This window comes from Scatophagus argus, chromosome 8, assembly GCF_020382885.2.
Source record: "Scatophagus argus isolate fScaArg1 chromosome 8, fScaArg1.pri, whole genome shotgun sequence".
Classification (NCBI taxonomy): Eukaryota; Metazoa; Chordata; class Actinopteri; family Scatophagidae; genus Scatophagus; species Scatophagus argus.
This window is the reverse complement of record NC_058500.1, coordinates 16992931-17050921: the sequence shown is the minus strand read 5'-3', so window position 1 is coordinate 17050921 and position 57991 is coordinate 16992931. Positions and strand designations below refer to the sequence as shown.

The window sequence follows — 57991 nt, the reverse complement described above, 5'->3', positions numbered from 1 at the left end:
AAGCATCTCAAAAAAGTAAATTCTGAATTTAAGTACAGTAACAATCTACACACAACATAAAATACACAATTGGTAGTGTTAAAATCATAAATGCTAGAATCACTAAATAGTAAAATGAATAACAAATGTGTTGAAGTGGTAGAAGCAACAATTTTTGGATAAGTGAGAGTGGAAGATTCCCATAATCACTGACCCCAAACTGTTTCATGTCACTATGCTTAAATTTTCAGAGCAATTAATGAAACTTGAATATTCAGCAATAGGCATATAAATTTACAGTTGTATTAGGATCCAGTAATTCACCAGTTATTTCTCTGTGCAAGATAAATTGTGTCAACAAGAAGCAGATGAAGCTGAAATGGAGAGAGAGAGCAGAATATTTTATTTTTGTAAAAACCAGGTTTTTAAAATGATTCAAACCAGACCTTCTTATCACATTCTTCTCTAACAATAACATAACCAATATTGTGCATCCAGTATCACTGGACCAAAACTCTTCCCATTATGGCTAGATTGTGGTGTAAATTTCTTGAATCACACATGAGCAGGCTGATCCGAGGTTTCTGCTCAGATGCATTTGGGTGTTGGTGTTGGGGCACTGGAATTTGCTCAAGAAACCTGCTCTTCTGGACAACGTGAACCATATTAATTTTCACATCCTTCTAATCAAATCTCAAATGTTTGATAAAATATGTTAGTCATGAGGAAGAACTAATGAAGTACCCACTTGCACACATCGTATCTCTAAGTCTTCGGTTGAAAAAGTACTCTCCACTTAATCAACCGTTAGACTGGTCATCTTTTGCTGTGAAATGATCAAAAGGAGGTGTGTTTCGGGCCTGTCACAGACTAGTCACAGTGGCAAATTTTCCAGCCAGGTCACTTATTTTTATCCTTGATTAGCTAGGGCAGAAAATCCTAAACTGGCACTTTTGTGATTTAGGGGCAGACCAGAAAGAGGAACACAGCCTTTCATTAAAGCAAGGTGGAATTCAAGAATAAAGAGGAGACTACATGAGCCACATGGCTACAAATGTCTGAGCACTTAAGCTCTGTTACTGTAGATGAACTTAGCTTAACTATAACTTTGCTGGTTGAATAGAGAAATGTTTTCCTTATCTGGAGAAATATTCATGTCTGGGCTATGTAAAGTTGGAGAAAAAACAATGAGGAAGAATTCAAGCCATATTAAATCAGGGTTTTCTTGCAGGAATCAAGAATCACAGCAGATGGGAAAAAAAAATAACAAAAAACAAAATACCTAGGAGGTGGAGGGTTCATCAGCCTGACAACAAATCAAATGCATCCAACAGTATGTGAGATATACATCATCTGCTTACAGTGTCTGAACCCCATCTGTCACCTTTAAATACTCTCTCACTCCCTGCTCAGTCAGGCCATGACACAACTAAACAACAGCCAAACCCTCCCGCAGTTCGATTCAGAGAGTCCTTTCAGCAAATCAAGGGGGCGTCCAACTCCAGCATCAGCCCTTCTCAGGGGAAAAAGCGGAGGCCGAGGAGAGGGAGCCCAGTTTCGATGGTCTTTAGTTGGCTTTGGCGCGGAGCTGCGCCCTCTTGCCCGTCACAGCCTGGAAACCGGTCTTGATGCTGGCGACGGAGCAGCGGGAGTGGCACGTTTCACACTGCAGGAAATAGAGGCGAGTGTCCTTCTGCAGGATGGTCTCTGGGGAGCGGCAGGTGTGACACGTCACATATTCCTCTGCAGGGGTGAGAAGATAGTTTATTAGCACGTCACTGTATTCTTTTGATGTCCTTCTGTTCTTGATAGAAGAGTAAGTATGGCGTGAAAAGTACTCCGCTGATTTGGCACTGCACTCAAGTAACAAACTCACGTTGGACATTGATTGTGGTGTGTTTTTCTCTAGTCCACTGGTTTGTGGTTTAGTCATTTGACATGTGCACTAGTCAGTCTGTCAATGCATGGACCTTGCCTCACTTTTTGTTGTTGTTGTGACTGCTTTCTGTTGTTGCGAACCGAAACTTAAGTTCTTTGTCATAAATAGGACTTGGTATTGGTACTTGATAACTTTAAAGCAGTGGCTCTCATTGGCCCCCTAAATTGACAGAGAAAAGACCATAGTCAATGTTTCCCACTTAATGAGAAGAATTTTGCTTTTCGATGTTGTGTATGAAACCCACAATCAAAACAGTCATGCATTCTGCCATAGTGAAAAGAATGAAAATCAATAACACCCCTGTTTTGTTGGGGATGCCCTGGAACAAACCTGCTCAAAGTGTCTTTGGAACACACTTTAAGAATCACTGCTTTAAAGTATTGACCGCAAAAACTCTGAACCAAGTAGTAGCATCAAAACGTCTTCAGTCAAACAATAACTGCATTTAATTGTTTTTGTACCCTGATCTAGAAGTGGTGCAAAATATAACAAAGCACTCATTTGAAAAGGTTCAAGTGTGACTTACTGATATATCTTCTCAACACATTTTCTATCTGTTTCTGCTGAAATCTGCCTTTGATCACAAGCTGGTTATTTCCATCTATAGAACCACTGTTAAGAGAAAAAAAGGCACAAAGCAAAAACCCAAATTTAACACTCATATTAATACACACAAATGTTTCACTTGACAAATCAGTGTCGAAACTGACAGAAATCCAATCACTGTGTATTCATGTTACGTCATCATTGTATATATACAAAAGGTACCTTGTTCCCAGCTCAGCCAACAGGAAAGCGAGGAGATGTTTAGGCTGACGATGCAACCTGTGATGAAGCATATGAAAGGCGAGTTTGCAGATGACACTTCAGATGAGTATAAAATAAAGTGAGATCGACAGCAACCATGTGTATACGAGTGTGTACGACACTCACAGTTTGCAGATGTCTGTGAAGTTGACGAAGGAGGTTTTCTTGGTTCCCACTCGGACCACCTGAGGAGGCTTCATGACGAACTTTCTCTTCTCTCCAGCCACCATGTCCGGGTTCTTCTCTCTCATGATGTTGAAGACTCGATTCAGAAGCTGAGACACAGACGGTGCAGAATTAGGCCAACTGTAGCCGACACCAACCAAATTTACACTTCGGTAACTTTTTACAAAAAATGTTTTTTGCCTGTGTATCAAGAGATTTTCATTATAAACAAGCTACTACTTGCAATTATTTTTGGGACAATATAATGTCCTCCATACTGGAACATAAAGAAAGTTCATATTATTCATATTCTCATATTATTCTTCAGGCACATCAACGTTTCCCTCACTTGTGTCTTTGTTCCTCCCTCTGAGCGAGAGATGGGGAGGAGAGGAAATAGAAATGTTAAATTGACTGTACTTATATAGCACTTTCTAGTCTGACTGACCACTCAAAGCTGAAAATGAAAATTATTTATGCTTGGGATGCATCAGCCTCACATGTGACTGAAGGGAAATGACAATAAATGATGTGAAAAGTGTTTCCTGCTGACAGACTGACTCTTGTCTCTCTGACATTAACTGTATCCACAATAAAAGCTAGCAGATCAGATCATGAAAATAAAAAAAAATATTTAAGATAAGAAATCAAGAAAACTGTTTGCCGTGCTTTTGATGTTCAGATCTAAAATTGGACTAACAGTTATGCAAGTGTCACGCTTTTTAACTATTATCTGTCTTCACGCCAATAAGAACTCCACTGATGCTGTGATGTATGTGATCGGTCAGATTGGCTGCAGTGTCTAATCTGTAACTGATACCCTACAGGAGCGCATATCGGCTGATAAAAAGACTTCCATGAAGGCAGCTCTCATGTATCCTCGCTCATGGCTCCTCTGAGATCGTTCCTCGGAGCAGAGATGGTGCAAGATGGCAGACCAGAAAGACTTATGGTTCAAGCAAGGATCAAGGAGTGAGGAAATATCACAGAAGGGAATTGAGATACACCCCGAGTCTTATTTCTATATGCTGAATAATCTGTGGAGAGACTGAAGTCAGTGAGCTAGCTGTGGGATACATTTGAACTGTGTTTTTTTAGCCTGCAATACTACCATTTTGTTCCACTTTACAGGTAACAATGCCATATAGTGCCAATAGCATTCTGTTTTTCTCCCCTCACTACATTCACTCAAGGAACTTTCTTTCCACTTGTGAACACACAGAAAGGCAAAATGACTTTTGAGTGGATTAAAATAGTTTTTCATCTGTATCTCAGCATTTTAAAAACTTGGATCTTCCAATTATCCTGACCACAAACAAGCTGTCTTTCCTCATGCAGCGTGGGTTCTCGGTCCATGGTTTAGTCTTGGTGCGTTACAGTTTACAGCTATCCTACCTCATCATAAGTGTAGTCTCTTTCAGAGCCAGCCCAGGCCGGTCCTGTGGAGGAGCTGAATGAGATTCCATCATTATTCTTTCCCTCATCATCTTCCAGCGCTGGAAACACATGAAACACATATTATAACACACTTCCACCTATCACTCGCTCCTTTAAAAGGTGAAAGCACGTATTCTTACTGTCATCCTTCTCCAGTGTCTCTCCATCATCAAAGTCCACTTTCTTTGACTTCTTCTTTTTGGTAGGAAGCATCAGGTCTAGGTTGTCTTCCTCCAGCACCTCCATCTGCTCTCCTTCAATTTTCAGCTCCTGGTGTGGACCAATTGGGATTCAACGAAAAGATACAGAACTGAACACAAGTGATGAGGAGGGCAGAAAGAGTGAAAAGTGGTTGTTGGTTTGCAGTGACTGACCTTTAATCCCTCCTCGATATCATTGTCAAATACTTTTTTGGGCTTTTTCTTCTTTTTCTTTTGGTTGAAGAAGTTCAAGTCATTCAAATCATCAGACGGCTCTAGAGGAGACAAAAGCAACTCATCTTAATTCCAACTTAATGCAGACTGGAAGTTAAATGTGCAGTCAAACATCCCTCAAGAAGAATACAGACCAAAACTGAAGCATCAATATGTGTATTTCTCTATTTCTCTTTTCATTCTTACCTTTCTTCCTGCCATCTTCATCATCTAGATCAAGCTCCCTGTCTTCTCCAGCCTCTGGTTCTGCTTCCTTTGCCTCCACCTCTTTAGCCTCTTCTCCTCCCATCCCTTCTCCTCCATCCTCATCCAGCATGAAGGGCTTCTTCTTCTTCTTCTTCTTCTTGGTCATGTTGGGATCGAAAATCATCTGAAAAAGAGCGAAGACGAGAGAACGTCTTACAAATGAGGGCCAACATGGTTCTACTGTCTTTCAAATCAAATTCAATTCAAATCATCAGTCAAGAAGACCCTGCGAGTCAGTTGACATTTTGTCAGTTGAATCAATGAATTATTTTTAGCAACAGCATTGTACAGAGAACAGTGCAAAAGCATCAGCGGGGCAGGATGTAAACTTTATAGAGCAAGTCTCAAATTCACCACAAAACCGGGATGGAAATGAAGAAGGGTGACAGAAAGGGCTGTACAACTCCTGACAGCGCAATAGTCTGCCCAGCAGAAGAGACGCTCCTGCTGCCAACTCCATCATGTTTTCCTAACTTTGACTTGTGTGACCACTGATATTTACTCTAATTATAATCACTCTGATACAATGACCACTGGCCGTATTCTTTTAACCCATATTTAATTTCACCAATGAGATTCAATTGGCAAAATTGAACAGAACACGAGTGTTGCTATGATTTTGTGCAGTTTGACATATTGCGAGACCTGATTTAAAACCCAAATTCTCCTTGGGTTTAGCCATTTGTGAGAGGCAAGTGAATATCTTTCGGATTTAGACTGTTTATCAAACAAACAATGATGTCAACCTGAAACAAAATGATTAGGATAAACGAGAATTTGATGTGTCCATGGTATAAATCTATGTATAAAGTTAATATAGACATTGTGACATGAGATTTGAGATTATCTGGGTTTTTTGGTTATGTAATATTACAATACGCTTCATTGTTTAATGTCGATTAACTCAACCAACTGATGCAATTTTCTGAAAAATCTGTAGCAGACGATGACTGCCCCGTCCTGGAGCGTCATCGTGCTCACAGGAACAACTAATGATAACAAACGAAAGCACGAGAAAACATCTTCTTCAACTCCAACGGACATCTCAAAATATAATTACGGTTATTAAGCGCAGTCACAGCTTCGACCATGTCACTACTCCACCAGACCAGTTTAAGACAAAAAAAATGAGACATCTTGCTACTTTACACGACGACCGGTACAATTCATAATGTTTTAAAACCAGCTGTTCATCTATATTATACAACGCTCACTTCAACATTAAACCTTGATAGCTTTTTGTTTCTGGCAGATAGCACCATATTGAGTACTAACGCCACGGCTTAGTTAACGGTAAGCTAACGCTAGCTAGCTAACTTTAGCCCTCCATTTCGCCTTCTCCAGCAGCTGTGACAGGGCGGATTGCTGAGCCACTCAGGGTATTCACAATCAGCACAATATGACAGATACTGATAAAGTGGTATACTGGACGATTCTTCCCCTTCTTGACTGGTCGGGCCGTTGTTAGCTCGGCTGCAGCCATGTGAGAAATGGTACAGAGAGGGATGGGAGCAGCAGCGCGAAGGCCCAAAGTCATCCTTAACACCGATTTGATCCGATAACTTACGTAATTTCACCTAACAAGTCAACACACCACCATAAACTAAACAGCGGATAACTCCAAGTGACTTACCTCGTCTCCTGACATTGTTGCGGCCTGAAAAGTGACTGAAATCTGTTAACTTTTTGTCCCTCGATCAGTCCCACACTACTGCACCGAAAATTTCTTGCATCAGCGCTGCACGCACAGTACGCAAGCGTGAAGTCCTCATACGGACGTCATCATTTTGCGACGGCATTACAGTTGGGGAGTGTTCAAGATTAAAAATTGTACAGCCAAAACAGTTGCTAAATATGCACATTATGCAGTTGTAAAGGTATAATAGATGTGTCTCGCCACTTATTTCATGTATTTGTTCGATAAATATTCAGAATTATCACAATTATTCTGTTTTTCATTCTCCTCTTACAAACATAATGTTAAGCAGTCACAGACAAACATTAAGAAAGAACCCTAACAAACAACCTGATTACAGTCAGCTCCAGCTGGACAAATAAAACTAGTGTTGTCTGCCACAAGTGATTAAGGTTACTCTCTACTCACATTTCCTAATTTAAGTGGAGTTATAATGGATTAATTCATGTCAACTGAGGTTTATCAGAAAATACTGGTGTCCAACACATTTGATTCACTGTGTGTTTCTGTGTTGATTTGACTTACAATTAAAATCATTTGCCTGTTGGGAGGATTTGCTTCATGTATTTGCCTTTCATGACACTAACTGAAAATCTTTGGGTTTCGGGCAGCTGCCTGGACAAAACATTAAAACTGAAGACATGACCTGTTGTGCCATTCACACTCATTATATTCTATATCACCGCAAATTCCGTGCATGGTGACAATCTGTCATACTGAATGTACTGACATCACACAGTGACAAGGTGAAAAGATAAACTACAATCCACTACAATAAAAGAATTGAAAACCTTTAATGATTTTGCAAATAATATTCTCATCTGGATAAATAAAACATAGAAATGCAAACATGCTTGTCTGTCTGTCCTTGTGTTATGTTTTTTTTTTTTCTAAGTAAAAAATGTACATCATGACTTTGAAAAACTAAAAGAATGAACTCTTTGAACTCCAGAGCACTGTTTTTGGAGACTGACTATAATCTAATCTTTCATGAACCACCAGCTCCTTCAAGAGATTCAGTTAGTAAGGTGTGACAATAGTTTATTATTACTGTTATTTTAACATTATACAATCTGAAACAAAAACCCTTATGAGAAGGACTTAGACAGACAGAGCAGGATGAAAGTGTTAAGTTTAACATATCTCATTCTAGCCGTGTGTTGTGATCTGTACAGGCATTTCCTCTTGGTGCATGCTTCACACAACCTTGACAGAACCTTTCAGTAACGGCAGGAATGCAGTATATAAAAAGAGACGCTTTTGGGATATTTACAACAAATAACGAGAACCACTGGTGAGAATGCCTTTGAGGGCGGGAGAAGTCGCCGAAATGGCAACAGAAGGCGAGGGGGGTGGGGTGAAGGAGACAAAGCACGCAGCCGCAGAACAAAAGAACACGTTCGGACGCTGGCGAACACACAGCTCATAGCTTCTTCACCCAGTTCATGCTCAGCTCTTCTCCTATTTTTAAGAGCAGTTACAAAAAACAGAGAACAAACAATTATTTTATCTTAAGAAAGGAAGAAAAAAACAAAACATCCAGCTTGTTTTACGCCACAAATACAGGTAAATATGTGAGTCGGAAAGAGATTTTTGAGGATAAATCTCCCATGAAAATTCCCCTATCATCCAGTGACGTAAACAACGTCATGCAGCTCAAAACACTAACCTGACAACTCCTTATCGCGCCACAGAGCCAGAAATAACAAATTCAATATAAACTCTGTTGGCGTTGAAATAGTCCTGCCCAGCACAGAGACCATGAAGTGCTAGCAGAAATCAAGGTTAAATGTATTAGGCGACTCGGTCCGGGTACCGTGATAGAGCGTCAAAACAAAAGCCCCTGACTGGCTCATTTTGCTGAGCATGCAGGGGTCCATATTTGAGAAGGGTCGGGAAAATAAAGATTACAGCATTTTTGCTTTTTTTGTAGTGTTACATAAAGTCAACAGTCAGCTCTCCTCAGACACATGATAACACTCATACACAACATCCTATCAGTCCATTCATTCCCCCATTGCTCCTTCCCCTTCCCTCGCTGATGCAGGTATGATGTGGCGGATGCTGCATCTACATGGCCTCCATCGCCCAGCGTTGTAGGTCCTCCATGTCGTCTTCGTCTTCCTCTTTCTTGGCTTTTAATGGTGAAAACAGACAAAGGGCAGAAATTGAAACTCTAAGAGATCAATGCGGTTATGTTAAGTGGATCTCAACAGATTTCCAGACATCATCTTGAACAGGAATCTCCAAAGAGACAAACGTAATTATAATTTCATTTATAATTATCTATTATTTGCTTTCTATCAGAGTTAAATAAGAAGATTTTGCCAGACTATCTCTTGGTCACAATCAATAACTTCCTGGCCACTGAGATCCCCCCCCCCCCAAAAAAAAGTCTGACAAATAAATTACACAAACACTTGAAACACCTGTAAAACAGGAAACTCTTCTCATTTAAGTATCTCTCAGAAAGTGTGTAACATGCAAATATTATGTTAAGTTAAAAAAAATAAAAAAAGAAGAGTTGTGATGTCAGGCTCTTACCAGGTCTGGAAGGTAATGAAGTTGAAGGCACGTTGGGGAGGGGGACGTTCTCTGATCCCCCGATCTCCAGCAGATTTTTGTCCAGCTCCTCCTGTTCCAGCTCATCCAGCTCTGCCAAAAGCTCATCCTGAGAAAGACAGAAAGCAACACCGAACGTGAGGATAAACAGCAACTAAACTAACTAAATCAAGCAATGCACCAACACTTGGTGAGAAAAACGTCAATGACCTCAAGTCAGCTGACCAAGAATTTGAGAAAGAGCATATTCATTCTTTGTGCCACATTGTCCCAGAATGAGCAGACAGCAAATACCATCAATTGTGGTGAATTTGGTCGATGAATAAGACCACTCAATAATAAGCTGATTCAATAGTCTTAATGCCAGAACAATGACTTAAGAAACACAACAAACTGTGTTGAGCCTTGTGGGTCACAAAACAACACTGGGCAGCATCAAGGATGATGCTGAAATTTGCTCCACCTGGTTAACCCGATGCTGTCATAAGCGTCATCATTCATTACCGTGTGATGAACACAGAAAGAAGTTCTAAAAGGTGTGTAGAGTAAAAGGTCTGCAATGTTGGCCTAGCTGGCCACAATATTCACATACAGTAAATCTGTAAATAGATTAGCAGATATACAGCCTTTCGTTTTAAAGCACAAATCATTTCCAAATCAGATGATGCATTGGAATACCAAAAATAAACCTCAGTAAGGTACAAATTATCTGAAAAGTGTCACCCACCTCATCAAACTCCTCTCCAAAGCCAACAGGTTTAGAGATGGCGTCAGAGATTTCCTGGGCCAGCTCCTGCTGCTCTGTAATATCCTGCATCAGGTCGTCCACCTTGTCAATGTCCCTGAAGCAACAAGCACAGATTCATGAGTGACTAACACCAAGTCTTATTTACTTACACACAGATAACTGAGAGTGATGCACAAGGCATGCAGCAATGCAAAAATACCTTACGTTTCTCTTAATGCTCTTTATATTATGAACATTTTTGAATTGATAGAGACAGAAAAAAAAGTCAAGAACAGAATCAGTGATTGGGTGCTCGATCTTACATGTTTTCATGGGCAGACTTCATGGCTTTGGCAGCAAAGCCCAAGTTCTTGAGCACTTCAGTGTTGGTGTTGGCGTTCTCCAGAGCCTCTCTCTGGAACTCGATGGTCGACAGCGTGCCGTCAATCTGGGTGAGCTGTTTCTCATACCGCTTCTTTCTTTTCAAAGCCTGCAGAGCCGCTGAGGAGAGAAAGACAGAAGGACGAACAGACCGTCAAAAATAGACAGTAGAAATGCAATTGAGCAACACTGAAGTAAAGCCTGATTAAGTGGTTATACAATTTCATTTTTAGGCGGCACCACTTCTTACGCTCTGTGAAGTCACAGTGATCCACTACCACGGAGTGGAATCGTAAATAAAATGCTTTCAAAGTTATCTACCATGTTAGTGACAATTAAATCAACAAAGAGGACATTAGATATAGCTTGTGACCTGCACCTGGCTGACAAAATGGAAAAATTGGAACACAGAAATGAATCAGATATCATGGTCACATGACCACAACTAACTCACACCTGATAGACTGGGTTGACTCATTCTGTACACTTTTGTTTAGTCAGAGGAGGAAGTAATAAGGACAACAGAAATGTATGCAAACTATTCAAGTCAAGAACCAACGTCATCTTAGGTTTGGTTTGGATATTTGTGCTCTCCAGAAAACGATCGGCACCGATTTTTGGCGACCTTGTGTTTTATCCCTTAATATATGCTAGTGTGTCTTCAAAGCAAGTGCTCCGATAAGCAATTTTGTAGGTTGTTTTATGTACTGCCATTATTCGCGCATACAATATTCTGCTAGGCAGCTGAAGGAGGTCTGTAGTTTCTCTTCAGACTTCGGAACAAGGAGCAAACACGCCCACCTCTCAGACAGTGATATCACGTCCTTTAAACCTCTGTCACTCCAATGCTCGACCCTTGCCCTGACACTCTGAGCCGATATCTTTATTGCCAGTCTCTCCCTGGTAGGACGTCTAACTGAAGCTGCAGCTAATCGCTTACCACACCCTTAAGTCAGTCTTTTAATTTTTAAATGGCCACTGATCAATCAGACGAACGAATGATCATCAGACATGACGGCTAAAGACAAGCCTAGCGTTACCTCAGTCAAGCATAAGCGACGGTTGTCAATAATCAACATCTTACACCCAATCGACAAAACGTTCACTTATTTCGGGTGGCAACCACGGTCGTATCAACAACGCTAATATAGGTGAGGCTGTCAACATTCATGACAGCTCGGGAAAGTTAGCCAATTCAGCTAACATGCTAACGCTTAGCTCATGGTTGTTGACCAGGGACTGTGTTGATAAAGAGGAGAAACCATACGAAAATACACCATGATAGCTTACCTCTTTTATTTTTCGTGCCGTTTTTCTTGGCAATTTGCAATTCCTGTTCGATCTTTTTCTCTAGAAATTCCTGTTTCTTCGTTAGCATCTCCTCCGTCTCTCGGAGTTTTTGGATCGCCTCCTGTGGGCTCGGTCCCTTTCCTCCTTTTCCTCCTCCAAATAGCTTACCTAACAACGACATATCTGGGATGCCACAACACACTAATTATATATAAAAAAATAAAATGAATATACGAAATACCCAAGAAAATCACGCTTAGTTACCCAGCTGCTAGGCTACACTGACACTTCGCCCTAGCCTGGAACCTGGAAGGATTGTTGATGTTTTTCGACTTCCTGGATAAGGCCCAATGGCGTCATGTTGCCCGATGAGGGGCTGGGCGTTGCTGGTTTAGCTCTGTCTCCATCTCCTGGACAACTGAAAATCACAACAAAAAATCGCTTTTAATGTAGTTTTTGGCCCTACATGTTTTATCACATTATCCTTCACGGTGTAGTATCTGCAGGTGCACTGCCCCGCTGATGGGATCCTGATTTAAACCTAATATATCTGTGTATCGAGTTATGTAAAACACCTATCTTGCTGAGATTTGCTGACCAGTAGCTTTATCATCCCCAACAGCTGTGTTAGTGATGATAAAGCTGGATGTGGACTGGATTTTTTTTGATTACTCAAAAGTGTCAGCATTCACCTGACACTAGAATGATGTGGAAACATGAAGACTTCAGTACAAATACAAAGACTTTTCATTGAAGGATATGTCTCGTGTCCTGCATTTGATCTTTTAAGTTGAAAACTATTTGCATATTCAGATGCTATATTTTTCAGTGAGTTAAGAACAGTCAAAGTGATGCAGCAGAAGTCATAATATCCTGACATTTACTTCTTCATATGGGTGAAAGTCTAAAGACGTGCAATCCTACAATTTCCACAATGCAACCAAGACCTTTTTATTGGGCCCTCCCTACCTAACTTGGTCATATATTTATCAAGGAGGATTTCTGTAATAAATTAGTAGTCTCAAAGCTCCTGATTCTAAGAACATGACAGGGATTGTGATAAGCTCCCTCCAGAGCTACAGCAGACATATTAACTGTTTTCACACACCAAGTAGAACTCTTTGTGAAGACCTATTAAGTTAAATCAGTGGAGAGCTCCAATTAAAACTCAAGTCAAAGTGTTTCTGCAGCGACACACACACACCTTACAATCTCTCTTCAAAGACTGACATCTAAACTAAATGAGAAAAACATGGTAAACTTTTCACAAAAGGAGACATTTGGGGGTTTATGTATTTTAATTCGTTATGATGCTACATGATCCATGGTGGTTGTTCAATTATTTTCTTCCTTTACTACAGTATGTTAATAACTTTGCCAGTTATCTTTTTAAGTATTTTTATTTTTATGTACATACAAAAGAGTATCCAATTACTGTGTGATTACATTGTTGTGTGACTTTATCTTTGCTTGTGTGGTCTGAAGCACTGATGCCTTTTTTTATTTCTTTAATGTAGTGTGTATTCACAGGTCAGTCCTCCTCCCAGCCACCCACATTTCCACTTCTCCACTCCCTGAGCTCCCTCAGGCAACAAAAATTACAGATCTTTTTTTAAACAACCTGCTCTGATGATCATGTGATAGTTGAGATAATACAGCTATGTTGTCTCAGTTGTCTCACAACCACCAGAGCCCAACAAGAAACAAAAGAAAAAATTAATAGAAATGAAGCAAACACACACAAACCGATAAACCAGACTGTTCATGGTCCCTTTTGCAAAAGACGAAAGTTTTTTTTGTTTGTTTTGCTAATATAACTTCAACACTCAAAATAATAATAATAACCATAATAAATCCAGATCACTTCATGCAGACTGCAGAGTGGACACTCGAATATAGTGTAGTTGAATATTATAAACAGAAGCATTGTGGCTACATGATAATAGATGAAAAAAAGCAAACATCTGTTATTATACACTAGAGGACGCAAATACAATACTCCATGGGCAAAATGAAACAAGGTGGCCAAAACTACTGTACGTAGTACGGTATGTTATACATCGAAAATGTCCGAGTTGGTTTTGTACGATAAGTTCACTGCTTGAAAGGGAATTTTTTTTTTTTTTGTCTTTTTTGTCTCTCAACGTGAGGAAATGATTAAGGGAAGGAAATTAAAATGTCAACTGGGAAATTGGATGTCTTGACCTAAATTAAAGCATCATTACTGAAGTAGATCACTTTGCTGCTCAGATTCTTTATCATGATATTGATTTTACAAAGCTATTACTTAACAAAAGGGCAAAAATCAGATTTGCAGAATTTCTACTGATTCCTTGGTCTGGCCAGCAGCTGAACTGATCAAAAGATTAAGTTGGATTTACAACAAACACCCTCCGTTTTCTGTCGCGAACAGGAAATCTGTACTGATGACAGTTGTGTTTTAAGCCACCCCTCTTCCTTCGTTCTAAAACAGCCTGTGAGTTCACCATTTGTGGTCTCCTCCACATGAGAACATCCAGACGCAGTCACATCAGCCCTCCTGCAGGAGGTCAAAATCATGAAAACAGGCAGACAGACACACACACACACAGCTTCTACTGGATCATATTTCTTTTTAAACCAAATACTGTTTAGAAGACAACACACTGAGTTTGAGTCTAGAAATACATCTTTCACTGATCACTTAAATCACCTCTTTGAGCAGACTAACAGCAATAGGTGGAAGAGAGATTTATCAGAAGAGGAGTGTGTGAATCTTTTTTATAGACAATGTGACTAAGGAAATTTCAAGAATTAAGAATCAATAAAGACTTCAGACATTCATCCAGAGTGAAGCCACTTCCACACACCATTAACTGATACCTGTGAAGTTGCGGAAGATCATTTAGGAAGAATGGATGGACGGAAAGAACAGATCAGAGGTGGTGATTATTTCACAAACAAAAAAAAACAAGAGGCAAGAACCTGTGACAAAAACGCTCGCACTCATGGTTTAGCTTGGGATCTGCTTATTTCGTTTTCATTTCAACACATTAAATTATCTTCCATCCAGATAAACCATCACTGTATTGCCTTAAAGGTTTTTTTAAAAAAAAAAAAAAAAAAAAGAAAAACAACAAAGAAAGAAATCAACATAAACCCAGAAGATATCCCCTTTGCCAACATGGACACGTGTCCTCCCGAGCAAGCCATCCGTCCATCCGTCTGTCACTGTGCTCTGTCTGTCTGTGTCTCTACAGGGCCAGCTTGCCAATGATGACTCCAATGACAAAGAAGAGCACGCAGAGCGCCAAGATGCGGGTGCTTAGGCCCTCGTCCCTCATGGATGAGGTTGCCATAGAAGAAGAGTGAGAAGCGGCCACTGAGGTCACCTTTCTCTTCCGCAGTCCGTCGTCCTCCTGCAATTAAAAGAAAGCTGTGAAAAAAACAGCTCAGCACACACATTTTAGTTTATGACAGATATACTGGTATCTGTGTGTGTGTTGATCAAGTAATGAGTGCCGCACAAAAATACATGAGTGAAATTATTTGCTGTCTTTATTCTCCTTACACAGGCAGCAACAACAATGGATCTTATTTCTGATGAAGCAGCACAAATCAATATACAAAACTGGTGTCTGACTTCACAATATTCATCTGACAAGTGTATGAATGAAACCAAATAGTGAGGAGCAGTACACCAGGATGAGTGCCTTCTGCTTATTATAAACAGACAACTCATTTTTTTTCCAGCGATATTTGTTTCAGTGAAATTTGCCCCCTCAAAAACTGTAGCACACAAATAAGCAAGTTTACACATGATGTGATGACATTGGTAACTTCGAGCTACTCCTGCCAGCAGCTGGTGCCATTGTTTAGTGCATAAGAGAGAGGCGTTTGGAGGAAAGTTCTGCCAGATGCCAGAGAGGGTTATTCATTTATAGTTAAAAGCTGTAATATTATTCCTGGCACTTAGAAGCATCAATGATATCAGAAAAATAACCCCCACAGACTCTGACTTTTATAAATTTACATAACGTCACCTGGTATGTGCAGCTGTTAACAACTAACAACTAACTAATTTAATTTGAAAATAACATCAACAAAAGTCTAAGGCTACAAAATGCATGTTTGCCTCTAGTTTTATGTTGGCCTTTATTTAAATAAAACACAGATTATTCTCAAAATCATTTACCCAGTCATTTTATTTCAGACGATGTCACATTTTTTCTGTACTTCAGCAGCCACATTCAAAATGAATGAAACTCTTCAAACTATTTTTCACTCCCTGTGTCTGACGAAGAAGTGCTTGAGTAGAAAATACAAGGCTGAGAAGAAAATGCAAACAGATTGTTCTTTTTTCATTTTATGACTCTCACCCTGATCTGTTTGTTTTCTTCCCGTAGCCTCTGCACCTCCATCTGCAGCCGCTTGCACTCCTCCATGATCTTCTTCACCTCTCCGTCATCCAGAGAGGCGCTGCTCGACTTGGGCAGCGTGGAGAGCTCATTCTTAAGAGAGGAGGTAGAGGAAGACACAGTTTTGTTGCTTTCACTCTCATGCTGTGGAGAGAAAGTGAGGGTGGGGGAGGATGACGTGGTGAGCAGAGAGAGAGAGGAGGGAGGGGGATGAAGAAACATGCAAAGACATGAAAAGGAGTGAGATGATAGTACAAACAAATAAATCATAAATATAAGCATGTAATGGGTGATTCCGTGATGTGCTGCTGACAGGGACTGAGCAAATATTGAGATAAAAGAAAAAAAATATTCCTTAAAAACATGCAATGTGATGTTTGAATGTGATTTTATTCCTGAAGACATAATATGATTATTACAGGTCTGCGGGTGGTCAAATCTGTGAGGTACTTGGTGCAAAGTTTTAGGATCTGATGGCAATGTGAGAAAATGGGACTTTTGTGCATCTACACCTGACACTTAACTGACTGAACACAGAGAGTAGCACAAAACAGTGCCCATTAACCAAAGAGCTGTACTTACAGTTTTGTCATTTTCTAAAGGCATCTCAAATGCACATCTCAACTTTGAATCCATCAGTTCTTCAGGTTTTGCTTCCTTCCACTGCAGACAAGAGCATTGGAGGAAAAGAAAAGAGAGGTAGGAAGAAAACAGTGAAAATTCATACAGGGATTCCTTGTTAAATTAGTCTAGTTTATCTTTCATGTAATTCTAAGTCATTACTTCAAAGGAAACACACTACAGAAGAGATCTTCTAAAGAGCTGTTTCAGGCTTTGGGACAAGTATATAAAATGTACGGCTTTGAGCTCAATACCAACACACACATACACAGGTGTATAACATGTCCTGGTATACCAATATTGCTGAAAACAGTAATAATTAAAAATTATACACTGACATCATAATAATATGATAATAGCTTGTATATAATTCAGCGTGGATGTTTGGTCTTTTGTGTGGCTTTTGTTTATCACATTGGGTTGCCTTTTTGTTATTCAGTTAGTGTGACTGTTCTCTTTTATGCTGTTGCACAGTCATGGTTACAGACTCTCTCTCTCTCTCCCCTAAACTTGTATTTAAGGGTAATTCATTGTCCCAAAAAAAAAAAAACACTCAACAATTTTCTTTAGACAGCACACTAATATCAATATTGTGAATTCAAAAATCATGTAGTGAAAACCACTGATACTCACAACTCCTTCCATGTCAGTCATGTCGTATGGAGCCAGCATGGACTGCACCATGAATTTGTGTTTACTCTTTTCATTGGGGTCATAGTCAAATGGCTGTAGCATAACTGTGGACAAAAAAACAACAGAACTGTGAGCCACAACCTTAGGAAAAGGCTCACTTCCTGTATTGGCCCATAACAACTATTACACAACCTGCAAATGAAAAGACTTCAGTCAAGTTTATGGTGTGGATTAAACTGGAGCCTGCTTGTTCCTCATGAACTGATTACTTGTAATGAGATGTTCATTATTTTGCCTGACAATCATTTTATTAGTAACTGAAGAGTATATTGATTCTGATTAGACAATAAAAACAATATGTAGAAGCATGGTTGTAAACTCATGTTGCTGAAACTGTCTTTTAGAGTTTTTAGGAAATGGGCTGTGTGGGAAAATTATAGCAATAACAATGACCAAGAGACATTATTGTAGTTTCAAAATAAATACCAATTCTATATCGTGATATGTAGTTACTTTTTTCTTTTAATGATATTCTTTCAACTCAACAATCCAACTATATTTTGATCAGTCCGAGTTCTTCTTTTATTTGGAACAAGACAGCACTGAGTAGGTATTTTCTAATTATTGAGGCAGCTATATCCTAATATTTCTAACCTCACATGGCCAACTGCTGTATCAGTATGAAGACTGATAGGACTGAGTTTAGGAGATTTATTTTGGTGCTGAAACACAATACATGCTGGCTGGAACAGTTATAATTCTATTTCTGGAAGTATACCAATTTAATCATATAAGACTAGATTTCATCTAGGATTCTGATCATCATGCTATTACTTTAACAGTGTCTTCTCAGAATAGCGTGCATTAAAGTAAAATGATACAATTTTCTGTATTTAGTTTAGTGTTGCTGTTGGGTGAAATTATCAATAAATGCCTCCTCCTGCTCAGCCATTAGATCCAGAGTTGTAGTGATTTTTTCTCAGATACCAAACACCTAGCCCTAATTCAGACATCATGTCTGAAAGCAACTACAGATCATCACATTATGACGAAATCAAGGCAAAAATACAAATACCTGATTGTATCAGTATCACATTGCTCTCTGAATAACATGTGAAAACCACATAATGGGTTTGACCTTTCATCAGGGTTTTCACCTTTTTTGACAGAGGATGCAAACATTTTTACAAACCAGAGACATTGATGGAGGTTCCAGCATCAATGATGCCACTGTTCGGGCGCACACAGTATCTGCGAGGTGCAGTTGTCTTGACTTTGAAACACACATTTCTATCTGTGGGGTTGGTGAGCTTCAGAGTGGCCGTGACAACATCTGTAAACGGACCTGAGGAGGACACAGAGAAACAACACAGTAACTCAAGGGTGTAAATGTGTATATAAGTATTTGTCTGTGTGTGCGTGTCTTAAAATCCTGGTTAAGAATCAAAACTGCGTGGGCTTGGACTTGCTTAATGAAGTTGATATATGTTTTGCATGTGAGAGGATGAGTATGTGAGTAGTGTTTGTGAGGTACTCAACAGAGCCTAACATATTCATTGCACATTAGACAATAAAACAGCAGTTAGGACTGTATAGTGCACAAGCGGTTCTCGACTGTTCATGCCCCTCCCTCAGACAAAAACTGGATGCCATAGAAAACTTATCAGATGGGCATCTTTGTGACAAACAAGACCTAATGTTTTCTTGTTGCTTGTGTGGCACATGGATCACCTTGACAGTGGCCCTCACAGGAGCATCCGACCACATTTAATGAATCCACACTGAAGTGTTCAACCTTTTTTGACAAGGGGACCTTCATTTCAGAAATGTGTGCTGGACAAACAACTTCACTGTGCTTTCTGCTCTAATCAGATACACTCTGCATCAGTAACTGAGTGGGCGTATGCATCTTCTCCTGGGCTATCTTTGCTTTCAAAGCTCTGCAAAAATCAATCAGTGAACAACCCACTACTGACTGATCCCATCACCTTAGGCCATCACTTGACCCATTTCAAAAGTAATATCACATCCAAAGCCAATTATCCTAGAATATAGCTTTTATCCCTGGAACACCAGCTCAGCCTGCATTTTCGCAATCATCATGCCTGAATATAGAAAAGCTGGAAAGGAATTCAGGTTACACGGTGAAGGTACATGGTAAAGCCCTCAATCAAAGCCTGCTAGCTTATAATAGAGTGAAATAAGCTTGGTAACGAGGCTAACGTTAGGCAATGACACAAATGTCGCAGAAAATGCTAGAATCAATTATTGGCAACCGGTTGTTAGCAACAACATCGACAGGAAGGTGGTATGTCAGGCAACGGTATTAGACCACATCTGAGCTTCACGTGCTGTCAAAGGATAAAAGACAAAGCATGTGGAGCAAATTAGTGAATCAACATTAGAGAAATGGGATGGCGGGCCTGCCCTGACGCTGCAATGACAGCTAGCAGTCTGCCTTGCTAGCTAGGTTAGCTGAATGCTACCTAGCTAGCTGGGTAGCATCGTCGCACAGTGTCGTTTCACCTGTCATCGCCACTGCTGTCGTAGAAGGTAGACTACAGTAAGCTGTGTCCGTTTATTTTAATAAGAGCGACAACAACAAAACAAGACACACGAGCGGACGTTAACTGAAATCGATACAGTGGATATCTTTGACGGCTTCTGGGTTAGTTACCTAGCCCACGGGCCCTGCCCTCTGCCTCAGCATTACCTCTGAATTTCAGTTCGTGTTGTGGCTCTAGCACCAGGACTTGTTCTGGTCTGGCCATGTCCCAGGGCGTCTTCCTGTCGTGACGACGAGGACAACAATACTTTACCGTAGGTGGCCCGGAGAGATGAAGCAGATGGCTCCCAAAGTAACAACCGGGCCGTCCACGGCTTTGCTATGGGAGGGAAGGAGGAGGAAGATGGTGATTACAAATGCACCACCACTCGGACTGACTGGTTGGCTGACTGACTGCCACCGACAGCTGCTGGAAGCTAACTTGCTCGTGCTAACTCTGTGCTAGCAGCCGAGGGAGAGACGGAAAGGAAGGAGAAGGGAGACGTCATGCGAGGGGCGGGGCCGGTGTGGGATGTCAGGTGGTTTCTTGACCGTTACAAAAAGAAATGTACACATCTTAAATGTCCACAAACTACCACTAAGAAACTTATATAATAGACTTTTTTTAAAAAAAAATTACATGATTAAAATGACCATGAACGAGGACCGTAAAGTGTTATAAAAAAGCTCATAATAGTCCCCGTAATATATCGCAAAAGTCGTGACCAGAAACCAAAAAGAAGGTCGCTAACAAAAGTTAGTCTAAATTATTGGAAGTAGCCTACGAAAAAATACTTTGCAAAAGGTTTTAATCATATTTTATGCACCCGTTTTGTTTATGTTCATGTTTGATATTGAAGTTAATTATTTTTAAAAAGCAACTCATCATCATTGCAGCAAATGAAAGTAATGAGATTTAGCTGATTAAACATTCATCTTTGAACAGGGTTCAACACAGACACGCTGGAGCTACATATCATGATTCACACACCAGTGGTTTCAGCGCCAAATTTCTTTCAGGTTGACTCTCTTCAGAGCAAAGCTCAGCTCATGTGGTGTGCTCCAGCTGGCTCTCGCTACCTCCATAAAATAGTCCAAGTGTATGAGTGATCAAACATTCATCCTCTGTAGATCTAAGAGACGGGCTAACAATACCAGAGTCTCACAGGAATCATCAAAGAACTGAGTCAGAAGTCTCCAAAGGAGTTGTTTTGAATGGTCTTCCACTGTTAAGAACTGAGGAGTTATGACAATTACTTCCACAATTCCCAGAATTACTTAATGTTTTCCCCTTTTCTGAAGAACACAGCACTTAGTGTCATTTCCAGGCACAACATCCCACACTGAAATCCAGAGAAAGTGCCTGGAAGAACTTAAAACCATATTTATATTTCTTATAGACCAGCAATTTACTTTTTTTAAATCACTTTTTCACTGCCTTATTAGACTTAGAACTATTTGTTTAACTTCACAGTTACAGCACATCTTCACTGCTGACACAAACAGAAGATCAGCCATGCTGTCCATACACATGCAGTCTATTTCTGGCTACAACTGAATGGAGCATTACAACAGCAGTAAATAACCGGCTAAAGTTTACACTTATTTATACTAAATGCACATTTGGATGTCACATCCAATTGGTTAGCATGCCATGTCTCTACCTTGCATGCAGGTCACAGTTCACCTTTATTTACTTAATAGATTAATGTTGTGTTCATAAATACACAGTACAAGATTTTTTTTGGAGAAAACTGGAGAGTAGACTTGTGTATGGCCCCTAGTGTACAAGTCTTTTTTTTGTTGGCTTTATTTGGTGGTCTGGAGAGAATAACTGCCAAATTATTCACAAACAAAAAGGTTTAAATTCTTATTGCGGTGATGCAGTCATGTCAGGAGTTGAATATTCAGAACTTGTCCACTCAAGACATTTTTTTACCTTCAGGAGCCGACTGTAGGATAAAGGGCACATCTGTTACACTTTTATGGGGAGCCATTTAACTTTCAACCTAAATTTTGGAAATTGTTGAACTTCAAAACCAGAGGGCGCCCTGTCAGAAACTTTACAATCTTCATGGTATCTGAAGAGGAAATGACTGGTAAACGAACAGGAAACTCCACTTCCTCTAGTGTGGATTTACAGACACACTGCCGACTGTTGAAAATTTAGGGATAAGATTGCAAAATGCAGCTTGTGTGAGAAAGCAAGAGGGAAGAGTGTTACCTGTGAGTGTGTTTATGTATGTAATGACAGACCTGTGCTATCTGCACCAAAAAAAACCTTTATTTCTTAGAGCTTCTGTTCAGAAAGTAGAGACCCATAATTTGATGTACACATTAAATGAAGACTAGGGCACTGAAATGAGAGAGATGCTAATACTGTACAGGCCGCCTCTGCTGTGCAAGGCAAGGAAGGAGGGACCCCCTCCCCTCCTCCATCAGAGATAAACTGAAATTAATTCCTTTTTTTGTCTTTTTTGGCCTTTTTTAGCAAAAGAATAGGTTTTGTGTAGAAACAAGCAATGTTTTGCATCTATCATCTCTTTAACCTTTCAAAATGTCCTTTGCAGATGTCAAAAGAAGAAAAAAAAGAAACCTGAACACAACTTCAGTTGAAAGGATTTAAGTTATAGCAATACGCACACTATCAAGTGTACAATTTGTCAAGGTTCATTTGATTCTAATAAAATACTTTTTTAAAACCCATATACATTTCATATATTTATCTTTTTGGGGTATATGGATCCAAAAATAGACATTTAAATCATAAAGAGAGAATGGGAGCATAGAGGAGAGAAATAAACTACAAAAGCTACGAATGGTCTTCCTCCTTCCCCAAAGAGAGAGGGGCAGAGACAGAAAGAGAGAGAGACAGAAGGATAAAGAAAGAGGGAGATGGAAGTGGCGAGGGAGGCAAGGAGTTAGGAGAGTATTGGCCAAGCTATACAGCGCAGTATGACACCCACTTTAGCTCATTACACACGTACAGTCGTGATCAAGGCACAGGGATCTTCTAAAAGTTTTTTTTTTTTCAATAAAGTTGTACAAAATAATACATTTTACAGTCTGTACAAGAATAATAGTTCAGCAGTAAAGTAAAGACAGACATACAAAGGAGCAAAAGGTTGGAGGGGAAAGAGGTGAGAAAAGGAAAGATGGAGGAACAACAAAGGCAGGACTGATAGGGAGGTACGACGAGCTTGTCTGACCACGAGTAAAAAAAACAGAAAATAAAAATTAGTGTCTCATTTGTTATTGTCATCTTTATATCTATATCTATATATCTATCTATATATATATAGATAGATATATATATATTTATATATATATATTTATTCCAGGATTGTTATATATTATTTTCTCCTAAATCAACAGAACACTGCGGAGAAGTCAAAAGTGCAGATGTGAAGGTGGTGGTTGGGAGGAGGGGAAAGAAAATGAAAGAGAGGAGGAGAAAGGAGAAGATGGAGAGAATGACAAAGACAGAAAGTGTAAGGATAAAGAAAGAGCGCACAGGGCACAATGGCACAAAAGTCTACACAGACAAAAACAGCTGTGGAGACAGTAAAACAGGGTCAATCATGACAGATGAGAGTTCTCTTTAACTTATATGGTACTGTTCTGTAGAACGATGTTTTTTGCCCTCCGTTAGTTAAGTTCCATAAAAGTTGGCCTTTTTTTTTTTTTTTTTGTTTAAAACTCAATATATCCTTCTCACATTTTGCTCCACTACCAACAAGGCAAAGTCAGGTGGCAAAAAGTTCGGTGGAGAAGTCGACAGACTGTCAAACATGTTTAGACTCCATCAGAGAAATTCACATGGCAGTCAGCTCTGTCCTGTTTTTGCGAACTGCTGCCCCTCCTGCAGTCTGACCGGTCACAAAGCGCGCCCTTTAGTCTCTGATAACGCTGCTCCTTGGGGCTTGGCTGTGTAGTCACTCAATCCGTTTAATCTCGAAGCACTGTGCCGACAGCTGAACGAGCCAGCCACTCGTCGGCAGATCTGTACGATTTGGGATCCACCCAGGTTGTGCAGCCCAATAAAAAGCATGTGTGATACGTTTCTTTGTGCAAACAGTTCCTGCGGTGCGGCTGGATTTGTGGATGTGTATAAGTGATAGGAAGGATTGGTGTACACGGTTTGAGTAAAGTCCTGAGCACAGTGCTTGTGTTTTTTTTGATAGACACAGTTCAGCTGATCTCTTGTGACATGTTTATTCTCTATCTGCAGTAATTCAACGGCTTTCTCTTTCCAAGTTGCAAGTAGCTCTCTCAGTTTTCATCCCAACCTCAACGAGTCCTCCTCACTGCATTAAATACAATCCAGGCTGAGTCACTCAAGGGTTTCTAGAAAGGTAAAGGTAAAGTGAATGGATGCACAGAGGGGAGGGGCTGGGAGTATGGCTGAAGGTGGAGATCAGAGTCCCTTTGTTTCATCCCCTCAAGCCCTTCCAACAAATCAACTCGGTCTACTGCAGGTAAGGAGTTTGTACTGGGGAAGTTTTGGGCTCAGGGGGAGTGTGTGTGTTTACTGTATATGTGTGTGTGTGTGTGTGTGTTTTGGCCCCCATTCCTTCACAAGAGCTCACACACTTCTGTGGAAGAGGGGAGTTCAGAGACTCAGGGTTCAGGGTTTTTCATAGTCCAATGTGTTTTTGGCCGAACACCTTTCCTCTCCCATCACAACAGCTCGTACTGCCGCAGGTGCATCCGCTGGATGATGTCTCGACAGTCGTTGAAGACACGGCGGATGTTTTCCGTGTCGACAGCACAGGTGAAGTGGGGGTAACAGTAGTGCCTCCCATCCCCGCTTGCTGTGCTGATCCTCTGTAGATGGATAAAGGAAAAACTGAATATGCATATTTATTACAAGCAAACACCAACTTCCAACTGAAGACAAGAACAATTTAAAAGATGCTACATTTCCGTTAACAGCTAGTCACTGCACTTTTTAGCAGAAGTCAAACGGGAGTAAATAGTGTATTTTTTGGGCACTGTTTTCACTATGTATTAATACACATCCAGTGAGTATTTACAGCAGCAGGCCAACAACAGAGCTCTGTGGCACAGAGGAAGAGAAGACACATCGGACAATACTTATTAATGGGATCAGTTCACTGTCAGCAACAACAACAGGGACTACTTTCCAAACTTTCACTTTAGATGTTGCATATTAAAAAGCTCAACTGCCTACTTATGTCTATTCACTTACCAGGAATTCATCTCTTATGAAGTACTTTGCCCTTGTAACACGTGGATCTTCTCCCAGCTCTGGTGTCGCTGGAAGCAGAGAGAGAGGGAGGGGTTAATGACGCCAAATTCATTATGTAACGCAATCTTCAGTGGATCATATAACGACCAGGGTGGACACTGGCTTTTCTTTGGCATTTAGTAGTCAGCAGGCAAACATTTGGAGATAAGGAATTACGTAATGCGTTGAAAAAAAAACATTTTTCAGCTCATCATGATCAAGTGCTTCTAAACAGAATGACCTCACAGGTGTGCGTGAAGCACGACCTCTTGAGATCGATGACACTAAATAGAGCAATTTGGAAAAATTATAAATCAAGGGTTTGTGCACATATTTGTACAGCTGTTTTAAAGCTTCACAGGAAAAAAAAACTGAAAGCAGAAATACAACTGTATGCCTGGGTGTATGCTTGGGATGTTTCTGCATGCTCTGGAAATGTATACAGCAACACAAAAGGGATTTTTAAAAGCTGGGACATATTTGGCACAGACGGTGGGGAAAACAGGGACAACTTTCCAGCTGGGACTGTGTGGGGCAGTTAGGGGTGGTCATACTACTTTAAAAACAATGATTGGAATATTATCCAAATATAAAAGAAGCTGTTTTTTAAAGGAAGAAGGAAAGAGGCAACATTGAAGGTTGTATTTGTACAGCCACTAATGTGGACAGTCTTCTAAGCTACATTCACATTTTTCTAAGCTATACAAATGGTCACATGATATCAAAAGTGACTGTAAGCGCTATAGTATTAGTGCAACTGCTCACCATCATCAGGTGTGGTGTAGCGAGCAAATTCAGGAAAGTATTCCTCGATTTTGGACTTCCCTGCCAGCACCTTGTCTGCTAGCAGGTCCTGTTTATTTAGGAACAAGATGACAGAAATGGTCCGCAGCCACCTGGAGAGATGAAAACACTCAAATCAGCACCACACACTGAACCATCAAACCGTGTCTATGAGGAGAGACACAAGAAGAAATCGCTGCCTGGGGTTGGTCAAATAAATACAAAGAGGCTGCCAGTGGGTGACGGCTCCATCAGCAGATGGAAATTAAAGCATAGTATTTCTCTGCAAATAAATTAGTGTTTTGTTTTCCCAAATAGGATGTGGATTCAGCGCTGGGACAAATACATTTTAAATAAGGCATTAAACTCAGTGACCACTGTCTGCTGTGATGTGAGACGTGCTACCAAAGAGCTTGGTAATTTTCCACCGTTCTGCAACTTTTAATTTGCTTAAACGCTACAGGAACTTGTAAATAAAGTGCGTGATCTACCCTTGATTGGTGTTATGCCGTGTTTGTTGCTAGGGAGCCCCTGCACTTGGTTATGCAATCATCCAAAAGAAAAACAAGGACAGGTCATAAAAAGTTTTCAAGCCTTGACACTGGGCTTGACTGATGACCATTATTTGCCTACAGTTACAAAAAGCCAAAACATGACCAATGATGTTTTGACCAAGTTTTGTTCCTTCCTTGTCATTGTGGAACTGGGAATCCATGTAAACACACTTTCAGATAAGCACATCTCCCACTATCTTTAATTCTAAGGCGACAGAAACACAGTATCAGCTTCTCTTCACCTGTTGTTCCAGATGTTCTTGAAGAGGTTGAGAGCCTCCTGTAAACGGTTGGTCTGATTGTCCTCTCTGATCACCATGTTGTAGCTGCTACTGGCCACAACAAATATGATGGCTGTTACATCTGAGGACAAGAGAGCGACAAAGATAAATCAGATGATTCTCCAGATCTGAAGGAAGTGAGAGGAAGAACAAATAAGCAAAAGTTACCATTAAAGCACTGAATCCATTTCCGGCGCTCGTCTCGTTGACCACCAACATCAAACATACTGTGTAAAGCAAACAAGACACACTAGTGTTAACAGGTGTAATACTGCCATCATGTGGAGAAAGTGTACATCAGACTCCCTCAGCTGCTCCAGGGTATGTGTTTAATACTGAAGCTGTGAGTCAGTTTTGTAAGAAATTGCTATATACATAGTTATTTCACTGCCCATTTCTATATGTTTGTACTCACTGGAAATTCACTTTGTCTACTTGGAATCTTGTCTCGAAGATCCCTGAAGTCAGTACTCTGCACCGCAGCAGATCCTGGTGTAAAAACAAAAGAAATTGTCACAAAAATTTTGCTAAGACCCTAAAGAAAAACTACAGGATTCTGTAGGGTTACACTGAAATCTGGAGCAAGCTTTACACTCTACAAAATTGCTTCTGTGTCCTTATTTTCTGAATCAGGTGAAAAACTATGAGAAACTGGGACATGAGTTTTTATTTTCTGCCCCTATTTCTAGGCTTGCAGAGGGCAACTTGGGTAAAACACAACATAAAAGTGAAAATAAAAATTAACATTTTATTCTCAAAGTGCACTATTATCCCTGAGTAAGGGTGGCAAACAATAATAGACTGCTTATTAATGTCTGATATTGATCACATTTACAAACTCACTCGCTCTTGAAATTCCTATAATGAAGCATGAGTTAGCTTAACTGTGATGGCAGCAATTCACCCACCTGATCTGTTGGAGTGTAATCACTTTGTTTCACGATGTCAATCTTATCTAGAAAGCTGAAGAAAGAAAAAGAAGAAGAAGAAAAAACAAGTAAGAAAACTGGTTATGGGGATTCAATAACTAACCAGACAGTGGCTTCATGACAGATGTGCCCTGAGCAGCTGGGAACACTGAACATGACTGCACTTTTCTGCAAGCAAGCATCACCTCGTTAACAACGTGTTAAAAAAAAGGTTAAATAAAAACCTGAAAATTCTGTCTCACCAATGAAACCAACATGAATAATATTGCTTTCTGCTCAGCTTCCTCCCTGCTCATTCAATAACCAGGGCAAACGCTAAAGCGCTCACCCAGTATGTCAGAATGCATCAGCATGTGTTCCAGAAGGGAATAAACACATCTAAAATTGTTCAAAACAACAAAATAAAGCAAAAGAATACACAAATTCACAAATCCCAAACTTGTGTAACCTTTGTTTTTACTTGTGTTTAACTGTTATTTCAAGATTCAGGTCTGTCATGTGCAAGAAGACATCCAGCTCTCCTTCACAAGCAAACACAGAGAGCTGTTAGTGTGTCGCTCCATGATCCATTTATTGCTGGATTTTCTACTGATGAAACACTTTTAGTGACATGCAGTGACAAGGTTGGGTCACCTGCAGCATCTGCCATGATTTCAAATCTTCTGGAGAATTCACAGGGAAAACTTTCAGGCTCACACAAACTTGAGATAATGTACATTAATTTTGAATGCAACCAGCTTGGCAGCTTCCGCTCTCCTGAGGATTTCTGTGGGGTTTTGCCCATTCATGCAGTGGAGTATTTGTGGGGATGGGCACTGGGAAGGGGGGTGGTCTGGCTGGCTCACAGTCTCCGTTCCAGTTCCAGGGGGGTGTTCGGGCTCTGTGGGGGTCAGTCAGGTTCTTCAGCACTGAAGACTGGACCTTGCACTGGAGCGCAGTTGTGTAGGAATGGGGGGGGGGGGGGGGGTTCCTGGGCTGTTTCCACTGCATTGGAAGCATAGCATTGTCCGAAATGTCCCGGTATGCTGGAGCATTAAGATTTCCCTTCACTTGAAGTCAGGGGCACAGTCCAACCCCTGAAAAACAGCCCCATACCACACCTGAACATTTGTCTATAGAGTGTAGTTTGCATCATCCACCAAACATAGATCAATTTAAGCACTGTCAATGAAATAGGCAACAGGAAAAGGAAATGAGCAGCAGTAAGGGAACCTAAAGGTTCCTTTGCTAAAAATCTGCTAATTCCTGAAAAACAAAGAGAAACTAAAGGAAGAAGAGATGGACAGAGAACAGAGTACTGAGACAGAGAGAAAGAGGGATGAGAGAGAACATGATGGAGGAGAAGACAGAAGGAGACGAGGAGGACACAAAGAGACAGAGAATGAAAGCATAGTGGTGTCTGTCTGACATTACAGAGCAGATTTCAAAAATAGCTCCCCGGCGCCCTGGCCTCCAGCACGGTTACCATGGAGACCCAACCACAGACGCTATTAATAGTCTATCAGCTCCCAATCTAGTCCAGCTGGAGTAGCTCCAGACAGACAGACAGACAGGCAGGCAGACAGACGGACAGAGATGGAGAAAAGGAAGACAGGAGAAAAAGAAAGCAAGCTTGTGTTTTTGTGCTGGATGTGTGAGTGAGAAGAGGGATGACCAAAATACTGGACTGTACCATCTCAAACACCTGAGGAAGAAATTTGGGGGGGGGGGGGGGCTTTCTCTCTTATGACAAACCAACCTACAGTGCTAACTTAAATGCACATAATATTCACCAATAGTGATTTCCTAATAGCAGTGCAGGCTACAGGATCGTAGACCACAGCTGAGTAGCGATGGTATCCTCCCCAAACATCACCCCCTCTCCTCCTTTAAACATCCTCTGATCTGTGGATGACTCAGCCTCGTCCATGTTTGCTCCCAAACACTGCAAACTCCCGGTGTTAAATGAAAACTATTCAACTATCATTTTTCTCTTTCGGATTTTTACCTGCCTTTGGATTGGAAATGATTGCTAGATAACTTGATAACTTGCAATGAACTCTAAGGTTCTACAAGCAAATTTAAGATGCCCTCCTACAAACCTCCATTCACAAAATACATATGCATCATTTAGATAGGACAATGAAAAATTGGGAAATACACAGGTAGAAACATGCCGGGAAAAGGGGGGGGGGGGTCGTCACAAAGACAGGTGGCAGTGTTGGGCCTAGAGACTCACTGAGCAAAGCATACTGTCAACTGCAAACATTGGAAACTGTATCTGACAGTTCAACTGAAACTGTATTCAGTTGAACATGTGCATCAACAAAGAGACAGTTTAGTGACTCTTGCACATAACAGAGATATAACAGCCATGCGAGTTTTGCAAATGTTTGAGATCACTGACTCATGTGTTGCCTCGGTAGCTTTATAAACAGACAGATTCAGCTCGCCTTCGAGTGTTTGCTGAGATTCTTCCAGGCTCCCACAGACAAAAACATGTAAAAGACACTGACTGATTTGGAACAAAACTGATAGGACAAGCAAAAGTTTTGCTAAAGTTGAAACTAGTCAGTTTAAGAAATACAAAGAAGAAATTCACCTCTGCATCCCTCTGCATACATCCCTCTGTATAATGTAATAACATTTGTTATTACACAGGCATACAGTATAAAGAAGTGGAATAATATCTGTTAGGTACGCATGTAGACTCAAATCATTATCTCTGAAGTTACCTAAAGGGCACAAAGCTTGTGGCAATATCCTATAGCTGCCAGGAGAAGTTACTGAACAGCCAAATCCTATATCCACTGACTGACTGAGCATGAACTGTTTACTTCTAGTAATTCATTTTAGAAATATAAAGACTGTAAAATGTAGTCCAGGATTTCTTTATACTGCAAGCACATGATCCCATTTGAAATAAAAAGCACCTCCACTAGTGTTATATCTCATACAAGTCTTACCTTGTATGAGATATAATATCAGGATTACTAAGCTTCAGGGAAACTGAACAGTGGTGTTACATCACATCAGCTGCACAATTACTCACAAGAACCAGCATTAGAGATCATATTTCTCCCGTACTGGCTTCTCTACCTTAGCTGCCTGTAAAATCCAAGATAGAGTACCCTATTATCCCACCAGAGCTTTATGTTCCCAAGATGCAGGGTTACTTGTGGTTCCTAGAGTCTTCAAAAGTAGATTGGGAAGCCTTTAGTTATCAAGCTCCTCAACTGTGGAACCATCTTACGGTTTCGGTCCGGGAGGCAGACACCCTCTCTATGTTTAAGAGTAGACTTGAAACTTTCCTTTTTGATAAAGCCTAGGCCTCCCTCAGTTATGCTGCTATGGACTTAGACTGCCGGGGATCCACCCATGACACACTGAGCTCTTTCTTCATCTCCATCTCCTTCTGCACACATTTATGCCCCATTAATGCATGTTACTAACTCAACTTCTTCCCCGGAGTCCCTGTGCTTTCTCGTCTTGTAGGTTCCCATGGATCGCGGTCGGACCTCCTGCTGCGGTCCTGCTCGAAACCTACTGCGATTACTACTGTTTAAGCATAATCTATTTTAATTCTCTGCTACTCTGTACAGCCACTACCATTACTATCGTTATTACTAGCGGTATCATAATCGCCATAGCACCTTCTGTATACTTCATCATTCTCATTATCTATAGTTCCAATATTTCTGGTATTATTACACATCTTGTTTGTGTGCTCCCCCACCCAATCCAACCAGTCAAGGCAGATGACCGCCCACCTATAACCAAGGTCTGCTCTGAGGTTTCTGCCTTCTAAAAGATAGTTTTTCCTCACAACTGTTGCCAAGTGCTTGGTCAGGGGCGAATGTTGGGTTCTCTGTATTACAAAATGTAATTAAAGAGTTTGGTCTAGACCTGCTCTAATTGAACTGAAAGGATTAATCGATCATAATAAATAAATAAACAGCTTGCAAATAATTGTCTTTTGCCGCTAATCAGAACTAATGTAATGCAAAGCTTTTAAATGTGGGGGAAAGTATAGTAGAAACAAACAGCTAATCAGTCCTAATCAGAGACAAACTCACCACTGCACTGCAGGTCACCTGCTGAAGTTAGTTTATTAATCACCGGGAATCTCACCCCTGCTGATCAATGTATTGGGGGAAGCTCTGTGGTCTTTGGCTGTCTTTTTTTAACCACAGGGAGTAATCCAAATCACCTAAAGAAAATTACTCCAACATATATGACTTCATGGCTGTGAGGACACCACAGGATGTTAAAATCTGATGGCCAGATGATCCTCAAGTACAGAAAACCCAGCCTGTGTGTCCTCAATCATACAACAATTTACCTTGTCAATAACTGGGCTAAGAGTGTCAAATGTCCACACTGTGTACACCAAACTGAACAAGGGCAGCTGTTCTGTTGCTTCCTAGCATGTAGTCTACTACTCTAGCATCACAGAACCACCAGGATGTCCTGAGCCCATGTGACCATGTGCCCTGGTTCAATTGTAATCTGCCACTGTGAATCTAAACAAACCAAATTAAAATTGCAATAAAGTATAAAGTACAGACAAAACAATAAATTAATTGAGAAAATACAAATCATTCAATAATTAAAAGATAAATCAACACCTCTCCAGCAATAAAAACTGTCGACAGGCAGATAGTTACTTACTATTGTGCACAATCGATTAGCTGGTACTCATTGGATCTTTCGTAGCACGCTCTGACGCCCTCATCCTGCCACAGTGTCTTCGCGTGCTCGTAAAACTCCTGAGGAGGAAAGAGGAAACAGAAATACAGAGAAACTGTCAGAGTCACAAAGGAGCACTGTATTCATTCTTTATGCTCAACAACATGTGTCTGAGGACACCCGGCACTCAGCGTTTTTGTTGACACCACATGCAGTGGACGTTGTGCCTGAGCGATGCCTGTGTACATGTCTGTGAAGGTAAATAGTGGTGAAGGGGAGAGAGAGCCACCACTATGGAGGGACTCACCCACATGCTGGGACACAGCATGGACTTACCACTTCACTTCTCTGTGCATGATATTGTTCTAAGAGAATAACAGGTGTCTGTACACTTAATATCAGGGTGATCCAGGCAGTGCACACGAGCTGGCAACCTGCACAAAAGCTTATAAGTCTGCACAGTCAAACAATCAATCAATCACACTTATCTGTATAGCATGATTCATTTAAGAATAATGTAACCCAGAGAAGAAGGAGAATTTTAAAAACACAAATGTAGAATAATGCATAAACAATTAATAAGTTAGTTAGACAAGTTAGTTCACTGAAAAACAGCAGATTGTTTATCTGGTGAGTATTACATGAAGAGAAATGCGATAACATCATCCCACAAGATGAGAAATATCAGTGAATGATGTTGGTGACATTTATGTTTTGACCTACTCCATTTAATCTAATCCCGTCCAGACTGGTGCTTGGGGAGGTGTTCATTATTCAGTCTGTATTGACCCAAAATGAACAAAAAAAAATGAACAAAAAAATAAATAAATCAACGAATTAATAATCTGGCACTGGGAAACACCAGATAGTGTTAAAATACTTTAAATTAATTACATTAGTAATCCATAAATAATTGACAAGTTCCAATAAGTGACATTTAGGTCATTCACTGAACAAAATGGAAAACAGTCTAGTAGTTTCAAAGTATCAGTGACTCAGCAGTGTGTTTTGTATGTGTAGGACTGCTTAGGTAAATTAACAGGAACTTTGTAGTTAACTTGTTCATGAACTAGACTGCTTTCTAGTTCCAGAGTGGGAATACATGGAACACACACACACAGAGTGTAGGTTTTGATGCCCAATGGGAACATTACATAAACTTACATTCATTTCCTGCAGACTTACTCAAACCAAAACAATAACTTGCCTAACCCTAACCTTTACCTAAACCTCAAACTCAACCTAACCTTAAAACAAGTCTTCACTCTAAAAGTTATTCATTTGTATTTTGTCCCCATAAGGTAGGTGAGTCCCCACGTGTAGCTGTGCAAACAGGTTTTTGTCCCCATGAGATCATAAAAACACACACACACACACACACACACACAGAGCTGGTATCAAAGCTGTCCCTCAGTCTCTTGTGCTGATCCCAAATGAAAGGCAGAATGCACTTTTGCCATCCTGTTTCATAACTTGGAAACTATGCTGTGCTCATCATAAACAAGTCAACCAACTAAACAAGTAAAACCAAACAGCAGCCGTAAACAAATAATTGCTTCCCAACAGCTCAGCATGAGTGGAATTCCTGGGGCAGTGAGGTGATTAAAGAGAGGATCCTGCACAGGAAAACTCACAGATTTTATTCCTGTAAGAGCTGATGTGTCTTAATGAAGTGTCTCTGTTTAAGACATGTATTTGCTATAAACCACTGGGGATAACAGTGTGAGCTTAGTGTCACCGTTTAAGTAAAACACATCAGTGTATCTGGTCAACATGGTCACTTGACTTGGTTCCCTCTGTTGTTCGGAGTAAAACATATCACCATTTTCCATAAGTAACTGTTTAATTTTTTTTCTCATTCATCTTAATTTATTTTTTTATTTACTTTTTATGATAATTTTACAAAATCCCTGTACTTATCATCTCATTTGAAAGTGAAGGTGAATGCACTTTAACCTCTGCATACAAAACCGAAATGTTGTGTGTTGGTATACAACTACAGTACGTATCGTGGACCAAAGATGAACCATAAAAGTAGCTGAAAAATCCAACAGACTTTTACAATGTATGGTTTGTGTAATAATTTACCATGTCTTAATTTTCATTTCCAAATAAGCAGTTCTGCCCCCCACTAACACCCTCACCCTACACCACACCCCACTACACCACCCTATCCTGAGTACTACGGACTGAGTGTTGCACTAGTTCCTCTACCTCACTGTTAATACAGTTAGCCTACTGCCTATCGCTGTATACACTATATTGTCCATTGCACTAGTGATTTATAGCTTAATTTAACATCTGTAAATATCATTTGTAAATTGTGTCATAGTTTCCGCCTACACTGGATGCACATTAAAGCACATATCCATCTGTATAGGATGTTCATAGTACTTAGAAACTCCGGATATTATGACAGCAATCTGTATATCTTGTTTATAGTATATCTGTAGCATAGACACCTGTACATACCCTGTACATACTGTAAATTACTGTATACCTGGCACTTACCGCTTATTGCACTTCTGGTTAGATGCCAAACTGCGTTTCGTTGCATTGTAATAAAGTTGAATCCAATCTAATCTAAATCTATAGCGAAACATTTCAACCATACTTAAATCCGTTTACAGAGTCGCCACATCTGAGTGTCATTCATTCAGTATCAGAAGAAACAGTAAATGCTTGATATTTTTGTATTATTTGTATTGCATTTTGTAAATTGTCACATGAGAGTACAATATTAGTAACATCATATTCTGCTGATTAACTACCGTAATTTCCGGACTATTAAGCGCACCTGAATATAAGCCGCATCCACAAAATTTGAAAAGAAAAAAAAAACATATAACATAACATAACATATATAGGCTGCAACTGTCCACATTGTCCACATTGTCAGTCTCTCTTTCGTTGTCGCTCTCAATGTCATTGTTTAAGCCGCAGGGTTCAAAGCGTGTGAAAACAGTAGCGGCTTATAGTCTGGAGATCACAGTAATTATTAACAAAATATATATAATTATTATTCCTTTCATCGTTGCATTCAACATCTTTGTTCGTCTCACTTAAACCTGTGAAAATGGAAAATTGTGAAAACCTGTAAAATGCGTCATTAATTGCAATGTTAACAAAGTGTTAGAGAAATCTTGGCTGTGTCAAACCCTTACATGCAAGAAAATCCTTTCATCATGCAGTTTTCTATGACACCAAACTGATCATGTGTCCACAAACAGAGCATTCTTTTATCATCAGTCATGTGCATCAAGGAAAAAAAATGAATAAAAACCTCACTCTTCATTTCCTGATGTGAGATCCCTCAATTCCCAGCCTCTCTTTCTTCTCTCTTCAGCAGCTGTTACATTATAATAACAGACCTACTGAACATGAGATGTGACACTATCAGTCCCCATAAGGAGGTCAGTGCAGCATCATCTTAAAAACAGAGCCACTGGAGCTAGTAAGTGTCTTGCTCAAGGACACTTCAGCGGGGTTGACGTGTGAGTGTGAGTGTGTGTGCGTGCTTGGTAAGACAGCTGACCCTGTTTGCTGAAGTTTGCCATCTATCAATGTAGAAAAAAGAGGCACTTTAGCTGCCTCATGTTCCTCTATAATCACCATCATGCATTAAACACAAGCAGTTGTGCTAATTAGGTCATTGTGCCAATTAATGCATTAGTTAGTGGGAAAGTCAAAACACTCTTCTTCTTACAGCACATGAACTCTGTGTCTGGAAGCATTAAAGAATCAGGCCAGTGTTTTTACATGCTTTAGGCTTTATCACAACGCAGCTGCAGGGTTTTTAAGACCTTAGAATATGTGGCAGGTGGTCACTGCATTCGTTCTGTGCCGATTTGAAAATCAATTCCCTATCAGCAGTGTGAATGTCAGTGTTTTTTGTTTTGTTTTTCCAAAAAAAAAACCCAAAAAAACAACAAATAAATAAAAAAATAAAATTATCATTGCATGATGTAGTTCAAGTACAGTCTCAAGTGTTCTTTTAAAAACAAAAACAATACAGAGGTTATGAAAGCAATGCTGCTCAACTGGTGTCTCTGAAGTGCCACGCTGACAGACTGTTCAAAACAATCCACAGTCCTTTCATTTAGATTCATATTTCAGGACTTGCTAAGTACATTCTCATATTGTACTGAAATCAGTGGAGTTTAGTAAAAAAAAAACAAAAAAAAAACAAAAAAACAAAAACAAAAAAAACAGGGTTAATATTTGAAAATGGTTTGTGATTCAACAACACTGTGATGGTAGTAGAAATTAGTAGTAGGTAGGTAGTAGAAATTGTTTTAATAAGCAAATGTCTGCATCAACTTACTCCAATATTCAATCACATACTATTTAAGTATATAATTTATAGCATGCTATATGACATATGTGGTGTAATTTTGCTTACTTAATCATGTCCGGTGATTTGGTGAGATGGCAGACAGATGCCTTCATGCAGCTATGAGCACCACAGGGACGGGACGTCAGAACAAAATCATTTGCCATAATAGAAAATGAACTACAGCTTGATACATGACACCGAGTGAATTGAAAAACTGAATTAAGTCTTGTCCCCCTGGTGGCTGTGGATAAACAGCAAGACTCCCAGACTCCCAGGTTTATTCTCCTGACACAATTAGTTAATGGGAATGTCCCGCTGAGAATATTTAACTCACACACACACATTAACCATCAGGTCATTAGTAAACCTCAGTGTTTGCTACCCATGTCAAGGGATTATCACCAAGCACATTGGGACAATCACCTGCTATCAACTACTGAAACACACACAATTGAAGCTGAAACTACAGGACATACGGCAGAACTACAAAAATAAGACCATTGTGTGAAGGTGTGTGTGTGTGATTGCTGTGTGATTGCACTACTCACAGATGGAAACTCAAAATCCTTCTGGCTGACCAGGTTGAGGATGTATTCGATCCGGTACTGGTTCGCCGGGCACGCCAACCGCACGGGTGGTGTCAGGGTGCTCATAGCTGTTACTATGGTCTGTCACAAACACACAAAGTAGATTTAAGTTGTTTTTTAAGCTGTTTTTTGTGTTTTTTTATTAACAGCAAAATGATAAAAACACAGCCACTTACCTCAATAGCCTCTTTAATATTATTTTTGATGTCCTGAATTTTCTGCTTCTTCTCTCTGAAACAGACACAAAGACTCAGTGACAACCATGTCGGAGACAGACAGACAGAAGAAAGAACCCACTGCCTTTATTCTGACTCTTTCTATGTATAGTAAGAATGTGGAGAAGAATCTACTATGCTTCCTGAGACATGTTTTTAGTTTAAATATCATCATAGAGGTAGTATTTAAAGAGTGGTGATATAGTATTCAATTTCCATGAAGTTGAAGGGAAATCAAAAGAGGCAGATAAAAAAAAAACAAACAAACAACAACAAAAAAAAAAACTATAATGATCCAAATCGAAGCCACAGAGGACAGAATGTCTTGACTTTCAGGCTCGGTTCTAGTATGGGTCAGACTCTGGATACAACACTTCCCATAATGCAGCTCAACCGCCTCTTTTGTTATACCCTGCCTGCTTCAAAGGCGACCACTTCTTTTAAAGCCTACTCCTCCAGGCTGTAAGACAGGCTTAAATATGTTAAGTCATATTTCTTTGGAAAGCTCCTCCAGAGCGCTGTTTTCACAGTCTGAGTCGTACTTGACCTGATGAGTAAACTGCACTTTACTGGATGTGGTGGTTTCATCTGTACACAGTATTAGCTGCAATACAGATGTTTTCATGTAAAAGTTGTTCACACATGACAGTTGTGGATAATAAATATCTAGTAATTAATTTGTTGCAGCCTAATTTTCCAACAGTGAGTCCAAAAGTATCATCATCTATTTACAGAAAGGACAGAATACTACAATAAAGTCAGGTAAATATTGGAATAAAAGGTTTTTCAGTAAAATAAGAATGTTTCCAATAACTTCTAGCTTATCATGAGTGAAAGGAGCAATTCATTTCCAGGTGTCAGGTCAAATCAGAGGCACCACAAACTATCTGAGCAGTGATGTTAAAAAGTAGGCCTACTCTTTAAGTGAAGTTAAAAAAACAGTAACATGGAGGGACTTCCATGTTACTGTGACATGGTACACTACAGTTTGTTGCATCAACTTTGTTCTTGATCTGAGTAGAGTAAACAGACCTTCATTGGCACACTTGTAGAGAAATTTTGTCTGTCTGCTGTGAAGGATCAACTGTTTGTACAAGACATTTGGACTCTCTGTGACAGAAATGTTTCTAATAAAAGGCAACCAGATAGCCAGTTAGCCTATCTTTCACCTTGAGTCTGGCAGGACAACAGCACATTGTGTTTACAATAGTTATATGTCAGTGACAAAGGTAAAGATGGGCCCTTTTGTTCTGTACCAGTCTTTACTTTTCACAAGGGACACTGCTACACTAGACCAAAGTGATGCATATATTTATTAGTTTGTCTAAACTAGCGAAATTTGCATTTTAAAGTTTGACTCATCCATTTCATTACCAGAAACAAAGGCTGCATGTTTCCTTCACAACATGTTGTTGCATGATGGATCAGGTTTTAAGAGGCAAAGCACAATTATGAAAGTGGTTTCTAATTCACTCACAAGCGCATTCTCTTACATTTGTAAGGTACAAATTTTCCACAAGGGGAGCTGTTTCGTCACAGTCGAGTTCTTAGCATGTGACTCATTTGTTGCAAAGAAAATAAGACCAATATCATATTAGACATGCACCTGCACACAGTTTGACCACTTCACTTCTCAAACGGTACATTTTCTCAATAGCTTGGACTCTTCATCAAGCTTACATGATCAAACAAGAATCACTAACACCTGGGTTAACGTGCATTAATGTCATCTGGTAACGTAATTTGAAGACAGAGTCTGCGCAAGGGTGATTGGGTGTTTGTTCCCATCGTGTACCTGCTCACACATTTGCTCAACTCAATCATTGCTCAACTGTCAATCATGATATCCCTCCTTACAGCATCAAATACCCAATTAAAACTAAACTTAAAATGAACACTTGAACACAAACAATAACAAACAAAACAAAATAACAAACATCAGCAAAAACTATCTTTGGGAAAAAATATTTGAATGAGTTTTTAGTTTGGTCAAAGTCCCATCTGCTAACATTGGGGGGGGCTTCACTTTGTGAGCTCTCATGTCATCCACATTTATACAAAGTCAATGGTCAACACTGAGATCCTATTTTCTCACACTACATTCTAACTCAAAAAATACATACAAACCCTCGTACAAAATGGCAACATGTATACAGGCACATTCACCTTCCTGGGCCAAGCTGCCATATTTCTCCAAAGCAACTGTAATCCTATTTGATCCTTTCATAGAAATGTGTCACATTTGCTCTCTAGCAGCTGCATCAACATGAACATGAAACAGGTCATTATGATTAAAATTACTAGTAAGTATCCCTTAGACAAGAACAGAAAGCCTCAAATCAAAATCCACAATTTACTAATCTGGTTCAGTGTGTTCTTACATCCCTAAAATCGTGTTGTGTACTGGACTGAAAAAACACACACAGACTTGAATACAATTTGAGTAATAGTCATTGAGAAATGCTAACAGAGCCTGAGAAGCCTGCAAGGTCATTGTGCACCAAGAAACACGAGAGGACGAAAAAAAAAAAGAAAAGAGGGAGTAAGACAGAGTTTATTGGGTTAGGAGTGAGACTGAGAAGGCCTTGTTTACATTTTCAACCTGATAGTCATTAAAAATCACATGGTCGTGCGCTTGTCTGTGTGTGTGCACTCTTTCAGTTTAGCAAACGTTTGTGTGCCTGTGTGTGGTTATAGAGAAGGGAAGAAGACAAGCAGACATGACGCAACATGTTCTAGTGATACATCAGTTAAATAAATGCAGAGAATTAACACTTTAATGTAAAGCAGACGACTGGCACTGAGATCAATATGACAACAATCAGAGCTTTTTCAGTGGAAGAAAACTGTCCCACACATCTGTGGTCTCCAGCTGTCAACCACATAGCAGCTCCAGTGATGAGACTGGCAGTTACATGCCTTGCCCAAGGGCAGCTCAGTCATAGTTGAGAACACAGAGAGAGAGAAAGCTGAGTCAGTCATTCAGGCCAGAAATTAGAACCAGCAGTCTTCCGGTCACAAGCCAATTACCGTACTCTGACCTTTAGGTTACCACAACACTCAATCCATTCACCCAAACTCTTTCATCACAGGTGTTATTGAACCCTTCCAGTCCCAAATGAGTACATTCATATCCAGCCTCAGGATCCAAGCTTATTAAAACATATTACTACACTTGTCATGTGGAGATCCACAAGTGACTGGCCTGTGAGTTTGCTGTTCTGGTTGTAGCAGATGTTCAAAAACAAAAGTGATCCATTCTTAGACTCTTGAAAGAAGACATCCGAATGCACGTTCAAAGCGAGACAGTCAAACACATATGGGAGCACTCCAGTTTACACATAAGGGGAAGGGAAAAGACATACATACATGTGGCATGGCATATATGTGATGATGCTGTATGTGTTTGTGTGTCTTGTTAATAACGACACCCACCCATTTGCACACACACTCATGCTCACTCACACAGCTTTATTATGGCAAAAAACGTTATCACAACTATTCTGCTAAATATTGTGATCATGATTATTTAACACAATTACTCATTGCCTTTGTAAATATTATGTATTTACTTCACTTCACAAAATTGTCAGGGGCTTTCCTTGAACTTTAAATTCAATTCAACTGGAAAAACAACATAAATAAATGCAATATGTACAGCAGCATCATGGGCTTCACTCTGTCTACTTATTCAGTCCTATGATACATCAGAGTTTTCTCTAACTCACTCAGTACTGAGTGTGCCAGCGACACATTGTCAGCTCTGAGGATCTTGCGCGCACACACACAGTTATCACTGACGAGAGCCGATACATTTGCTGTGAGCTGTAGTATGCTTAGGCTCTCATCTTGCTAATTTGTACAAGGTTTTGGGACTGCCACAGTCCATAATGACCATCACTGGCAGCTCTCCCAAGCTAAGTTCACTGTGAATGGGTTTATGTGCGCTTGCTGTGCACACCCGTGCACCATGTGATATCTTTTACCTTTCTTGCTGACCAAAGGCTGTCTTTCTAATATCTTGGCCCAAGTTGAACTAAACACGTTACATCCCGGCTGACGGTGAGTTTGGGCATTTAGGGAGGGGTGAGAAGTGGACCGCTGTAAGGGATGCACTTGATGTATAACACAAGACAAGAGCATCATTATGGCACAAAAAGGGACACAATAGTTATTTTTTATCTTCATTACCTTGTTTAAATCATTGGAAGTCTAAATGGTAATCAAAAATTTAATTTGATTAATCACCCGGCTCAAACACACACACACATATACACACACACACACACACACACACACACACAGCTCAGTGTTGTGGAGTCATGCGCTTGGTCATATGCTCTTGTCTGCCTTAGGTGTTGATTTTATAGTCAAACCTTGCAAAGATGCTTCCATCCCCATCACAACCACCAGAACAATACACGCCAAGGTACTCACACATTGACACTGACACACACACACACACACACACACACACAACTTTCTGTTTTTCTTACAGAGACACGCCAAGGATGTGATCCAGAACGATCCAAAAAGCAAAAAAAAGAGCAGCAGAATTGTAATCTTTTATATAAAATATTAAGACCTATGTATCAAGTGGGCATGGAAGAGCAATCACTGTGTGCAGTTGTATAACTGGTACATATGAATACTTGTACGGATCCATATAACAAAAATAGATACATGCATTAGTTAACATTCAACATTTTCAGTCAGACTTCACTCAAGCTAACGTTAGTGGGGAACCAGCAGGTACAGATGTGACGTTTGGAAGTATTTCGACCAAATAAATGAAATGAATGTGTAGTGAAAGCCATATAAAGTTAAACTTGTCTAACTAATTTGTCAAGCTACAATCACGGTGAACAACAGCTACGAGACTGGGAAAGATGTGACGTTATGAGGAAAGTGTGGTGATACTGAGGGTTGATCTGCGAAAAGCCAACCAGGTAGCTATTAGGCTACTACTAACAACAGTGTTTCAGATGTGTGTCTATTGCTAATCCTAACGTCTACCTGCATTGTCACTTGGGTGTTGATGTGGATGTTTGGAACCCTATTCTCCTAATAATTCAGTATGAGTTCTTGAGGAAAGGGCCCATCCCTAGACTATAAAGAAAAAGTTAAAGAACTGACAAAAAACAATGCCAAAAAAGACAAACTCATTAATTTTAAACCCACAAAAGCAACAGAATATCTACTCTAGACGATAAGAGGTAGAAGATGAATTTCTTCTGATGACAAAAGAATAGCAGAAGAACAGTAACCAGAAAAATAATTACAGATGCTCGTTGTACTGGGTCAACAGACTGGTGCTGGATCAACAATGTCGAGACAGTTTAGACAGACACATTATAGAAACGTTATAGAAAGTTCAGAGCAGGCATCCAGTCCTATACTTGTTTTTGTCACAATGCTGTTTTAACAAAGATACAACAACAGCCACTATTACCAGTCAGCAACTACAGTTCCCATGAGGCTGCACGTGGCTTTAACAAAGCATACTGAAAGAGAGAGTTACTATCACCATGGATATAAATGTTAAATAACTGAAAACTGTACTTATATTTGAACCACTACACTCAGTCATGCCAATTAATTCAACATACAATATTTTCAATAGACTCTGTTGACTTAGATCTTTGAATAAAGCATCTAACCAGCACCAGTTATGTGGCAACACATCTGTCTCTGGTGGGAAAATACTTGAAGAAATTATGGGAGACTAAAATTAATATCATCCTATTTCAGCATCCTGCAAAGTCCGCACTTCATAAACCAGGCACATCATGATGAGTTGACAAGTTTGTCCCATTTTAAATGAACCTCCAAAAGTGGTACTGCAGGGATATCAGTGACAACATACAGTGTTAACAGCTTGGATATGTTAAAGACATGGGTCTTACAGATAAGTAGAAGTAATATTGATGTATGATCCGTTAACCTAGTGCACCACTTTCAAGATGACTGTCATGTGTTAAAGTGAAATGTCTCTTCTTACTGTGAACTGAGGCATCATGAAAGCTGCTACAGTTTACCACGTTAGCCGGACTTCTTTGGATATGTTCAGCTACTTGTACACCTTTACACATATAATACTTACTCTGCATTGAAGCCGTTGACATGCAGGATCCTCATCTGTTTCACTATGGTGCTCTTGCCTGACTCTCCAGCTCCTGAGAGAAAGACAGACAAGGAAATATTAGGAATCTGTTAACACATGAAAAACTTAGGACACAGACCACACACATTTGCAACATCTGTATACCAGGGCTAACTGAAAGGCTTTCAAATTGAAAATTCATAAGCTGTGTTGGCTGTGACTTACTATGCCCTACAGAAATCTTTCAATGAGCAGAGAATTTCATACATGACTGTTACTTTATTTGGCGAAAGTGGGAGTTGAGGCAAGGACAGTGTAGAATGGTCATGGCTGAAAAAATAAACTGGATTATTCCACAAGATAGTGTGATCCCAATCACAAGATGACATTTTTAGACTTAATGTCTGCCTTTACACTTTTCACATAAAAAGTCATTTTGAACATTTCCCTTCAAAAGCAGGTGTTCTTGTGTTAAATAGTTAATATACTCGGAACAAAGTTCTAGTTCGGCCATGTGGGAGCATGCAGGTCTACCACAAGCAAGCTTCATATTTGGCTTTGTTTGTTACAGCGGACCATTCAAACTTTTCCTAGTCTTCCCACTGCATTGATAAACAAAACCAACACACAGAAAATAATGTCATGAGGCTGACTGTAAAATGTGTTGTTTTGTTGTATCTCTCCACAAGGTTCTACTAATTAAGTAGAAAAAGTTCACCTCATGTTTGAAGATAAGGTCGGCAGTATCTGTACCTACAGTGACTCCCTCAACTCATTCCATTGAACAAACAGCAATAAATGCACAGAGCTGGCGCATGTTTACAAGAGGTAAGCTGTATTTGACAGCAGTCTGACACTTGGTCAAATTCAACTTAGTCTAATACACTAGCGGCCATCTATCTGGGGATTTTTAACCTCACATTTAACCAGATACTGCCCTCTTCCCATCCTTCCAATGATGCAGCAATTTTTTCCTAACAAACAGTAGTTCAAAAGCTCATCACACACGTTTATGTCCTGTGAGGAAAATGTCATCACTGTTCTTGTCTGCAGCACTTGGATGTCTCTAAAATTGAAAGAATGACTAAACAAAACCTGCTAAAAGACACTAAGGGAGACTATATGATGTAGCACTGTTAGTCGGGCAGCTGTACACTGCAGGTTCCTGGACAGAATGTGCATCTGCCATAAGAATGAAACTTACATCTGCTGTTCTGTAAAGTAACACCTGCAGTGTGTACAGCTACATGAAGAGTGAGCAACTTAAAGTTCAACATTTAAAAGTTGCAGTACTTTCACACAGCCCCACGCCTTTCCTGTCTCAGACCTTAAACACCTTTTTTTTTTTTTTTTTTTTGACTCAGCTGTGTCCTCTCGTCTTTAATTTAACAACTGAAGTGTAGATCAGAATTTAACACTTTCCCTAAATTAGATGAATTTTATTTCTTGGGAAAAAGATCCAAATAATTTATACACTTATGTGAAATAAAAAAATAAGTCCTAATGTGAAGCTTAAAAACGCTCCAATCTGCAGAAATATCAAGCGGCAGTGAGGGTATTTTTATTTTTTTAATATCAATATTCTTCGATTACATTTGCTATGCATACTTATTAAAGATTTTGATGACTGCTTTAATTTAAAGCTTAAATCCTTTTCTACGTATGTACAACTTTCCAGATGGCAGGCTAACAGGTATTGTGTTCCTGTTAAAAGCCAAAAATATAATCACACATTTCATTCATTTACAATGCAGTACGTCTAATTATACATAGTCCTTGTACAGTCATGTGGCAAGACAACGCTGGCTGTGTGTGGCTAAATCTCTAAAAATATTTCTGCTTCAACATGAGACGATGGGACGTGTTTTGGTGGATATGCTGTAGTGTATCTTCCACACAGGTGAGCTGGAACCCCATGGGAGTTTTTGGTCACTTTTGGAGAGTACTGGCAGTGTTATTGTACAACAGACCAAACATTACAATTTGACATGAAGACATAGGCTCATCTGGCCATACTGGAGCTCTCTTACGGAGAAAATGGACAACAACTCTGTAACAACACAGTTTGTCCAATGTCTACAAACTAGTAGCCTACATTTGTACTGTTTGGAAAAGGTAGAGGCATCAAGTAATATTAATTTATTGAGACACCCAATGTGAAACAGTTTGACAGACTGGCAGTTTGCTATTAGGATGTTATAGCCAACGTGTCTACCCATGTGAACTATTAGTGGCAGTCAGACACATTATCAGACAAGCCACAGAAGAGTCTGGGACTTGGGCATTTCGGCAGCGCAGCAAGCTACAGCGCATACCATGAACTCATAACATCATGCTCTCAAAACTGACTGATGACCTCATGTCACATTGTCAGCACTCCACTTTCTTTCTCATCTCCCTGTCTATCCCCACACTACATTGTCTGGTGAAGCAGAAATGCCTTAACGTCTTAAAGAATAAGTGGATTAAATACTAACGTACAATAGTTATGCTGGCATGCTTGAAACACACACGCAGTCAAGTGTGGTATTTAACCTAAACCTTTCAACTGCAAGCATACCTGTGTTTATACTACAACGCATTAAGAACTGTGAGCTAGAAACTGTCCCTCGAGGATTTGTCAGTATTAATCTTATTTATTTAGTTTTTTTTAATTCCCAATTTGTATCATACATTTTACCTTATAATGCTTTATTTATTAATTTTTTTCTTGTACAGCTGTTTGTCAAGACAGCATTAATCACTGATCTGAATCACTGAATCACTGAAGACTGGTTGGATTATAGTCCGCACAGAAAACCATCTGCAAAAGTCATATTAAGAGGATCCTGGCCATTAGTATTCTATCTAAAATATATATGCCTACAGTCTGTCTTTATTCTAATAAACCGACACTAGTAGAGTTTTAGGGTTAAACTGCTGAAAAAACATCAAATAAAATAATCCTTTATATTGTGAAGGGAACTTGAGTGACTTCTGCAAAACCCAATGCCAAAAATGTCAGAACTGTGTGTAACTACCACCGAATGAAAACAGAGGTCAGGGGAAGAGGAAAAAAAGGTTTCTCAATATAACTGTTTCATCTGCTAAAGAAGTTCTGAAAAACAAAAAAAAACAATCAGAAAACAAAGATGTTATTATGATGTCTCTGATGGATCTATAACCCTAAAGACAACATCAATGATAAATTTGTCTAGTCTGAACCAGAGCCATGGAAACACAAAATCTGCCACTGCAATGCATACAGCGATGTAAACTGTGCAATATGTCAGTGGACAGTTGTGACCTCTGATCAACTAAAATGTGAATGATCTCTGGGGCAAGATGCAGCAATTAGTCAATTTAATATTTTACTACAGTTATATAACAGACACAGCAGGAGTAACTTACCATATAACAAACATTTGGTTTGTTGAGGTTTACGCACACAGAATTGTCCCTTTGATTTGCAAATACAGTGGTGATGTTTCATTATAAGTGCGCTGTTAATTCAAATACTTGCAGTGTAGAAATCACAGCAAGTTCACTTCAGGTTAAAGTTTAAAAAGTCCATAACAGTTATAGGAAATCATAAAGGTTAATGGGCCCAGTAGTTTTCCTCAACAGCCATGAAGATGCATAAAGTTTAGACAGTTTATTTGTTGTGGTTAATTTAAAAAATGTAACAATCATAAAGGAAGTTAACTGATTTTGGTTAAAAGAATGCGAGCAAAAGGTCATCAATTTTTTTGTTTTGAGGTTCTAATCTGTTAAAGTATTAATTTGTCAACTTGGGACTTAAAACAACTGCTGCCCCTTGGGACAACACATATATTGCATCAACACTCGTTTTTTGGTGTCAGTCTTTAAAGTCAAACACATGCTGCTAACATGAGCCACAGACACAGTAGCACTTTATTTAGGTGATCTATTTAATCCAATGAGCAGTGTAGCTCTAGTAGCAGGTTGCAATTATAATAAGAGGCATAAACCAATGATCATCAAATTTATCCTTATGGACATCCTAAAAGTTTTGCTTTGCAAAAAAGAGGGCCAATATGTATATGTGTGTGTCACTTGCACTTAGCACAAAGACTGATACCACAGATGCTGAACAATTAGCCATGTGTTGTCAAAATACGGACTGTACTACCTCAGACACTATGTCTTCTCAGCATGAATACATGCTAAGCAGAAGGGTTAACATACATTTTTGGTGGCTCTTTCAGACTTCGTTTAGCTTTGTTCACTGTTCAGACATATTCTCTGAAATATTTATGATCACAAATAACAGGTCAACAGGTCTGTGACAAAGCCAAACTAGTAGATTATATAATTGAAATGCAGTTAACTTTATGGTGACATCTTCATTTTGGTTTTCATGTGAGCCTGTCCTTCTGCTTTGCTAAAGTCACCACAACTTCCTCCCCAACATAAATACAGGTGTGTCAAACTATCCAAACCCTCACGGCATTTCTCTGATCAGATATTATTTCATTTTCATTAAGAACACTGTGGCTTCTTGAAAGTGGAAAGCCTGCCAGTGGATATAGGAGGAGGGTACAGTGGAGAGCATGGCAGGGAAAAGTTATACACTTTTATTTGTCTGTTATATAATGAGGAGACCCGGCCCACCTCCACTTCACTATGACACACACAACCACATGTTGAGTCTTACACATCCTCTCCAATGAAGACGTTTCGCTTTGTTTTGGGGTTTTTTTTTTCTTACAGTCACATTATCACTGTTTGGGCTACATGACCCCAAACTGGCATGTAATGAAAAATTAGTGTTCGCTTGACAACGTTTTCAATCCTGCATACATGTTTATGGCTAAAATGTTATGTAGTCTCAAACTACTGAAGCTGAAAGGGACAATTCTGTTAAAAACAAATGAATTCTAAGTGATAATAAAAGTAGTTTTGATTGATATGACTGGGTGTTTATCCCATGATGACCCTTGGCAGCGGTTTACCTACAGAACATATTTACTCTACACTCCTGTACCTATGGACTCTGCTACAGCATGTTTCGGCGTTGGTAGTGGTGGACTGTCAATTTGACAGCAGCATGCTGAAAATGCAGCACGCTGGTGCATTTTTAGCCTTATGCAATGACAAAGTCACACTGTTGACAATGTTTCCCAAAACATCTCAGAAGGTTATGCAGGAAGGAGGCAGAGCCACCACTGCACACACCAAGGACCTGCCTGTAAAGCAGCAAGCACAGAAAAGAAAAAATGTAATATGAAAACAAACTCACCTAAAAGTAGTAGTCTGTGTGTGGCTCTGTATATCTGTTTGTCTTTTTGGAGCTGCTTCTCTATCTTTTTGTTTGCTTCTCTTTGTGCCTTCTCCTCATTTCTCTGGTCTTCAGTCTTACTGTTGCCCAAACAACCCATCTTCCCGCAAGAAAAAAGAAAAAAAGGGGGTCCAGGGGAAGGAGGTGGAGGAGGTGGAAGAAGAAGAAGAAGAAGGAGGAGAAGAAGTAGAGGTGGAGGGGAGGGGGTGGATTGTGTAGAAAGAAAAATAAATAAACTAAACTAGCCTAGATCCCGTGTTTGACATGCGGATTTGGCAGCAATGTCACCCACATGTACACTGTTAAACGTCCCCTGCCTGCTCCAAAACTGTCCGTGGTGTAGAAATTATGCGTCCATAACGCGTATTTTGCTGTCAGAGAAAGGGCAGGATACTGCTGCTGACGACACCCAGGCCGCCTTCTCAGTTTGCTGAATGCTGCTTGGGCTTTTTCCTACTTCACATGCAGTCCAGTTTTTGTTTGTTTTCTCCACTCTCTTCCCCCCCCCCAAGTCAACTGTGCAGAGCTGAGAACTGTAATCCACTCCGTTAAGATACCAAAAATTGGGGTTTCACCTCAAATGGAGGCAGAATAAACAGCCTAATTTGCATCTCCAAAAGCCCGGGTCTTGCGTCTCACTGCTGCCCGTGACAAGGAGCCGAACACGGCGTGTCCGAAAACCTCGCCCGTGCTGTGGCGCGGCTCGTTTCCACGTCTCCTTTCATGATAAACACATCCATAGGTGTAAACTTGTACTCTCTATCTATTTCTCTGTCTCCCCGACGGCTGTCTTCGTCGGGGGGGGGCCGGCAGGACAGGAGGAAGGAAAATAATATTTACAACCAACGAGTTACATGTGAGATATTCTCATTGCTTCCGTCGTCATCCGGCTCCTTTTCATTCGCTGCATCAAATCAACCCAAAACAGCTCCAAACTCACTGCGGTTGTCTTCTCAGCTGGTTCCCCCCACCACCTCCAGTTCCGACACGATCCAATATACCCCCGATTTGTCCTCCTTATTTGTGATGGCTGTTCCTTGCTGTGTTTTATCCTCCAAAGGGCCTTCTCTCTCTCCCTGCCCCTCGCTTTTGTTGCTGAAATGTGTTATCAGCCCCTCACATCACCGCCGAACCTCCAAAACTGCGCACCGATACACTTTTTTTAAAAAAAAAAAAATCCCGATTTGAATCCGACAAATCCCTCCAAGAAAAAAAAATCACAAAAAAGGGAAAAAAGAAAAGAAAAAGAAAACGTGACCAAGATGTGAAAATCCCTCGAAATGTATCCACGTTTCTTGCAGGTGAAAAAGCAACCCCCGCTGTCAGATTCAGTTTTCCTAGCCTACATAAGGCCTATATATGTGTACACATATACACACTCTCACACAAACATGCATATCTATATATATATATATATATCTTTATATGTATATATTCCTCTGAATCCGAAGTGGGTAAATAGGCTACAGGCTTGAGACTACATGTGCATTTACATTCATAAAAAATAGGACGCGGGGTTGTTGTAGCAGCACATTCCCACCGCGAAGGCCGCTCCCCTCCTGGACGCTGGTCGTGGAAGGTGAAAGACAGGAATAACCAATTCTTGGAGGTTATTATTTTCTCCCTTTCTCTCTCTGTCGCTTTCTCTCTCTCCGAGAATAGTAGCCTACATTGAGGAGATAGACAGCCCTGAAGAGAGACGGGGTGGGGCCACACAGCGCTCACTGAACCCTGGGAAGGAAGGACCGACAGAGGAGGAGAGGAGAGGCCGCTTAACCTCGTCACGTGGCCCGGGCGCGGGGCAGCGTCAGCGGCGCGGCTCTACGGAGAAAACGGCGCCCTCTTCAAAGAAAACCACCGTACAAGGTTTGGAGGGTGGGAGTCATACAGCAACCGGACCGGGGAGATGGGGGGGGTGGGGGTCCCACAGCTGGTTACACGGCCGGTCACAGAGGCACTGGTGGAAGTTAACTAAGTACATTTGTTAGTACAAATGAAGTACATGTACTTCATTACAATTCTGAGCTACTTGTTCTTTACTTGATATACTTTATATCTACTCCACTACAGTTCGGAGGTAAATATTTATGTTTTGTTCCACTACATTTATTTGACAAACTTACTAGTTACTTCACACATAGTTTAGTTTAATAGTACAAAATATAATGAATAAATACATAAAGATAAAACTTTATTTTTCCCAAAGGAGAATTCACAAGCTACCCAGCAGTCAATCTATTTAAAAGTAGTTAAAACAACTTTACCAACATGAAAGTGATAAACACATTAATGTGATCTGTGCAGTATAATATCTGAGTACTTCTTCCACCTCTGCACAGAGGACACCTCAGTACATACGTCTAAACCTACACAAGTGTGTGCTCCATAAGTTGACAATTCGCCTAACCTTTGGACTGTGGGTAGAAAACAGCAGCTCCTGGAGGAAAACGTATGACACAGTGAGGACACATGTAAACCGCACACATTAAGAACCTGATCCCAGGACCAGGAAGGCATCAATGTGCGTGCACAATGTGCCAACGGGCCAATAGCTGCCGGTAGTGCATGCTGTCATTTGGACCAAGCAGGTCAGTTCAAGTTTGTTAAAACTAGCGGTATATTGGGTAAAGCTTATAATATTTACTGTTCAAATCAATGAACCTACCAAAGGCCTTGATGATACACTGATGTTATTATTACTTGATCTAGTTACAGGCACAGGCCATCAGCTCTATTGCTGTTAGGTCTGTTAAACGCTAGGTGGCAGCAGTCTTTTAACACTCAGCAGCAGGCTGGGGGTTGCTGACTAGTCAACCCAAACATCTGCATAATTCACAGACATTTCAGACATGTGAAATATAATATTTGGTAATAATATGTGAAAACAAAATTATGATTAAAAAGTACTTTTCAAAATAACTTACTTAACAAAGTAAGATTGGCTGTGTGCTAAATTTTTGATGTAAAGAGGTGAAATGTGTATTCAGTAGTACTATGTCCACATCAGTGAACTGGACAGTATTTAAATGAGTGTTTATTGCAAACTGTTGGGAGGCATAACATACAAATATGCCTTGATTTGTTTGTTTGTTTTATGTGAACCACAATTCCTAGTCTGCTTCCTCATGAGTTAAGAAAGCACCCTGTATCCGGCAGCTAAAGCTTTAAACTCCACCCAGATGCATAAGCAAGATTGAGGACCAGCTTAGCGTGGTTTGTCTAAAAGTGAAATCCATCTGTGAGCAGACTAAAAGCTGTGGACTCTGTGGACTCTGTATCTGAAACCCCTGGCCTTCCCCTGAGTTTGCAGTGAGCTTTGGCACTTAATTTTTTTGATGACTTGGTGCTTTCTGGAGCTTTAGGCCAAAACAGTCAAAAATCCTTCAATATTAAATATGAAGTTCAATTCAAAACTTCAAATTTAAAATAATCTGGAGTTAACTGTATCCCCATCAACATTCCTTCACTCCATTCTGTGCTTGCTTTGTAAACATTGGCGGTGTCATCCTGTTTGCATACACAGTCTGTTGTCTGTATTGTAAGTAACTTCTGCATACAATGTAAACATGCCCTTTTGCAGAACTTTGTTGCTTCCTATTTAGCTTTGAGTGCTGAGGAGGCAGCTAACATTGTTGCTAACACTTAAATTTGAATATCCAAATACCGACTGCTGCTTTTCTCCCTTTTCTTTTGCGTCTGTTGAATTCTCAAACTTTTCATGCAGCTATTTGTGTACTAATAGTGTACATGTTTCAATTTACATACTATTCACATGTTATATTGGCAGACTTTGTGCTGTAAAGGGTGGTGGGAAGAAGTGCAACAGCGATGGAGGTTGGCAAATGACCGCATGAAAACGTCAGAGGAACTAATGTGAAGCAGTTCCCGGCAACAGATCAGTATCGGCTCAGCACACAAAACAAGGGAACTAAAAATTTACGAGAATTTCCCAATTATGTGTCAGCATGCCGGTTAGCCATTTTTGCTGTAAACAAATCTGATTACATTCTGGGCCATATGCTTCCGTGCTTGATACAAATGATCAATCAATCTCTGACTCAGTGTTAGCTACACCTATTGCTGATCTTAAAACTAAACCAAAGCTTTGACCATAAATCTTGAGACAAGTCTCAGTGGCACAAATATTTTTTTTTCCTTATCTTTTTACCTTTGATCTCTTTAATAGCCACACACACACACACACGTTCCACCAAATCACCACCCAAGAGCCTTTTGAGCACGTCCGCTCGCTGCTCTTTTTAACTGCACTGTCATGAAATGTTAGCTGCCTACTCAGCACTCATTCTCATCATAATCAATTTAGATCTACTGCTGAGGAGTAATTGAATGTGTGTTTTCCTCTCATTGAGTCAGAAGGTTTATCTGCCCACAGAGGAGCATCGTCTGTGATAATCTACAGACAAATACACACAAGGAGTTTATTAGTTTAGTTTGGGCTGGGTTAACAAGGTATGGATTGTCTGGATTATTTGTGTTGTTAAGACGATTAAATGGAGATGACTCCACCATATGTTAAGACATCCTGTCCATTTTGTAAAACTGTTAGTAAGAAAGCAACTGATGCTTCTTTTCTGCCCCTCACTTGTCAGAACATTTACATTAACATTTAACATTTACAAGTTTCTTAAAGCCAAGGTGATGTGATTCAATAACTTGTTCTGTTCAACAAACACTCCAAAAGGAAAGATATATAGGATTTAGAAGATTAAACAAGATTAATGGGCTCCAAATTCAAACACCTCAACACAGAATAATCAGCATCTTCAAAGTGAATAGACTTTACAGCATCCAATGCATGATTTCCCTGTTCCCTGAAATGGTTATTCATTAAACTGACAGGCTCTTGTTTAAATGTCGATCACTGGTAATAAAACCATAATTAACTCAACTTGCTCCTCTAACAGGCTGCTTCATACACACACAGCTGCTATTTTACCGGCTTTAGTTTACTTTATGTTGTGAAAATAATCAAATAATCAAATGTCATTTGATGCACAAAAACATCATTCTAGATTTTCCTTGTTGGATGATGCAGTTTTTCTCTAATATTTTGGAAGCAGAACTTAATGTTTTTGCTAGTCTCTGTTCTTGCATTGATCATTTCTCTGTAGTCACACCAGCTCTTAATGGCCTCACAGCCATGAATATTAGATACACTTCCCTTCACCCCACAGGGCAAATATGATGAGCCAGCCTGACGCGGCTGTGCGGAGACAAACAGTGCTGTATGAATATCCGTCTGGGTTTCAGAAACAAAGAAAATAGACTGTGTTTTCAACATAAGGCATAAATGTATGCAAAGATGGCTGCATGCACAGAAAAATACAGTACGCTCAGAAAAACAACTTTTAAGCACAACCCCAGTAATTAGGCTTCATAATACTGTGTAAAAAATCGCTGTGTCTTTGTGCTGTTGCTGTTTGTCCATCTGGATTTATGTATTAATGGGACATGCTTTTCAGTCATGTACTGATAGCCAATATTCTCCTGAGTGACATTAGCCACAATATGAGCATAGTAACAGAGATGCTGAGATACAAGCCATTATGCCTGAGATGGTGGGGGGGGTGGGGTGGGGGGGGGGAGTCAAAGGAGGGTGTGACAGAGACAAAAGCAAAGAGCAGAGGGAGACATCATTTTCACTCAATTTTAAATCAACATTCTCAACTCATTATTTTTCTTTACAGTGCAGCTTGTCACTGGACTGACGCCCGCTCTGTCTGCTCTCTCTGTTACAGTTTGACTGTGTTGGACTCACACTATATTTCCCGTGTTTTTGCCACCGTATTGGAGGATGCTTTGACCAAGGCTGCGTATCTTTGCTTCTGAAAAATGTGTGAGCAGGTTAAAGTTTCCCTCCAAACTGCTAAGACATCTACTCATTTAAGTGGACATCTGGAGGGTGACAGTATCTAAGCGAACAGAGTGGGGGTCTCCGACACAGGGAAGGAGACATGGCAGGGGACCTCGTGGTTGGGATGCTCTATAACTTATTACTACCACTGCTCCTTTTGACTGGTGAGTTGATGTCTGTTTAATTATTTTATTCATATGCAAATTTGCAGACAACATCTCTGTAGCAGTTTCAGATGTTATTATGTTAGAGTTGAAATCAGCGCAAGATCAGTCTTTAGGTGTGTGGTTCGAGTGTACAGCAGTATTAAGTGAACATGTTTTACAAACAGCTGAAACCACTCAGCATCGTGACAAAATAATCCAATCAGAAAACACCTTTCATTATACCATCTTCACGACTGATATTAAAATATTTTTGTTTTCAGTGGACGGCAGCTGTGGTATGAAGGCTGTACTGTAAATCTAACACAGTGACTACTATGATTTCTTTTGTCCATCAGCTGGTCTTTAATTATTTTCCCACAAACTGCTTTCTGTGGTGGCTTTTATTTCTATATAGTATCAGTTTTGGTTTTAATAAAATAATTTATTAATTAATTCCTCCATTTAGTGGAAAAGGTTTATATTGAAGGTGATGTATCAGTGAGTTGGAGCTATTGCAGTAAAGCCTAGTACATGTGTGGTTACAGTTGCAGACAGTTCATCTTTTGCTAAATGATACTGAGAAAATGCACTGATTCAGAGATTAATAAAGCTTTCTGTGCTGTTATATCTTATAATACATGAGTTGAGTCAAGGCAGCGTTTTGTAAAAAGAAATGTGTGCTCCCAGATGATTTCCCTAAACAGTACTGTGTTAAAATATATATTAGGTTTGCTGCTGTGATCTTGTTGCTGTAATGAATGACCAATACATCACTTTTATTTCCTCACATCTCATTGGTCAAGCATTGTTTAATCTCACATCATTTGATTGTAGTCAAGATGGTTAAGTTTGTAAAGTGATGTAATATAGGCTGACTTACAGGAGATGGTTAATGTGTAATACATGTAGAATTTTCCATTTGAAGTGCCAGTGCAGTTATGGTATCCAAGTTCGATATGTTAAGTCTCAGACCAAGAACATAAAGAATCTATATGTAATACAGTGTGAAAACAACATGCTTCAAACTAATGATTTTATGTCCACAAGCTGAGGTATCATTTTAAAATACAAGACAAAGAGTCACTCTGAACATTCAGTTTCATTATGTCAGCTAAAAAAATTTAAATATACAGGTGTCTCTACTCCATGTGTTAGTTTGTAAGACAGCACGTGTCGCTTTGAGTGAGCTGTGGTAAGTTCATTAAGCAATTTATTTGTATTAGTTTACACTCAAAATTAAGAGTCAAAATTAGGTGAGAGGCAGATTACGCATAGACAGGTTGCTTATTTGTTTTCTTAAGAGTTTCTTAGGTGGTGAATGGGAACTTGTGATATACAGAATACACCGATCAGCTATAACATTATGAAAACTGACAGGTGAAGTGAATAATATTGATTATCTCATTACAATGGCACCTGGCAGTGCGTAGGATATATTATTGAGCAATTGAATATTTTGTCCTTGAAGTTGATGTGTTGGAAGCACAGAAAATGGGTAAGGATTTGAACGACTTTGACAAGGGACAAATTGTGATGGCTGGATGAGCGGGTCAGAGCATATCCAAAACTGCAGCTCTCATAGGATGTTCCCAGGCTGCAGTGATCGGGGCCAACCAAAATTGGGCCAAGGAAGGAAAACCGACAGGGTCATGACAGGGTCATTATCCGTTGCCATTCTGCACCTTATCTACCGTTATCTATTTTTTATGTATATACTACATACTCAGTTATTTTTTTTTATATAGTACTATATAGTACTTTTTATATAGTACTTTATATAGTTATTTTTGTATATATTATTATATTGTGTGGGAAAATTACTTACTACTTTTTTTATGCTTCTTTGTATTGCAACTCTGGCACAACAATTTCCTGCGGGATCAATAAAGTTCTTATCTTATCTTATCTTAATGCTTGTCCCGACAGAAAATGGTCAAAGTGGTGAAAATGGTCCAAGAGTGGTTTGAGAATCAGAACAACAAGTTTGAGGTATTGACTTGGCTTCCAAATTCTCCAAATCTCAGTCCAACTGAACATCTGCGGGATGTGCAGGAAAAACAAGTCCGATCCAGTGATGATTTAATGCCTTAATGCAAAAAGGGGACCTACTCAATATTAGGTTTGTGGTGATGATGTTATGGTTGATTGGTGTAGCCTGAAATATAAAAATGTGTTTTCATTAATATAGTTTTGTTCCAACAGGTTAAGTATGTGTGTTCTTTCCTCTTCATCTCAGCTTCTTTGTTCCGCTACAATGGTCTGTCAGTGGTGTATTTCCTGTTTTTGCTCACCTTGCCGCTGCTGCCGAACCCCAGTCGAGTCACCATGAAAGGTGAGGGGTTGATCCAGTGACAGATGGCATCACGTTTGTGATTTTACAGTTATGACTCTGAGCAAGTTAGTGTAAATGCATAAATGTTTTGAAGAAAAATTCTATGCCTGCTGGGCTTGAAATTCATGTATGCTCTTTCCTGAGTTTCAGTCATTTGTGTCTGCAAATTCAAGATCATCACTTTAAAATAATATCATTCCACTAAGTAACAAATAATTCTCACTAAAACAGAGACCAGTGGTGTTGTCCTCCATTGCAAAAGAGTAAACACTTAAATCTTGTGAAGTATTTACACTTATGTATCATAAGCATTTCCTGTGATGTTAAATTGTGTTTTAATGCAACCTTGTCCATAAACCCCAATTCAAGGTTGATATTAATTTAACTTAGTTCAACTACAAACTCAAATGTGAAAATTAAGCCAAGGCAAAGGAAAAATAAAAATGACCATTTCATCACTTATTTCTTAACGCTATGTATTTGCATTTGTTTTCTACAGTGTGTGCTTATTGCATGCGTATGCGTGCTTTCTCTGTATTGATCACTGTGTTCTGTTGAATTAAAGTATCTGTACCCCTCCCTCAAAGTACTTTGTAAAGGGGATGTGGTTGGAACGGTCAAATCAATTATACATAACTTGGTAATTACAGTGAGGAATTAAAAGATGTGATGTCAGCATTCTGACAACATTTTTTTTCCTTTCTTTTACTTTACATCCCTCCATTTAAAAACTGTTTGCCTTTCAGTCTGTCTTTGAAAGCTCCATAGATCCCACATTTATGTTCATCTCC

General features: G+C 39.8%; 4 protein-coding genes across 6 annotated transcripts; all 4 read right to left on the bottom strand.

The window, feature by feature from the left end:
- Positions 1-359: 359 nt before the first annotated feature.
- eif2s2 (eukaryotic translation initiation factor 2, subunit 2 beta) lies at positions 360-6797 on the bottom strand. The gene is made up of 9 exons (XM_046397128.1): positions 6641-6797; positions 4948-5131; positions 4702-4802; positions 4468-4597; positions 4286-4386; positions 2852-3000; positions 2687-2743; positions 2445-2530; positions 360-1722 (listed from the first exon to the last, which is right to left on the bottom strand). The coding sequence occupies exons 1-9, from the start codon at positions 6653-6655 to the stop codon at positions 1547-1549; spliced, it is 999 nt and encodes a 332-aa protein (XP_046253084.1). The 5' UTR covers positions 6656-6797; the 3' UTR covers positions 360-1546.
- A 676-nt stretch (positions 6798-7473) lies between these two features.
- On the bottom strand, positions 7474-12064 carry LOC124063672 (charged multivesicular body protein 4b). Of its 2 annotated transcripts, XM_046397547.1 has the most exons (6): positions 11928-12064; positions 11664-11846; positions 10316-10493; positions 9993-10107; positions 9248-9374; positions 7474-8838 (listed from the first exon to the last, which is right to left on the bottom strand). In XM_046397547.1, the coding sequence occupies exons 2-6, from the start codon at positions 11842-11844 to the stop codon at positions 8774-8776; spliced, it is 666 nt and encodes a 221-aa protein (XP_046253503.1). In that variant the 5' UTR covers positions 11845-11846; positions 11928-12064; the 3' UTR covers positions 7474-8773. The 2 variants fall into 2 exon arrangements, with proteins under 2 accessions (XP_046253503.1, XP_046253502.1); XM_046397546.1 differs by having other exon boundaries at positions 11664-12063.
- A 983-nt stretch (positions 12065-13047) lies between these two features.
- On the bottom strand, positions 13048-20323 carry LOC124063421 (vesicle-associated membrane protein-associated protein B/C-like). 2 transcript variants are annotated; one of them, XM_046397077.1, is made up of 6 exons: positions 20028-20323; positions 18507-18659; positions 17315-17418; positions 16643-16723; positions 16022-16153; positions 13048-15061 (listed from the first exon to the last, which is right to left on the bottom strand). In XM_046397077.1, exons 1-6 carry the CDS (start codon positions 20083-20085, stop codon positions 14897-14899), a joined length of 693 nt encoding a protein of 230 aa, XP_046253033.1. In that variant the 5' UTR covers positions 20086-20323; the 3' UTR covers positions 13048-14896. The 2 variants fall into 2 exon arrangements, with proteins under 2 accessions (XP_046253033.1, XP_046253032.1); XM_046397076.1 differs by having other exon boundaries at positions 16022-16204; positions 20028-20320.
- Positions 20324-22121: 1798 nt separating this feature from the next.
- gnas (GNAS complex locus) lies at positions 22122-50584 on the bottom strand. Its single transcript, XM_046396561.1, has 12 exons — positions 48809-50584; positions 43567-43639; positions 37425-37479; positions 37210-37329; positions 32308-32405; positions 27637-27691; positions 27144-27217; positions 26897-26955; positions 26690-26810; positions 25876-26006; positions 25072-25139; positions 22122-24686 (listed from the first exon to the last, which is right to left on the bottom strand). The coding sequence occupies exons 1-12, from the start codon at positions 48945-48947 to the stop codon at positions 24540-24542; spliced, it is 1140 nt and encodes a 379-aa protein (XP_046252517.1). The 5' UTR covers positions 48948-50584; the 3' UTR covers positions 22122-24539.
- Between the last annotated feature and the right edge of the window lie 7407 nt (positions 50585-57991).

Bases quoted from the DNA above. Each gene is read 5' to 3' on its own strand.
- LOC124063672 (XM_046397547.1), bottom strand. From the start codon at position 11,844: ATGTCGTTGTTAGGTAAGCTATTTGGAGGAGGAAAAGGAGGAAAGGGA. The intron at 9,375-9,992 runs GTGGGTGACACT...TGTCTTTCTCAG, and splicing joins TTGGAGAGGAGTTTGATGAG to GATGAGCTTTTGGCAGAGCT. The intron at 8,839-9,247 runs GTAAGAGCCTGA...CACCATTAAAAG, and splicing joins TTCATTACCTTCCAGACCTG to CCAAGAAAGAGGAAGACGAA.
- eif2s2 (XM_046397128.1), bottom strand. The intron at 4,598-4,701 runs GTCAGTCACTGC...GGTCCACACCAG, and splicing joins ATATCGAGGAGGGATTAAAG to GAGCTGAAAATTGAAGGAGA. The intron at 4,387-4,467 runs GTAAGAATACGT...ATGTGTTTCCAG, and splicing joins GACACTGGAGAAGGATGACA to CGCTGGAAGATGATGAGGGA.
- LOC124063421 (XM_046397076.1), bottom strand. From the start codon at position 20,085: ATGGCCAGACCAGAACAAGTCCTGGTGCTAGAGCCACAACACGAACTG. The intron at 18,660-20,027 runs GTAATGCTGAGG...TGTCCTCCTCAG, and splicing joins ACACGAACTGAAATTCAGAG to GTCCGTTTACAGATGTTGTC. The intron at 16,205-16,642 runs GTAAGTACAGCT...TTCTCTCCACAG, and splicing joins CTTTAGAAAATGACAAAACT to CATGAGAGTGAAAGCAACAA.
- gnas (XM_046396561.1), bottom strand. From the start codon at position 48,947: ATGGGTTGTTTGGGCAACAGTAAGACTGAAGACCAGAGAAATGAGGAG. The intron at 27,218-27,636 runs GTGGGTGAATTG...TTTTTACACCAG, and splicing joins ATTACACTCCAACAGATCAG to GATCTGCTGCGGTGCAGAGT. The intron at 26,956-27,143 runs GTGAGTACAAAC...TGCTTTACACAG, and splicing joins GTAGACAAAGTGAATTTCCA to TATGTTTGATGTTGGTGGTC.